The sequence below is a fragment of the Miniopterus schreibersii genome (assembly GCF_964146895.1).
Source record: "Miniopterus schreibersii genome assembly, chromosome: 1".
Classification (NCBI taxonomy): domain Eukaryota; kingdom Metazoa; phylum Chordata; class Mammalia; order Chiroptera; family Miniopteridae; genus Miniopterus; species Miniopterus schreibersii.
Window position 1 is genome coordinate 200,337,516 of NC_138101.1, and position 68,705 is coordinate 200,406,220.

Below are 68,705 nucleotides of genomic sequence, written 5' to 3' on the forward strand. Positions count from 1 at the left end.
TGGCCTGAGGGCTGTGTGAGTGTGTGACCGGCTGACTCGTGCTTTGGGAAGGTCAAGAATGGCTTGGGGCCCTGGCTGGTTTGGCGCAGTGGTTAGAGCGTTGGCCCGTGGACTGAAGGGTCTCAGGTTCAATTCAGGCCAGGGGCATGTATCTCGGTTGCAGGCTTGATCCTGGGCGTGCGGGAGGCAAACCAATCGATGTGTCTTTTTCACATCAATGTTTCTCTCCCTCCCTCCCTCCCTCCCTCCCTCCCTCCCTCCCTCCCTCCCTCCCTCCCTCCCTCCCTCTCCCCCTTCCATTCTCTCTGAAAAGCAATGGAAAAAATATCCTCGGGTGAGACTTAAAAAAAAAGAATGGGTTGGGAGGCTGCAGGAGCAGGGTCACAGGGGCTGGGGGTACCAGCTGGGCCCCGATGGACCCTCACTGCAGTTCTGGTTTGGGACAAGGGAGGTCGAGCAGGCTAGGTGGGCTCCAATAACCTCCCATGAGACTTAGCCACCAGCTGCCCCTTTTCCCCCAGAATCTGCCTCTGGATTTCCGGGGACACCTTCAAGTCTGCCCCTACTCCTGGCAGCTGGGAGCTGCCCCGCCTTGGGTCCCTCCACCTGGACAAAGTTTCCTTGGTCAGCAACCCCGACTCCCTAGTTCTGGGACACAGGGGAGTCCAGCCTCTGCTCCCAGGTTTCCAGACAGACATGGGCTGGTCAAGGCTCCCCTTCCCTGAGCTGTGTGGCCTAAGGCAAGACCCTGCCGCTCTCTGAGCCTGTTCACCTATGAAATGGGGTGAATGACATCCTGCGGCTTTGTTCTCACAGGGATGTGATGTGTGCCAGGCATTCGACATTAGGCACTTACTAAGTGTGAGCTCTTCCCAACCAAAACAGGGCCCAGCTTGTCCTTCCCCCACATTCCCCTGGTGACAGCTGGAGCACAGGTGGGCACAGCTGGAATGATTCTCTTCATCACCACTCCTGCCCCTGCTGGGTGCTGAGGGGCACCAGGGAGCCGGGAATGCAGGGGACACTGGCTCCTGTGACAATGATCCCCACCTTGTGTGAGTCGGTCGGAGTCAGGGCAGGGTCCCTGAGTCCTTGCACCTGGGGAGGACAATGACCTGTGGCCAGGGTGGAGCTGATAAGGCCCCATCAATCACCTGGGCCTGCCTCTGCCTCAGCCGGGCCTCCTCCCAGCTGTGCGGTCGCCTCTGGGAGAGGAAGGTAAGCCTCCACTGACCCCCTGCATGTCCAGCCCCTGGATAGACATTTCACTGGATGGAGGTGGGTGGGTGAGGGTCTGGGCCCTGCCCACCCAAGCAAACCAAGGCCTGGGGAGAGGCTGTCCCTGCCCAGTGTTGTGCAAGGATCAGGTGTTGGCTCCTGGCTGGTCTTTGTCCTGGGGACGGGAGCGCTGGGAATGAGTCTCTTGGTTCAGTCTCTTGGTCAATGATTTCAGCAGGTCTTGTCCTTCCTCTGGACACAGTTTCTCCAAGGCCAAGGTGAAACCTTGTAGGCCTAAACCCCTACACCCACCCCTGCTGGGACCTCCTGCCAGGCAGGCAGAAAAGGCCATCTCCTCCCTCCCACCTGTAGCTTAACCTAAAGCCAAAGAGTCAGGCTCAGCCATGTTGGGCTGAAAAGGAATGTGGGCAGAGCCTGGGGGGCTGCGTGGGGACAACTCAAGCTCTGGGTGGAGCAGGGCCAGCCTCTGATCTGTACCTCCATAACTGGGGGACCTCCTCCTCAGCCCAAATGGGATTGGGGCTAGAGCACAAGGTAGGGGGGTGGGGGCAAGATGTCATGGGTGAGAACCTGCCTTGGGCACCCTCAGCCCCAGGTTAAATATAGACCAGTGGCTCCTCCCCCATCTCTCCCAGGCTGACTGCAAGTCCGAGATAAGCTAGCCTCCTCCAAGGCCCTCAAGCCTGACCCCTCCTCCCTCCAGTTCTGATATACCCTGGGGAGGGAGTGGCCCAGGAAGTCCTGGATGTGGTTGCTGGGTCCAGGGAACTGTGGGCTGTGGGGTGGGCTGGGCACCAGAAACTGCATGCCCAGCTCCCCTCTCCAATTCTGATGGAAGGTCTAGCCTGGCAGAGCCCGTGAGGATGGGCACCTGGGGGAGGCTCTTGGAAGGTGGTGTCAGGGAAGGCTTCCTGGAGGAAGTAGCTGTCTGCATCTCAGTGCTGGCTATAGCCTGGCTACATCACTGGCCGTGAGAGCTGCCTGGTGACACTCCATTTTCACAGCTCGGGGATCACCTCCTGGGGGAAGCTTCCCTGGCCAAGCCACTGGGCCCCCACCAGGCCCAGCAGGACTCTCACGGGTTTCTGTCCTGCCCCCCAGGGCTGGGCGCCCTCCAGGCCTCCTGACCCTCCTTTTCGCCCCCAGCTTTCCTGTGGCTAAGATGCCAACACCTCGGACATTGACCTTTGGGCTGGAGCTGCACAGCCCCAAGGAGCCCATGGAGCCACAAACCCCAGTGCAGAGCACTCGGCAGACAAGCAGTGGGGAAGTGCCCAGCGCCCACCATGAGGACTTGAGGCTGGGCCTGGGCACCTTCCGGCGAGCCTTCTCCCGAGTGAGCCAGAGGGCCTCGGGCCGGGCTGTGGAGGAGGACCCCGGCCTGCTCAGGCGCAGCTCCCGCTTCCTGTTCCGGTCCTTACGACGCTCCCCGGACGACAGGCCGGCTGCTGACCAGTGCCAGGCCACCGCTGTGCCAGGGGCAGGACATGGCCCGGAGGTGCCCTCCAGGGTCACTGATGGTATCAGCCGGCAGTTGTCCACCAGGGTGGAATCTGAGGAACTGGAACCCGAGGCAGGTGAGGGCTTCACAAACAACACTAAGCATGGGAGTAAACTAAGGCCAGAGGGTCGGAGAGCAGAGCCCAGGCTTCCCGACAGGCTCTCCTCCCAGCTCCCCAAACCCCCGCCCCCTGCACAATTGCATTTTAAATTCTTCCATATCTCTGCAAAGGGAGTTCCCACTGGGGACATGAGAAAAGTGAGGGTCAGAGAGATTAAGCGACTTGCCTTATCTCACAGCTGGGAAGTGGAGAGATGGAATTTGAATCCAGATTTGCACAGCTCAAGAACCTGGCCTCTCCACAGCCTTCCTGGCTCCTGGCTGCACTAGGTGCACAAGGCATTGGCCCTCTTAGGTCACAGGCTCACGGAGCTTGCATAGGAGCCATGGCTGCCTGGAGGGGAGGTCGGGGGGCTGCCCAGGAGAGGACACGCAGGAGCTGGGCCCTGAAGGGGGGGGTGCAGGGGGAGGTAGAGGGCTCCCAGGGATGGGCTGGCTCAGAGCAGGGAGCAGCACAGAGTGCTGGGGCGGGAGCCTGGGCATTGTGTGACTCACTGGGCAGCTCTGACCCCCTGAGCCTGCAGTAAGGACTGCACTTGAGGCCACCAGGTCGGGCGCACAGAGTTGGGGGCGATGGGGGAGCAGGGGCTGAGCCACACTGCCGTCTTCAGCCAGGCTTGGGGTCTGTCTGGGGTTCTGCCTCTTCAGACGTCATTCTGAGGACAGTTCCCAGCAGTTGAGGATGTTGCTCTAGAGCCAGGCTGGGTCAGACTGGTGGCCTCCAGGCCTCCTGGGGCGGTCCCCTCACTGCCCCTCCCCTTGCCTGTCCTCGCAAAAAGGCAAATCTGTGGCAGACCTCATCACCGAGCGGCAGCTGCTGGCCGCCTTTGAGCAGCTGCAGCGCCTGGAGACGGCGCTAGTGGCCGAGAAGGCCTCGCACACCTTCGAGGGGGACCCCACGGGCTTCGCGCGGCGCGCCATGGACGTGTGCCTGCACTACGACGGGCTGGCCGCGGAGATCCGCACCATGGTGCGCGAGACGCTGGGCCCCGACGGCGTGGACGCGGACGCGCTGGCCGAGCTGGCGGGCGTGGTGCGCGCCGAGGAGGAGGCGCACCCCGCGTCCCCCGCCGACGGCGACTTCCTGCGCACCCCGCGCCGCTGGCGCCAGCTCTGGGAGGACGCGGTGCGGGGGAGCGCGCGGGAGCGCGTGCAGGGCGCGGGCGCCGGCGAGGCCCCGGGGGCAGCCGAGCGCGCGTCGGGCCTCGCCAGGGTCCTGGCCGAGCTCGGCGGCTTGGTTCGCGGGGACCTGCAGAAAGTGCAGCTGCAGGTGCAGCCCGCGTATGCGGCCGCCGGCTTCCCCGCGTGGGAGACCTACCTGCGCGCCTACCACGGCGCCGTGGCGCAGCGCCTTCAGGAGCTCGCGCAGGACGCCCGCGGCTGCGAGCAGCTCTACATCCTGCTGGACTGGGCCGCCAACGTCTACGGCAGGTGAGCCGGCCGGGCACTGCGCACGCCCAGGCCTGGGGAGCCCGCCCTGAGGAGCGCGGGGCACCGGTCCTCGCCGGGAGGGGCCGCCGATTGGGCGTGGGCATTCCCGGGGCCAGCCCCGGCTGGGCCAGGCTGGGGGCCTACAGGCCTTCCACATTCTTTCCTCCGCGTCCGAGGCCACACTGCGCTCTACCCGGGCTTTCACAGGGGGCCACCCGTGCGCCGGCTCTTGAACCTGGGATGCGTCGGAGGGGACGTTCCCACCGAGGCGGGGAACCCAGTTAGAGGGCCCACGCTAGTCCACAGGGTGCCTTTAAGTGAATTAGGAAAGGGCCCCCCTCCAGGCAGGACACAACCGCGGGCTCACGGCGGCGTGGCCTGGGTTGGATTTCACCCCCACTCTCGCTGGTCTTTGGATGGCCACCTAGGAGCAGGACACAGGCGGACCCACCTCCCGCCCTGTGGCTCTGCGCAGGGCGACGGGCTGAGCGCTCCGGGCCCCACAGGCAGGAGAGCGTGTGTGTATGTGGGGGGGGAGCCCTGGAGTCCTGGGCACGTTAACTTGCTGTGTGTCCTCAGGTAGATACTCGGCCCTCTCTGGGCTTCCCTGGTGGGCCGGAGAGTGGCAGTTTCCTGAGACGTGTGGTACTGGGGCGCTTAGAGCTCAGACCGTGAGGGCAGAGAGGTCACTTCTGAGGAAGCCTGGCCGAGGTCCGCCGGGCAGCCGTTCTATGCATTCTCGCACAGGGATGATGGCTGGTGCCAGGAAACCCAGCAGTGAGAAGCTTGGGGGGGGGGAGTGTGTGATCAGAGACCGGGGTTCGGGACCCTGCGGTGATGGTGATCGTGGTACCCTCTGAGCCCGGTCAGAGGGTCGTGGAGTCAGCCGCTGCCTCATCAGCCCCCGCCCTGCCTTCCAGTCCTAACTTCCTGGGCGCCCCGGATCTGACCCTGTCCACGGAGCCGCTGCCCCCGCTCCTGGCACCCGACGTGTGGGCCCAGCTGGAGAGCGACTACACCCGCTTCCTGGAGGTTAGGCGGGGGCGGGGCCAGGGCCAGGGGCGGGGCGGGGCCTAGAGGGTGGGGCGGGGCCAGGAGGGAGGGGAGGGACCAGGGTGGAGGGGCGGGGCCAGGCGGATGGGCGGGGCCAAGAGGGCGGGGCGGGACCAGGAGGGAGGGGCCAGGGTGGGGCGGGGTCAGGCGGGGGAGGGGCCAGGACGGAGGGGAGGAGACAGGGGCGGGGCGGGGCCAGGAGGGAAGGGAGGGGCCAGGAGGGAGGGGCGGAGCCTACGTTGAGCGCCCGGGGGTCCCGGGATCCCGGCAGAGTGGTATCCGTGGCTCGAGCCCCGCCTGGGTGGCCCTTGTCGCCGAGGGCGAGAGACGGGGCTCGGGAAGTCGGGGGCACCCGGACCTGCTCCCCGGGGGTCTCACGCGCCCTGTTCCCCGCCGCGCGCAGACCAAGATCGCCAGCTGCTTCGACGGCATCCTGCAGCTGGAGCAGAGCCGCTGGGCAGCCGCCCAGGCCCCCGACGTGCTGCAGGGCCGCTACCACACGCCGCTGTCCATCGACATCCACATGGTGCGGCCCGGGAGGGGCGCTGAGGAGGGGGCGTAGGTTTGGTCTCCCTCGAAGTGGTGACGCCCAAAGCTATAAGACCCAGGACTCCCCTCCCCCTTAGGTGGGAGCGTGAAGACCCACGTGGGGCGGGATGGGGGACCCCGGGTCGCATGGCCAGGCAGGGGACGCCAGGGCACAGCTCCAAGGTGGGTAGCTGGCCGCGGGTGTCGGGAGTTGGGAGGGTTGACCCCCCCACGTTGAGGCCGCTGGAAGCTGGGGCGGAGACCCTGAGACACGAGCGGGGCGGGCTGGAGACGTCGCTGGGGGACCAGGTGGGGGCCCAGGGGCCTCGGGGCCCAGGGCTCGGCGGCGGGCTCAGCGCGTGGCCTCGCTCGCAGCTGGTGGCGGAGCACGTGAAGGCGGCGGGGGCCATCTCCGCGGAGCTGGAGGCCACCACCTTGCGGATCTGCGCGCGCGCGCTCGGCCTCTTCGTGCCCAGGTGCGGGCGCATCCTCGGCCGGCGTGGGGCGGGAGGGCGGCCCGGCCAGGGGGTGGATGGTAGTGGGCCCCGGAGGGGGGCCCATCCCCTTTGCTCGGAGTCGGAGATCCGCGACGCGCGGGAGGGAGGGGCCGCGTCCCGACGCCCCAGGTCTGCGGAGGGGGGTCCGGACGGGAGGGAGGCCTCGGGGTCCTAGCGCGGCCCGGAAGGCTCCTCAAGGCCTCGGCGTCCCCCGCCGCAGGTTCGAGAAGGCGTTTCTGGAGTCGGAGGCGGTGAGCGAGCCGCACCTGGGCGCCTACATCAACGCCTGCGAGGAGCTCAGGTGGGTCTCGGGCCGCCCCGCGCGGCGCCCGGCGCGGCCAGCAGGGGGCGCGCGAGCTCCGGGGCCCGGGCCGCAGAAGGCTTACCGGGCCGGCGGCGGACAAATTTGGGCCCGGGCGTCAGCGGGAATTCCCAGGAGGCCTCCAGGAGCGCCCCTCACCCCCCTTCCCCGCTGTGGGGTCCCCCCTCCGCCCCCGGAGCCGAGGCCAGGGAAGGGAGGCGGTGCAGAGGCCGAGCTGCTCCAGCTGCCCCAGGGTCTGCTGCCAGCCCAGCCCATCCGTGCCAATGCGGGTTCAGTTTCTTTCCTCCCTCATCCCAGCCAGCCTTCTCTCTATTCAGGACACTCCCCTTTCCCGGAAAGCGGGGCTATGCTGGGAATGGGGCATGTGTGGCTCTGCTCCCAGGACCCAGAGGCCCTACCCTGTGGCCTGGCAGTGCCTTCAACCCCAAGCCAAGCCTCGGTGTCCCTCCTTGTGGATGCAGGACAGCAACTATGGGCACAGACTCTGAGCCACCCCGGGTTCAGATCGCAGCTCTGCCACTTGCTGGCTGTGTGCCTTGACATAAGTCACTTCCCCTTCCTGTGCCTCCTTTCCTTACCTGTCCATTGGGGATCAGAGCACCTGTGCCCTAGGACTCAGGGCCTTAGAGGACTGCATTCACACAGGCTCTTCGTGAGCACCTGTGATGTGCCAGGCACTGCTCGTGCCTTGCCTACCCGATGCATGTCATCCCAAGTGTGGTGTCCTCACGTACAGATGGGAAAGTAGAGTCTCAGAAAAGAAATGCCACTTGTCCGCGGTCACACAGCCAGTACGGGCTGGACATGGAATCTGAGCCAGGCCTGTCTGAATCCAAAGCATGACCAGGATGAGAACACTGTCTTGTCCCTAATCTGTGTCAGGCTTGTCCGTTCGGGCCCAGGGAACATTCTCCACCCCTTGGTAGGCAGGCAGGCTCTGGACCAGCCCCTGATGGAACTTTAGCCTGCCCTTCTGTGTCCCTGTACTGGGGACTGGGCATAGCCTAGCCCTCAATTTCCTCAGCACTGAAATGGGGACATTGTCATCCTCAGGGAGGCAGTCATGACACTCAAAGAAGGGCCCCCTGTGCCAGGCTGGGCTGGGCTGCACTATGCAGGAGGGATGGAGGTTTGGCCCAGAGCTGCCACAGGGGAGCTACATTACACAGTGGGGCCACCACCATATCCCACTGACCTACCCTCCCATGCTTAGCTCCTGGGGCTTTGATTCTGTCCCCTCCCTTAGCTCCCAGGGCTACTCCATTGTGTGGTTCCAGGCCCTTCGTGGTATAGTCCAGGTGAATAAAGTTGGTGTGGCACCTAGCCTGCATGACTGCATGACTGCATGCCAGGTGTTGTCCCCCAGCCCACTTTGTCACCTGTCCTGGCCCCTCCCCAGGACCAGTCTTCTGGTCAGGTTCCCAGGAGCCTTTACAGAGCTGGAGAAGCCCCTGGTGGCTACCACCTGCATCTTCCAGAAGCGACTGCTCCAGGGTTTGCAGCGTGATATGCAGGTGAGTGGCTCGGGTCCTTCTCTCCCTGCTTTCCACACCCAGCAGGTGCCCCGTACCCTGGAGTCTGGGGGCCCAAGTCACAGCATTTGTTTACTCCAAGGGCAGTTTCAGGGGTGGTGTGTTGGGGGTGGGCAGGGGACCCAGACAAGTCCCCAGCTGGGCAGGGATGGTCAGTCTCCACTTCTTGGAGATGGCAGGGCCTAGTGACATAATTTGTAGGAAAGATGTAACCAGGGCACTATGTGGGGAAGGGGGTCAGCTAGACGCCCAGAATCTCTCCTATTGACATTGTCCCTAGACCTGAAGCACCCCTGTCAGGAGCATGCACTGGGCTCTGAGGGGAAGCCCTAGTGGATGGGGGGACAGAGTTAGAAGATTCCCACCCCTCATCCTTGCTCCCAGCCACTCTTCAGGGTCCTGTGCACCAAGGCCTGGCTGACACAGGATGCACTGCAGCCCCTCATGGACAAGGTGATAACCTTTGCCGGCCACCTGGAGCACGTGGCCCCACTTCCTGCACAGGTATTTGGAAGGGGCATGGCCCTGGTGGGTTCATGCCCAAGGCTGGGCCGTTGACCCTGACCCTGACCCCCCATCTCAATCCTGATCCCAACGGCCCAGGAGACTCTGCAGGAGGCGCACCGGTATGTGGTCCGCGAGTACCTGGCGCAGGCGCTGAGGCCACGCGAGCGGTTACGGGGCGTTGAGCGCTTGACTGGCTCCCAGAAGATGGGCCTCGATGCCCAGGCCATTGGAGACACCTTCCAGGGCTTGGTAGGAACATTGTCTGACTGCCTCCGAGCACTTGCTTCCGCGGGGTTCTGGGGCCAGCGGGCCCTTCACTAAATTCAGCTGTGAGAGCCCCTGACGTTGGTGGAAACGTTCCCCCCCCCCCCAAGTCTGCTACCGGGAGAGGGGCAGGGCAGTGCATTGCGCATATTTGCATATATTTGTATACATTTGCATACATTTGTGGGGTTCAAAGAGCAAGCGTCACAACTGCATCTAATGGGCCTGGCTGTGGGAGGCCTTTCCTCCACCCCTCCTCCCTGCACACACATCCCTCATGGGGCGCAGGTCCCCCACTCTCCAACTCCAGGCAGAACTTCCCAGCTGGGACCTCAGTTTATCCATCTGAGCAGAGGTGGGGAGACACTGAACTGTACCTCCGGCCGAGGCCGGGGCTGCAGGAGGGCCACGGGTGCACTAATGGGGGTATTGCAGGCAGGGTGGCAAGGGGGCTCCTGGGGAGGTGGCCAGCCCTCCACCATCCTGTCTCCCTGCCTCGCAGGGTTCGGAGGCCACGTGGCTGGACCAAGCAATCCTGTGCGTGGCTAACATACTGGGTGAGACCTGCAAAGACGACATCCAGCGGCACCTGGAGGCGCTCATCCAGAGCTACCCCGACATCAGGTCCGTGCTCCACCTGCTAACCCGGTTCCAAGGGAGCGTTGCGGGCCTTGGGGTCTGGGGGTCTGATGGTGGAGACATGTACCCCTCCCTGCCCGGGGGAGTTTGGGGGGAGACCTGGCCCCACCTCGGAGACAAAGTCCTCTCTGGAAGCCCTGCCAGGAGGAAAGAGCTTTGCTGGGGGGGGGGGGGGGGCTGGGGGATGAGTCATCGAACCCCTGGAAATCCCAGTTGGAATCTCTTCCTGATCTTGGAGATTTCAAAAACCCCTTCCCGGTGCCCTCCCCAATTCCCTACCCCCAGCCTGTACTGTCTCTGACTAATTCAGAATGACCACCCCCTCAGCACTCTGGGGCTCCCCTCCTGACCCCTTGGGATTCCCCTGCCCTCAGTGGCCCGGCCCTCCCAGGCTCGTGGGTGCTCCAGCAGAGAAAGGGTAACTGAGGATGCCTCTGGGTGTGGACCTCCCGCTTCCACGCTGCCTTTCTCCCTGTTGCCTTGCTGAGGATCCCTGCCCAGTGCCCTCAGGAGGGGGCCCCGGCACCTTTCCCAGGCCCATGGTGCTCTAGGCCAACCGCCCTCTGCACCACCACATTGCCTCCCCCCTCCCTCCACCGTGGTTCCTGAACCCCTGCATAGGCTGTTTGTTTCCCCAGTCCAGTGGCCCCTTCTCTCCACCCTGCCCGCACCCTTCAAGGCCCAGCCAGCCCCTCCGGGAGTGCTGCGCCTCCTGGCCTCGCTCAGACCAGGCCCCGGGAATGTGGGTGCACTCATGCCTCCAGCCTGAGCCAGGGCTTCCCCTCTCCCAGGGTTCAGGGTGTCGCTGGGGGTGCTGGGTCTGCACTGAGGGCCCTGTGTCTCTGCAGGCGCGACCACGTGCTGGCCATTCTGGCGCTGCGCCGCCTGGGCCGCCAGCGGAACCAGCGCCTCCTGCAGCGCGCCCAGGACCTGCTGAGGGCCGCAGCCAAGGCAGGGGGCTCCGGGAGCACTGGGGGCCGCGTGCTCTTTGAGGAGATCGAGGTACCCACCTCCATGGACGTGTTCATCACTTGTATCTAGTGCTCCTGGGCCTGAGCAGAGCTGACCTGAGGTGGGGGCTGCCATAGGTGGATGCTCAGCCACCGTCCCCCAGGCCCTGAGCCCCAAGCGAGGAGTCCAGGGAGGCACTCAGCCCAGCCCTCAGCCTGAAGCCGAAAGCCCTGACACTGTCATCCTCAGCTAAGCATGGCTGCTGGGCCAGAAGGAATGGTAATGATAGAGGCATTTCAGGCATCTGCGGGGGAGTCTTGGGGGCAGAGGCTCCCTTCCACACTCCCCACTGGGAAGGCCTCCCTGCGTAAGTGTCCAGCACCACCCCCAGTCTGAAATTGAGAAACGGACGGAGTTTTTGAAAAATAAACAAATTTAAATGGTGCTCCCCTAAGTAGGGGCAGGGCCAAGGAGGTCTGGGTCCCCATGTACCAAGAGGCAGAGCTGGAAGGTTCTGTGGTTACCCCATTTAGTGGTTGGCCCTTTCCTACCCATTGTACGGAAGTGGAAACTAAGGCACACCCAGAGCTGGGAAGGCCCACGCCAGTGGCTATGGAACAAAATAGGTTTCGGCCCTGGAATTTGGAGTCCACCGGCCTCATGTGCCAAGTGAGCCCCGCCCAGCGGGGGTGGGGGGCCACTGCTCTGTCCTTTCTAAGCATGCCTGGGTCCCTGGGAGACAAGAAAACGCCAAGGATTGTTCTGCAGCTTAAGGTGTTTGGGTTCGATATGAGAGAAACTGCAAGGTTGTGGGGCTACTGCCAAGCAAGCGAAACCCACGGAGTGTGTGTATGGGGGGCTGAGCCTACAGGCCTCGGCTCTGGAGGTGGGGCTGCAAGGAGATCTGCCCAGCGAGCACCAGCACCCCTCCCCACCCCATCCTCCGGTGAAAAGCTGGCACTGAAATTTGACTCCAGCCTTGGGTCAAAGCTGCTGGGAAAACCCATTTGCATTGGCAACCTCAGGCTTGGCAGGGACCTGGGTGCTGAGATGAGACTGTTTACAAGGAGACACCAAGACTGGCAACAGTAGGGGCCTCCCCCACACCCCTCCACGAAAGGCCCCCCCTGCTTCTCTGGGCCTGGCCCTGACCATGGCAGAGCTAGGGAGCAGGTAACTGCCAGTGAGCCAGGGTTCAAAGAGCCCAAGGAAGTTGAATCTCCCAAGCGCAGGGCGAGCGAGGGTCCTGAAGGGCTGCAGGGCTGGGCAGGCGGGGGACGTGTCTCCGGCTCCTCCTGGGCCCACCTCTTGACACTGCTGCAGGTCTGTCCTGCTCCCCACACCGAGGCCGGAGCATGGAGCCAGGGCTGAGTCCTGTTGGGGTCCCTGAGGGGCGGGAGCAGGTACAGGGGCTGCCCCCTCCATGGGTGCGTGGGGGCTAGAGGCTGGTGGTGGGGGAAGTGAGGGAGTGTTCAGTCCTCCCTGAGTGGGGAACCTGGGGGGGTGGGGGGGTGGGGCAGGAATGAGGAAGAGGTAAGGCTGGAGTTCCCAGGCCCCAGGGTTGGGCAGAGGGCAGGGTGTGCCTGAGAGCTGCCACCGACAGTGGAGAAACCTGGGCCAGCACCGGTGGCCTGGGACCTTCAGCCACGGAGGGGAGCCATCAGTGGGGCACCTCTTTCATTAGGGAGGGGCAGGTGATGGACAGGTCAGTGGCCTGGGTGGGCTGGGGAATAGGAAACCTTGGTCTGGTCTGTTCTGGTCCAGGCCAGGTTCTCTCCAGGGAGCCCCTGCCACCCTACCCCATGTTCGAGTCGCAGGCCCTGGACAGAGGCCCCCTCCTGCAGCCCCTGGCCCTGACCATGACCATCCTGGCCCTGCCTCAGCCCCTTGGTTGGAGTCTGAGGGTCTTGGGGCTAGGTTTCCAAGTCAGGCTGCAGAGGTGAGTCAGGGTTCAGTCCTAGCTCTGCCACTTTCCAGCCATGAGACTGTAGGCAAGTTCCTTCACCTCTCTGTGCCTCAGTTTTTCCAGCTGTGAAATGGGGGCACTGTCTGTGACTCCCAGGCTGGGGAGGGTGAAGTAAGTGCCAGCCATAAAGCCAGGCCCCTGTCCCGCCCCATGACTCCATGTTCCCAGGGGCCTGGCCAGGCCAGGGTCTGCTAGAAAAACCTGGGAAGACCCTGGGTGCGAGGGTGGGGAACTCTAGCGGCAGCACAGCCCGAGGTGAGTGGGTCAGCACATGGGGGAGGCCCCGAGGAGGGGGCCGAGCAGCCTCCTTCATGATGCAGTGGGAAGGACTTAGGCTGAGACCCAGACTGTCTCCCTGAGTGTTTCTAGGCCCAGAAACAGGAAATCGGGTTTCCTGGCAGGAACCTCCATGCCCAGGCCGGTTTGTGTGCCCTGGTGTATGTTCCTGTGAGCCCAGCAGTGTCTGGGGGCTGGAGTCAGCTTTTCGAGGACAAGCCGGGATGAGCAGCTCCTAATGAGGGTGCAGTCAAGGAGACTGGGGACCACAGGGCTGGCTGAGAGGTGGGGGACACCCTGGGAGGGTTCAAGCCCAGGGCTCTGGCCATTGGCCATTCTGCCCCGGGGGGTGGGAGCTGTGCCAGGACCCTGCCACCTCCCTGTCCACCAGGTCCTCTGAGACCTTGCAAAGAGCCCAGGGTACTTGGCCACCCTGTTGTTCATACCAAGCCTGAGGAGGGGAACTGGCTCTCAGAGCTGCTTCCGGACATGTTGACCAGGTTGTCTGGCTAGTAAGGAAGTGTGTTTGTGTGTGTTCCTGGAATGTGCCAGCCCCGGCCAGCGCCTGGAGAATGGAGGGATCTTGCCCAGTGTCTGTGGTCCTCTATGGAGCAGGACAGCCTGGGAGCCTCTTATCTGGCCCTCGAGCTGGAGGCCCCACCTGCTGATTCCTGGCCCTGCCCCTGCCTGGCCACCCTCCACCCCTGCAGGGCTCCCTTGCTTCCCTCTCCGCTCAGCTTGTCCTCCCGCAGTGCCCATACTCCGGGGCTCCTCCATGGACCGGGGGCGGTCTCTGCTCTCTGTCCCTGAGCCTGTGGGTTCTTGAGTCAGGGCTTGCTCCATAAAGTTTGGGGCTCCAGCCTGGGCTTGTCTGGGAGGGCAATGAGAAGGGGCAGAGGGCCGGCCTGCCAGGTCCAGGGACATGATGAACTACAGCCTGCCAGCCCAAGGGCAGCCATGGAGTGACAGGAGGGGACTTGAGTGCCCACCCTAACTCAGCCTGGAGCTTGCACCCTCTGCAGGCACCTCTCCCTGCTGGTCCCAGCCCTGCTTGAGTGGGTCGTGGTGGATGAGCCCACAGAGCCACACCACGGAGGAGTGAGGTCAGGCCTCAGCTCCACCCTCCTATAGCTGGTGACTCGGGTGCTTTTCTGTCTGGGGTTCCTTGAACACTTGTCTGCAGCACTCAGCAAGTGAGGGAGCTCGGGCGAATGACACACCAGTACCCAGGCAGGGTATGCTGCGAGGGCCAGTCAGTGTCACTTCCCTGCCTGGACAGCCTCTCCTGGCCCTGGACCTCATGAGCTCCCTGTACATGGGGACAGCCCCCTCAGCAGGATCTGGTCCTTGGAGGGCCCTTAGCAACTGCCCAGGAGGGGAGAAGAAGCTGCTTGGTTCCCAGAGCCACCTGATGTCCCCAGTCTCACTTCCGTCCTTTGCTACCACAAAGTCCCTTTGGAAACCCCAGCAAGACCAGAGGGCCCCCTGCGGGGGTCAGTCCACAATCTATGCTCAGGCCTGGGAGAAAGAACAGGGACCTGGCTCCCCCTGCTCACTGCCCTTCCCTAGCCAGTCCGTGTGGAGTGCTCGGCAGTGAATCTGTCCTGGGCACTAGGGAAACATGAAGCATAGCTCCGGGTCTGGGGGATCCAGTCCCGCTAGTGGCAGTGCAGGCCCCCCTTCCTGGGCCTCGGGGGGGGATGTGCTGTGAGTCAGAGCCCCATGGGTGGGTGCCACCAGGGTTACAGCCTGGCCTCCCCGGACCCTGCTCTACTTGGACAAGTCAGGCCACACCTGGGCCCACTCCTCTCCTGGGACCCTCGGGGCCGGGCCCCTCATCACAGAGGCCCCTCCTCCTTCCCGGGCTGTCTGCGATGTGCCCACAGACCTATTAGCGGCTTGTGAAATGTGTTAAGTGTTTTCATTTATAACTTTGATAGTGTTTTGGATAGTGACTTGTTCACTGAGTTCAAAATTAAAAAGGACATAAGGTGAGAAGTCTCCTTATTTCCATCTCCTCTGGGTCCTTCCCTGGAGCAACCAGGGCTCCTTTCAGGACCACTGAGCCTGCAGAAAGTGATGACCGGGGGACCACCTGGATGGTGGAGCCTCGGGCGGGCGTGGGGAGCCTGCTTTTGCTGTGGCGGTTGGGTTGGGGGTGAAGCGGTCCCTCTTGAACCCCGTGAGAACTAAGTCCCCAAATAATGAGGTCTCAGGACCTTAAGAGGGATCCCGCGGACAGTCCTGCGGTGTCGGGGGCACCGCCCTGTGCGGGGCTCTGCGAGCTGCTGTAGGCTTTCCTCCCCGGGCAGGGCTGAGAGCCAGCTCTGGATTCACACGCCTCTGGGCTGGGACCCCAGCGCTGCACCTTCTTAGCTGTGTGACTTTGGGCAAGTTACTCCACCTCTCTGTGCTCAGGGCCTGGCTTACAGCGCGTGCTCCCGAGGGGAGCAGGTGCTGCTGTTTACACACAGTCCACTGTAAGGCTTCGCTGGCCCCGAGAGCAGTGCCAGCTCCATTTCCAGCAGGGAAGACTGAGGCCCCGGTGTAGGTGATGGAGCTCCCAGGGGCCAGGTGGGCCCCGTGCCGAGCCCCCATCCTTTTGCCTTCCTTCTCCCAAGTCTGGACGCCCAGAGCCTGTGGGTGTCGGCTGAGGGGCGCCCGGCGCTCGAGCTCCAGGAGCGGGCAGGCCCTTTGGTGGTTTGGGCAGCCTCCCTGCCCCCGCCCCGGCCCGGGGACGCTCAGCACTGGGATTCCCAGGAGGGTTCCCCCGCTGTCATTGGGTGGGACCCAGTGGAGAGCAAGGCTCCAGGGACGCTTTCCTGGAAATCACGCCGACTAGAAGGCTCCGAGGGCAGCTCCAGGCCTGAAGGGACAGAGGTGGAACTTGCCCATCTTGCGTCACCACCAAAAGCTGTTGTGAAAGGCCAGGCCCTTTTAGGAGAGAGAGGTCAGGCGACGGGGGCCGGCATGGAGAGCCCCCGATGCCCTGGGAGGGTGATTCCTCCAGGAAGCCCTCCTGCACTACACTCCTTGGAAGGCCACCAGTATTGTGGGTCCTGTTGCCCCATGAACCCTGCAGCAGCCATCTCCCCTTAGGCCTCAGTTTCCCCATCTGCCAGGCAAAAAAGGAAGGGGAGGGGCTGTTCACGAGTAAACATCTTCACGTGGGGGCAAGTGTCCTTGAGGGAGAGATTGCCTGGGAGAGTGCTTCTGCTCAGCTGTCCAGTCCATCCCGTGTTCCACGGGGCAAATCAGCTGACTCCAGCCCAGGACTGCAAATGACCCCGAGCAAGTGACTTCTCTGAGGGAAAGCCCCTGACCCTAGAGGCCTCAACCTGTGAGCTTGCTTACCCTTCTGAGACTCAGTTTCCTCATCTGTGAACAAGACACAATGGCTCTACCCAGTGCAGTTAGTGAGTGGGGCATCCCCGGGAACAAGAGGCCCCAGGAAGGGTCCCTGCAGGTCAGGTGGTGGCCTGAGAAGTAAAGGGAGGAGCGGGACTGAGGAGCCGGGCAGCGGGAAATGCAAGTCATCTCACAGAGGGAAGTGGGCCCAGGCCGGGGGGGAGGGCTGGGCGACATCCCCGAGCGCCCTGGTCCCCTGGTCCTGGGGAGCCCACCCCTCCGGCAGCACCGCCCTGTGACCAAGGCCACTGGCCAGGCCCCCGGGGTGCCACCAGGCCCAGAGACTCCCCCTCGGCCTGTGCACCTGCTGCCCCAGCACCTGAATGTGCCCCTTCTGCTTTCCATTCCCCTCTTCCCAGGCGCTTGTCCCCAGCAAGGCCCTGGGACAGTCCCAACAAGGCATAGAGGGAGGACCCGTGGTCAAGCACCACCCCATGAGGCTGGGGGCCCCCCAAGGATGAAGGTGAAGACTCAATTCATGAACAAGGTTATAAAATGTTAGGAAATATCCCCCCCCCCAAAGATGAAAGCAGAGTGGAGGACAGTTAAACCTCCCATGTCAGCATCTAAGCCGTCTGGCCTGGCAGTCCCTCCTTGTGTCTGACTTAAACACATAAAACTGCATTTCCACACTGATCAACATCGGGGTGGAGCAACGCGTAGCGGGGCCCCCAGCTCCGCCACTGACTGACCCAGGACAGGACCTCTCTGTGCCTCAGTTTTCTCATCTGTGAAAAGGGGAGAGTGAAGGAGGGCCCATTTCATAAGACTGTCCGGTGAAGACAGGCAATGCACGCAGAGCGCTTAGAAGGGAGCCGGCACCTGCGGAGTTCCACCAACAGCAGCCGGTCACCCGAAGGACTGAGAGCGGCGTCGGGAAGAGGTCTGCAGCCCCTTACTTACAGCCACGGTACCCACAGCGGCCAAGAGGCGGCAGGCCAAGGGCCCCCGGTGGGCGGGAGGGAAACAATGGACTCTTCAGTCTTGTGAAGGAAGGGACGTCTGGCACCCGGTCTAACACGGTGAGCCTTGGGGACCTTATGCTAAGAGAAATCAGCCGGTTGCAAAAGGACACATACTGTCCTGTGTGTGATTCCACTTCCATGAGGTGCTCAGAATAGTCGAATGTAGGAAAACAGAAAGAACGGTGGTCGCCAGGGGCTGGGTGGAAGGGGGAGAGGGGCGTTGGTGTCCAATGAGCTTCAGTTTTGCAAGGTGAAAAACGCTCTGGAGATGGCGGTGGTGACACCTGCACATCAGTGTGAATGTACCCAATGCCACCGAGCTGTGCCCGTAGATGGTCAAACGGTCCGCTTTGTTATGCATATTTTACCACAGTTTTTTTTAAAAAGCCAGCTGTCACTTCTGAGCAGAGGGAGGGGAGGCAGAGCCTCACGCGTGTGGCCTCTGCGTGTGGTGGGTCCAAGGCCCTGCGTTGCACGCGAGAAGCCGACTGCGGCTCCTGGCCAGGTGCTGGCACACGGCCTCTGGGCATGCCTGCAGGCCCGTTGCCAGGCCGCTTCTGGCTGCTGCCCTCCTGCCCGGCGGAGCCGCCCGCTGCCCTGCGGGGGGTGGACAGCAGCTGGCCAGGAGCACTCCCACCAGCATACGATGCTCTTTCCTGCTGAGGGTGGAAGTCTTGGCTGCCTCTCCTCTTGAGGACACTCCTCCTATGTCAGAGGGGTAAGAAATCTCCTGCCCTGTCATCCCTCCCCCCCCCCCCAAGCTGTCATCTGCGGCCCTCTGCAGCCCACTTTGAGAGAATTTCCCTCGCGTTGAGGGCTTCACATACATGCCCTGACCCCCTGGGAGGTGACCGATGCAACACACAAGGGCAGGGCAGCTTTTCCCACGCCCTGGCCCTGGCCCTGGCCGCCGCTCAGGTGAAGCCCTGGAGAGGGGGTATGGGTGGCCTGGGCAGCTGGGGGACAGGTCGACCGCCCAGTACTTGCCCTGCGAAGTGTCATCCCTGCCCCTGCTGATCAGGGTCCCGGGCTCTGCTGGACAGCGGGATCTGCGGGCCTGGGAGCCTCCGCCTCCCCTCATGACCCAGAAAGCTTCAGTTTCCCAATCTGTTTGCTATTAGGAGTGGCAGCCTGACAGGAAAGAACCGTTTGCACAACGAGGCTGCAGCCTGCAGCCGGCAGCCAGCCAGGACCCCCGTGGCTCATTCCCGTGGCCTCTGCTGGCCGGCTGAATTTGGGGTGCCTGGCCTTTAGTCTCCTCCTTCATCTGGGGAGCAGATGGAATAACCCACCCAGCCCCTGGGGACTGTGGCCCTGTTGGCTCATCCCCCAGCCCTCAGGGATTGAAGGGTGGAGTCCATCTCACTTCACCTCCTGAAGCCCCCTCACTCTCCCACAGTCTCCTCAGGGACAGGATCCATGTCCAAACCCAAACCTGGCACTGACCACCAGTCCCAAGGACTAAGAGGAAGTTCTCAGTTCCAAGGGGCCACCCCAGCTCCGAGACCCCGCCCACCCGGCCAAAGGTCCCTCTCAGGCCCACGGGGCAGTGGAGGAGTCAGGGAGCCAACAAAAGAGGGGAGGAGCAGAGGCTGGGGCTAGAAGCGGAAGGGAAGCTGGTGCTCAGCCGGGAAATTCCTGAATGACTAGGCCTTTCCAGGGGGCAGGAATTCCTGGGATGTGAAACAGCCCAGGGGGTGAGCTGCTGGGGTGCTCTAGACCAGCGCCCCTCCCCATCCCATAACAGACCCGGAGAAACAGGGCTTGGAGGGGGAAACTGAGGCGCAGACAGGGCTGTGTCCTGCTCAAGGCCGCACCGCGGGAGAACAAAGCTGGGCTGAAGGGTGATCACGTTGGGGTCCTGCCTTTGTGCCCCCAGGAGCTTGTCCTGGCCCAGCCCGGGTCCCAGAAAGGGGAAGTGTCCCAGGAGGAGTCCTCGGGGCCTGGGTGTGAATTCCAACTCTGCCATTGCCCTGCCTGTGTGATCACTGCCACTTCCCCATTTCAAGCGAGGCCTGATGAGAGCCTATGAAGGCACCCGGCCAGGGGCTCTGTCAATAGCTGACCACCCTACAGCCAGCCCCCTTTCCCTTAGGACACCTCCTCCAAGAAGGCCCCCTCCCCATGCCTCTATGAGGCCACAGTGATACCCAGAGTGGGAACGGCTCTCCCCACAGGTGGCGATCCTCTTATTAGGGTGGGACTGTCCTGGCACCCCTGGTGGTGGGGAAGGGGCTCCCGGAGCTGGGGTGGGTGCCGGCTCTGTGACGAAGAAACGTGGTCCTGAGCTGGGGGGCTGGGGGCGTGGCGGAGTGGGAGGACTTCCAGTTAGCCAATCAGAAGCCGTCGGTGAACAATGGGTCAGCTCCCGGTGGATCCAGGTCAGTCTTGGGTGAGGGTCCCCGCGCCCCAGGCGATGCTCCAGCAGTCGGGGCACCGGCAGGGTGCACAGGCCAACCCGCCCCGCTGGGTGGGAGGTGGTCACACACGCGCACACACACACACACATGCACACACTCGCACGCGTGCACACGCGCGCGTGCACACACACGCACGCACACATGCACACACGTGCACACACGCATGTACACACGCGCGCGAGCGCACACACGCACGCACACACGCACGCACACACACACGCACCAGCACCGCCTTGGGTGGTTCGCGTGAGACCCGTGGCTCAGGGACTTGGGCAGCCCCGCCAGGCTCGCCTGGGCCTCGGCCCGCGGATTTTCCACGGTTGCTGCGGACGGGGCGGGGCGGGGCGGGGCCGGGGGTTGGGCCCGGGGGTGGAGCGGAGGCCGAGGCTTTTTCAGGCAGCGCCAGGCTCTGCGGGGACAGCGGAGGCCGGCGGACGCAGTAAGTGACCTCCCCTCTCCAGGCGTCCGTCCCCACCGCTCCGCGCGGCTGCGGGTCCTCCCGACCCCGGCGCCCCGCCCGACCCCCGAGGGAGCGGCCCGCGCCGCGGGGGGATCGAGGGGGCGGACGATCGTAGGGCCCCGGGCCACCCCCGTAGCCCCACTTTTAGGAAACTGAGGCCCGGGCCCCAAGGGGCTGCGCGCGCGGGCACAGAGGATGGGGGCTCGGCCCGGGGAGGGGCACGGGGGAGGGAGGCTGGCTTTGCGACCCAGGCGAAGGCGCTTCACCCGCTGCGCCTGGGCTCCCCTTCTGGGCGCTGGGCACGCGCTCCCCTGCGGGCCCAGAGGAGCGGCAGCCTTGGCCCGGGGAGGTTGCCGCGACCTCGCCAGACCCTGAGGGAAGGAAAGTGAAATGGAACTGGGAGGTCTGGCCCGAGTGCCCTGTTGGCGAGTCTGTGCCAAGCAATGTGACTCAGGGCAGCCCCTTCTTATCTTGGCGTACCTAACAAAAGGCCGCCGGTTAACGGAATGCGCACCGCGGCGGCACTGGGCACCAGGATTAGCCTGACACACGGCGACACGGGACACACCCCCTTCTGAGCCCCAGCTCTGGGCTGGTACTTGGCTGTGTGGGCTTGCAGCTCCGTCAGGGCCTGGCATGGGCCAGGGGGCTGCAGGGCCACAAGAAGGAGCCCCGGGCGAGGGGGCGGCCATGCCACGCGGGGACCTGCCAGAGCAAGGTCTGGAGGCCAGGTGGAGCCTAGCATGTGTGGGGACAGAGCAGGTGGGGGTCAGCGAGGGCAGAGGAGGCTGGTGGCAGCCCTACTGCTCAGGATGGCTTCTCCCTAGCTCCAGCAGGAGGGCAGAGGTGGGCCAGGCCCCCAGGGTGGAGCGGAGCAGCCCCCGCCCCCCGCTGGCCAGACCAGCTCCTATGGGTGGGTGCGTGGCCTGAAAATGGGATGGATTGGGAGGGGATGCTGGGGGGCAGTGGGTGGGGAGGCAGAAGTGCCCAGTGGCCTTACACCGAGGGACCTTGGTTTGGGGGCTCCCTAGAGCACCCCCTGCTTGATTCTGGAGTGGAACTGCCAGACCAAACTGCACAGGAAGCAACTGTAGGACCCTGCCCAGGGCACCTGGTAAAGCCAGTGGGCGTGGGAACAACCCAGGCTTCCTGGCCCCAAGCGGCCCTGGCCAAGCTGGGGAGTGTGGGATGAGCAGCCAGGGGGATGGGACTAGGGGGGCGGGCTGATGGGGAGGCAGCGGGGCTCTGGAAAGTCCGACAGGCCTCATGGGAGCCCGCACGCCCACCCGCCGCGTTTGGGGCAAGCATGCCCCCCTCTATCACACACACTTCAGTGTCTTCTGGATGGTGGGTCATCCCATCTGCTTGGCGGGACTGTTGCAGGGGTGACTCCGTCACCCTGTTGCGTGCATCATGACTTGGTATATTTACTCTTGGGGGTGGGGCAGGCACTATGGCTATGGGTCACCCCAGTTACCAGGGAGGCCTGGCCCTGACTGCTCCCCACTCCCAGCTCTGCCCTGTTCATTCAACTTGGGGCCAGCCATGCTCCCCTCCACTGATCCTGGCCCTGCACTGACAGTGGTCAGTCAAGGCGCTCGGAGGGTGCTGCCGGGCACGAGGGGGGCCTGCCTTTCTGAGTGCAGCTTGCAGGGTGATGGGGGACCCAGAGGCAGGCGATGAGCTCTGAGTTCACGCTGTTGGCGACAGGGGCACTTCAAGCCTCCTTGTGTCAGCTTTGTGAGATGAGGAAAACACCCTCCTGGATGGGCACCCAGGAGGGGCACAGAAAGTGGAAGCTGTTGTGATGATATCACCCCGTTTGGGAGCAGGCAGGGAGAAGCAGGAAGCCTGGGTCCCAGTCCGAGTTACTGTGTGACCTCGGGCAGCCCTGGGTCGCATTGTCCCCACCACGTGGGAAAGGCTCTCCAAAGTCCTTTCCCACCCACTGGAGTCGGAGGGGGTGCTATGGTTTCTGTGGACAGAGCCCCAAGGCCAGAGTAGGGGGGTCAGGCTCTGCTTGCCTCGTGGTCCCAGCAGCCAGACAAGACCAGGGAAGAGCTGGGTGAGATGCAGGGTGGGACTGGGCTGCTCTCTGCCTCCGCCAGCCTTCGGTTCTCCCTGCCTTTCTGGACCTCTGTTCCTGCTCCGCGCAATGGGACGCAGCCCACGCTCTGTCCCTTGCCCAGGGCCTCTCAGGATCCAGGGGGCCCTGCAGCCCCCTGCCCAGAGGGTGGGTTGTCAAAGAAACATTTGCCAAAACGCAGCCGAGGCCCCTCCATCTGGGAGGTGTGGCTTCCTCAGCTGCTTCCCTGCTCTGGTGATGCTGGGAGGGGCCGGAGGGGAACAGGAACTGCGGGTGCTGAGCAACCAGTGTCCAGGGAGAGAGGGAGGGAGGAGCTGAGTCCTTGGTGCCCCTGTGGGTCAGCAGAAGGCCAGAGCCCTGGTGATCCCGAGGGTGACAAGTGGTCAAGCGCACTCAGAGCTGCCACCAGGCCCGCCTGCTGTGTGCTGTGAGCCGTGACCCGACCAGGCACCCGCCTCCCCTTGCCCACCCGCAGGCCTCAGCCAGGGCGATGCTGAAGATAATGACCTTCGAGAGCCTCGGGGGCCAGCAGCCGACGCCGCTGGGGGCCCTTGACTTCCCCGAGGGAAGCCCCCTGAAGTTTCGCTCCACCTCAGAGGCGGAGTCCGAGGCCTCCGCGTCCGAGGCCTCCTCGGAGGACCTGGTGCCAGCCCTGGAGGCCGAGGCGGCGCCGGAGAGGGCTGGGGAAGAGCCTTCGGGGAAGAAGAAGCCCAAAGGCCTGGCCGGCATGCTCAGCATCTTCACCAAAGGCAGGAAGAAAAAGAAGGGCCAGCCCAGCCCCGCGGAGCAGGAGGGCCGGCCGCAGGCCCCGCCAGGGCGGCCGCCCACAGGTAGGGGCGCCGCGCGGGGCTGGGGTCCGGGTCAGCGCCTGCCGGGGCTCGCCGAGGGGCCTGCGCGCGCCCCGGGACGCAGAGAGCGCGGGCAGGATGACGGGCTTGAGGGGGTGCGCCCTCCCGGTGTCCACCTGCGCGCCCACCTATTGGGGAGGCTGGGAGGGGGCGGACCAGGTGTCAGTCCCGTCGGGGGACGCCGGCCGGCCCGGCCGGGTGCCTCCCTTCGCCTGTTGGGCTCCCAGCCGCCCCTCCAGCGGACGCCCCGGGGTGCGTGCGGGGTGGGGGGCGCCCGCGGCTGGCGCGCTGACGCGGTGTCCGCCCCGCAGTGGAGGAGCTGATGGCGGACCTGGAGCGCGGGCGGCTGGAGGCGGCGGCGCCGCTGCTGCAGCTGGAGCGCGAGCTGCGGGCGGCGGCGGCGGCGGGCGGCGCGAGCGCGGAGGAGCTGCTGCGGCGCCAGAGCAAGGTGGAGGCGCTGTACGTCCTGCTGCGCGACCAGGTGCTGCGGGCGCTGCGCCGGCCGCTGGACGCGGCGCCCGAGCGGCTGCGCCAGGCGCTGGCCGTGCTGGCCGAGCAGGAGCGCGAGGACCGGCGCGCGGCCGCGGAGCCCGCGCCCTCGGCGCTCGCGGCCACCCGCCCGCGGCGCTGGCTGCAGCTCTGGCGGCGCGCGGTGGCGCAGGAGGCGGCCGAGCGCCTGGGCCGGCCGGCCGCGGGCGCCGAGGGCCTGTCGGAGGCGGAGCGCGCCTTCCTGCACATGGGCCGCACCATGAAGGAGGACCTGGAGGCCGTGGCCGAGCGCCTGACGCCGCTGTTCCCCGCCGAGTTCGCCGTCGTGGCGGCCTACGCCGAGGGCTACCACGCGCACTTCGCGGCCCAGCTGGAGGCCCTGGCGCAGTTCGAGCTGTGCGAGCGCGACACCTACATGCTGCTGCTGTGGGTGCAGAACCTGTACCCCAAGTGAGTGCCGGGGGGGGCTGGTCCGCGGGCGGAGGCGTCTCTCCACGCGCGGGGGGGCCCTGCAGCCAGGAGTCCTGCCCTGCGCGCCCGCTTGGCGCTCGGAATCCTTCCTGCCCGGGGCCTCAGCCACACTCCGCAGCTGGGGAAACAGGTGCAGAGGAAGGCCGGGACTTCATTCATTCATGGACCGGGGTGGGGCAGGCAGCGACAATCCAGAGCTGGCGGAGGGGGGGCTGTGGGAGCCCAGAGCAGGGACCTAACCTGGCCTGGTCAGCGCAGGAGGCGCCAGATGGGGTTCTGCCTGGAGCAGGGGCCAGTCCCTGCGCTGGGCAAGCTCCCAGGCTAATAGAGGGAAGGGGGGAAGAAGGCTGGGCCAGGACAGGGCTCCCCGGAGAGGGGGTCACCCTCCAGGGCCTGGCGCTGAGCCCAGAGGCATTCTCAATGTTTGGATTTATCCACAGGCTACTGGGGGCCCTCCCAGGAAGCACAGAGAGCAGGGGCGGGGTTGGGCCATGAGGCCCATTGGAAAGACGCCTGTTGTGCAGGGTCCCAACGGAACCCACGGCTGATTTGGGTTCTGGCCAAGAGGCCTGGAGCTCCTGCGGTGGGAGGTGGCTGTGCCAGCAGAAGGGTCCCTGGTAGCCGTGGGTACAGCCTCAGGCGTCCCCTGATTTTCCCAGATTCCACGAGTCTCTGAGCACAAGCTGGGTGGGGAGAGACTGAGTGTGGAAATGCCCAACACAGGAGGCCAGGGGGTCCTCAAGGGCTGGCCCAGCCCTAAGTGTAAAACCTGCAGGAAGCCTGGAGGAGTAGACAGTCAAAGCAGCATCTGAGGGTCTCGGGGACACATCTGGTGGCCAGTGGGCTCGGTTGGTGCCTCCAGCAGGTCCGGCGGGTGAAGCGTCAGCAGGGCACAGGGCACAGGGAAGTGGCACAGGGCAGGGGCTGTGGGAGAGCCAGGCCAGCCCTGAAACAGTTCCTTCTTGCTTGTCCTGACTCACCAGGAAACAGCTGGTCTCCCGAACCTCTGCAGGTAGGGGAAACGGTGGTTAGCCCGGGGCCCAACACAGCAGGAAACGGAGGCCAGCGGGCGTGCAGCCCTGAGGAGGGGAGCTCAGGGAGGCCTTGTTGAGGCCTGTGTGGCCAGAAGTACAGGGAGCAAAGGGACGTGGTGTCCAGGTTTTGAAGGGGGCAGAAAGGGTCACTCCTGGGCCTCCTGGCAGACAAAGGCCCCTGAGGGAGTGCCAGGGCTGGGCCATCCTGGGGTCCTGAATCCTGCAGAGGCTCCAGAAGGGCAAGTGGAGCCGCCTCTGTGGAGCCTGTGGGCAGCTCTTCCTGTTTGGACTCGCCCAGCCTCTGCAGGCAGCAGGACTGGCCTGGGGGGAAGGGGGGACCACAGGGCTGGGGCGCAGTGAGGAGACAGGGTGGGAGGGAGGCGGAGAGCGGGTGGCTGGTCTCAGGGCTGCTGCCAGAGGGAGTTGGCTTTCCTGTGTGTGAGAGGGGAGATCAGATTTGCAGGAGATGGTGAGCAGGTTCTGCCCGCTGGGTGGATGGTTGTTGGGAACAAGGGCCGAAGCTGGGAGGCCTGGGAGGAGGCTCCCGCAATGAGCCAAGCGAGAGATGGGGGTGGCTGGGCATCGGGCCTGGGTGGCTGCAGGCTGATCAGTGGGGGAGATGGTTTGAAGCCCGAGTAGATGAGGGAAAGAGAGAGTAAAAGGAGGCCCAATGATTCCAAGGTTTTTGACCCGAACCAAACTGAACAGATGGAGGACCCGTCATCTGAGATGGGATGACAGGGATGTGGGGACAGTGGGGGCCAGACAGTGGAGTTCAGGGCCCACAGAGACTCAGGCTGAGGAGGTGGGCTCTCGCCTCAGGGATGGTGCTGGGTGGGTGCAGTTTTCCTCACTCCAGCCCCCCTCTGCCCACAGTGACATCATCAACAGCCCCAAGCTGGCAGGTGAGCTGCAGGGGATCAAGCTGGGGAGCCTCCTGCCCCCCAAGCAGATCCGAATGCTAGAGGCCTCGTTCCTGTCCAATGAGGTGGTAAGTCCAGTGACAGCTCCAGGGCCAGGGCGAGGGAGGGGCAGGAAGGAAACGGAGGGGAGGCTCAGGGACAAACAGGACATGGACAGGGCGCTTGACAGGGACTTCCATGTGGGCAGGGCTGATGGGTTCCTTGCTACCTTGACCTGACTCTCTCCCCCCCAGACCAGTGTGAAGGAGCTGATGGCCCGAGCCCTGGAACTGGAGTCAAATCACTGGGCCCAGGATGTGGCCCCCCAGAGGCTAAACGGCCGCTGCCACAGTGAGCTCGCCATCGATATCATGCAGGTAGCACAGCCCACCCCTCGCACACTCGGACAGCCCCGTGTGAGCAAGCCGTGCCCGGTGCAGATCCCACCCTGTGCGTCCCTGTGTGCGCACACGCGCCACCTCTGAGCATGCCCCCTCATTCCAGCATGCCTCCCACCCCTACCCAACCCTCGTTCAGCTCATTCCCTCCCTGCAGATCATCTCCCAGGGCCAGGCCAAGGCCGAGAGCATCACGCTTGACCTGGGCATGCAGATAAAGCAGGTGCTGCTGGCGGTGCTGGCTGCATTTCTGAGGAGGTGGGTGTGTATACGGGCAGGCCCAGAGGGGGCCCTACAGCCTCCTCCCTGTGCCCCAACTGGGGATCCAAGCTAGATCAGTGTCCCCTCCCGGCCCCTAGAGTGCCTGTCATTTTGAGCAGGAGTCCTCTCCCCCTGCATCCCCCAACCGGGCACTGAGTGCCTCTGCTCTGCTGGGCAGAGCTCCCAGCAGAGCCCTCTTCAGCCACAAGGAGGATGCCTCACAAGAGCATCCCCTTCAGATGACACCCCCCAGTGACACCCCCCAGTGACACCCCCCAGTCTCTACCCCACAAGTCTCTTGGCTGCCTCCCTCCCCACCTCTGAGGACTCCTCCATTTACCTACCCCCCCCATCTCCCAGATGCACAGGGGTACACCAGAGCCAGGAAGTCAGTCACAGGATGCTCAGGGGTTAGCTGCCGTCCTGAGCTGTGGGGGACCAATAGCCCTCGGGAAAAGTGCTGGGTAAACCCAGGCGGCTGCCATTGTCCCAGTGTTTGTGCTGGTCCTGCAAGTGCCCCTTCCTATTTCACCAGCTACCAGGGAGCCTTTGATGAATTTCTGGAGAGGTGCACACAGCTGGGAAATTACAGGGCCAATGTCATGGCCAACATCAACAACTGTCTGTCCTTCCGGTGAGGTGGGAGCTGGGAGGGGGGGGTGGGAGCAGAGCATGGGCCCTGCCTGTTGGAGAGAAGGGGTAGCTGGTAGGAGGAGGCAAGGGAAGGAGGGAGGGAGGGAGGGAGGTGAGGAGCAGCTTAAGCACAGATGTGGAATTAAAATAAGGAAGGCCTGTGGGGAAATGAGCAGGGCTGGCCACAGCAGGAAGCATTTAAGTGCTGGTGGGTCAAGCACTCAGGCAGAGAATTAACTGGTTGTCTTATCCTTAAACAACCCTATTAGGTAGGTGCACTGATTATGTCCATTAAGCAGATGAGCACACTGAGGTGTGCAGAGGCTGAGCCATGTGCCCTAAGTTATAAGAGGATGGGAATGGGTGTGTGCTGGGGGTGAGCAGGCTGGGGCCTACCTGGGGAGTATGGATGGGGCAACTTGGGCTTGCTTCCACAGGGAATGGGGAGCCACTGAGGGTTCTAGAGAGAGAGGAGGTGGTTTAGGAAGATTCGCCCTGGGCTAATGGCTCTCTGGGTGTGGGCTGTAAGCTAGGCAGGGCTGATATGATCTCCCTGCCTCCATGTCCTTCCAGGACATCCGTGGAACAGAAGTGGCAGACATCACAGGATATCCTGGGCCCCCTGAGAGAGCTCAAGAGCCACGGCTTTGACACCCTGCTCCACGGCCTGTTCTTAAAACTGAAGGTAGCTGAAGCCTCCTTCCCTGGGCCGTGCTGAGCCTAGTGCTGCAGGGACACGAGGAGGGGTGGGGAAGAATGGCAGGAGCCAAGACTGGCATGTGGAAGGCACTGTGTGGGGCTGGATGTGGAGAGGCTGGTGCTGCCCAGGTGAGGGGGTCATGGAGTCTGTGACCTCGCCCCCACCACTTCAGCCTGGGGCTTGGCCTCAGAGGGGCCTCCTGGGGCTGAGAGGGCACCGAAAAGCTTCAGTGTGTCCCCCCCACCCATTTAGACTCGGCCCAGTCCCCAAGCTTGCACACAGTTTGCCTCCCTTCCCCCCCAGTCCTCCTTCCCCCACCTGTCCCCATGCCTGACTCCCAGCTGTGATGCTCAGAGCCTTTGGCAGCCACCACCACGTCTGCTGGGACCAAGAAATCCACAGAAAGCCCTTAGTTACGTTAGCAGAGGGTGAGGGTCCCTGGAGAAAAACAGGAGGGGTTCCATGCCTGCCCTCCCTGGGGGCCCACCTCATACCCAGTGACCAGAGTGGGAGGCCGTGGGTGGCCTGCTGGTGGTGAAGGCCAGACCATGACCCTGGATGACTTGGCACCAGTCAAGCACAAGGCCTTGTTTATGCAGGACTTTATTTAAGAGGGGGCAGTGGACAATGCCTCAGGGCAGGCAGGCTGCTTCTTAGGAGCCATAGCTGGGTGTCCTTGGAGAAGGGTACACAGACCCCCCCTCCACTTCCTGTCTGTGACCTGCCCTGGTCCTCTGGCAGCCCTTGAGTCCCCTGGCCCCTGGGCCACCCCGCATGTCAGCATGCGTGTCTGTGTGTGCACGTCTGCGGCTGGCAGCCCTTCCCCTGCAGGGCGGGCCCAGACATCCTGCCTTTCTCCCGTCTCAGCCGCTGTTCAAGAGGCTCACGCAGACCCGCTGGGCCGCCTCTGTGCAGACCCTGGAGGAAATTGTCTCCATCATGGAAAAAAGTCTGCCCGAGTTCTCGGAACTGCACGACTGTTTCCGGGAGGTGAGGAGCCGCTGGGCTGGGGGCTGGGCCTGGCTGGGGGTGCAGCCTGGGCACGCATGCTGACGGGTCTGTGCACACCCAGTGAACACACGCACACGCATGCACACGTATACACTCCTCTGCCCTGGCATCTGCCCCTTCGTTAACTCCTGGCTTTGAGGCTTCGCGGGAGGCGGGAGCTCCCGAGCAGGGGCTGGCTCACACACAACCCCCGGCCCTCGCAGGAGCTCATGGAGCTTGTCCACGTGTACCTGGTGAAGGAATACATCGTGCAGCTCAGTAAGCGGCAAGTGGTCCTCAAGACTGCAGAGCAGCAGCAGCAACTAGCCAGGCAGGTTCTGGCCAATGCCAACCTCATCGAACATTTCTGCACGCAGAACGTAAGCCCCGGCCACCTGGGATGGCTGCCCTCGCTCCTCTGGGCCTCTCCAGACTTGATCAGTTCTGATCTGAACCTCTCTGGGCCCCTGGGTGCCCTTCTGGAGAAGGGGCAGCCTCCCTCCAACCAGGCCTGTGCTTGCAGGGCTCCCGGGCCACCTGGCTGCACCAAGCCCTCCCTACACTCGCCGAGATCATTCGCCTGCAAGACCCCAGTGCCATCAAGATTGAGGTGGCCACTTACGCCACCTGCTACCCCGACTTCAGGTGAGAACAGGGCACCACAGGACCTGGGCAGTCAGTATGGCCCTGCCGGCCCCCACCGCGGTCAGAGCCTGGCGCGGCTGCACTCAGCCCCTTTGGGTGCGTGGAGCTCAGGTGCTGGCCACACAGTGCAGCCCTGGCGCTGACCTTTGTTGGCAGCTGCTGGCTGTACCAGCTGCCACGCGAGGCTCTCCGGTGGCTCATGCATTTTGATCCTCACTGTGGCCCTACGAGGCCGATGCTTTTCATCCCTGATTTACACATGAGGCCTGGAGAGCTAAAGGCATGTGTCCAGGGTGACACAGAGCTAAGATGACAAATACAGGCAGTCTGGCTCCATAGTCCCCACTCTCAGCCTATATGATGTTGCCCCTCATAAGGGAAACTGAGACCAGAGAGACCAGGGACTTGCTAGGGGCCGTGGCAAGTCCGTGATGAGCTGAGGTCCACCACGCAGCCTAGGGATCCTCGGGGCTTGGACCTATGCCCTGGGCCCTGGGTCCCTGTTCCAGGCTGGAGGCTGCCTGAGGATCTTGTGAGCCAAGGAAGTGGTTTTTCTGGGCTGAGTCCTCTGACATGGAAGAGAAAGTCTGAATGGGCCTTGAGTTGGATTGATAGCTGAGCCTAGTCTAGCCCCTGGCTGATCCACTGCACTCACCCACCTAGCCACCCATTTACCTACACACTCAGCCATTTATTCAGCCACCCATACAAGCAGCCATCTCCCCATCTAACCACCCATCTAGCATTCCAGCTATCTACTCATCTACCCACCCACATGTCTATCCATCTACCCACTCATTCATCTACCCATCCATCCATCCACCCACCTACCCATTCATGCACCCATCCATCATCCACCTCCACCCATCCATCTATTCATCCATCCATCCATCCATCCATCCATCATCCACCCAACTATGCATCCATCTATTCACCTCCCCATCCGTCTACCCACTCATCCACCCACCCACTCATCTATCCATCCACCCACTCACTCCTTCCATCTGTCCATTCATTCATCCATCCATCCATTTACCCACTCATTCCTTATCCATCCACCCCACCCATCCATCCATCCACTCACCCACCCTCCCATCCATCCACCCCCCCATCCATCCATCCATCCATCCATCCATCCATCCATCCATCCATTTATTCACTCACTCATCCATCCATTCATTCATTGATTTGTTTATCCACCCACTCACCTACCCACTCATCCACCAATCCATCCATTCATCTACCCATCCATCTATCACCCACCCCCATCCATCCATCCATCCATCCATCCATCCATCCATCCATCCATCCATCCAACCACCCATCCATCACCCACTCACACCCATCAACTCACTCATCCATCCACCCACCCACCCATCCCACCAACAATTAGTTACTGAGTGGTCTGTCAGGTGCCAGGCTCTGTTCTAGGCACCGGGATGCAATGAAGTACAAGACAGAGCAGGTGTCAGTTCTCCCTCCTGTAGTAATAATGAGGTGATGGGGCAAAGAAATACAATCGCAACTTGTGAAGATTATTTAACCAACAGGAGGTTCTGACTTGTTGAGATGGAAAAGCCTTCTGGGGGAGGTGACATTTTAGCTGAGACCTGAAGGGTGGGAGGAGCTGGTCATCTCAAGGGTGTGTGGAAGGGCATTCCAGGAGGAACAGCCAGTTAAAGGCCTGAGGTGGGCAGGACCTCGGAGCGCTGTAGGGCCGGACAGGTGGCCAGAGCTGCTGGAGCTCAGTAGGAGGAGAGAGAGGACCCTCGTAGGCAGGGAGTTGGCAACAGGATGCTGTGGCTCAGGCCAGGAGTCTAGGGACCTGGGAAGGGGTGTGAGCAGGGGTGTTGGTGACCAGGCTCAACTGATGGGACATTCTCCTTGCCAGCAAAGGCCACCTGAGCTCCATCTTGGCCATCAAGGGGAACCTGTCAAGCAGTGAAGTCAAGAGCATCCGGAGCATCCTGGACATCAGCATGAGAACACAGGAGCCCTTCAAGTCCCTATTTTCACTTATAAAGGTTGGGTAGCTTTTCCTATGGCCTGGCCTGCTTGGGGGACCCAGCAAGCATCGGACACACCCGCTTTGGGCCAGTCACCCCACTTGGGGGCCGTTCAGACCAGCACTGGCTTCGCGGGCCCTCACGGGTGCCCCATCTTCTGCAGCTGCTTTTGCCCAGCCCTGGCCATGGTGCAGGCCCACGGGCAGCTGGAATTGGACAGGCCCCAGTTTGTTACCAGTCCGGTGGGGTGGGAGCACCACTGTGAGGAGCCAAAGAGGCCACACCTGAGAAACGACAGTTGCTAGTGCCTGCGCTAAGGAGGTAGAGTGGTGAGGGGTCAGCAGTCCTGGGACACCTTGCGTCCGTGGGCCCTTTCGCACTCTGTCTCAGAACCGCCCTTCTCGTGGCCAGGCCTGAGTGCCTGGGGCCAGGGGCCGGGCCTTACCTACCCTGCCTCCTTCACCCGGGGCTGCGCTGTGCTCGGCTCAGCAAGTCTGCGGAATGAAGGCAGCTGGGAGAGAAAAGGGAAGGATGAGCTCGTATCTAGGGCCTGGAAAAAGAGGCAGGGGAGTCACACCGCAAGCTGGGGCCAGAGCCAGCGTCATAGCCACGTCCAGATTGCCCCACTACCCCTGCCGCTCAGACCCTGGGCACTCTCTGATTGCCCACAGGCATCCCCTGAGGATGGGCCCAGGCCCAGGGGCTGCCTTCATGGTTCCTCCACCTGGGAGTCCGGCTGAGGTCTGGGCCAGGTAAGCTTGACCTCTGACCCCTTTGTCCCGATATGAGTGTCTTACTGCTGCTGTAACAAATTTCCACAAGCTTAGTAGCTTAAAACAAGACATTTTTCAGTTCTAGAGGTCAGAGTTCTCATGCAGGTCTAGCGGGCTGAAGTCAAGGTGTGGGCAGGCCGGGTTCCTCCTGGAGGCCCGGGGGAGAATTTCCTGCCTTTTCCAGCTTCTAGAAGCCACCTTCCCATAAACCTTGGTTCATGGCCCCATCCATTTCAAAGCTTTTTCACGTGATAGCACTTCTCTCCTGCCTCCCTCCTCCACTTGTAAGGACCCCCTGCCTACCTTTGGCCCACCCACATGGATAACCCAGGACCCTCTCCCTATTTGTAAGGCCAGCTGATTAGCAACCTTAATTTCACCCGCAACCTTAATGCACCTTCGCATGGAACCTCATACAGTCACAGGCTCCAGAGATTAGGACGTGCGCATCTTTGGGGGATCATAATTTTGCCCACCACAGTTTCTCCATTCGTCCCCTGGCCTGGAGGGCACCTTGTCCTACCCCAGGAAGACAGGAGTTCAGTCACCCTCCTGGCCTCTGTCCACCCTATAGACCCTCTCAGCGCAAGAGGGGGCGGTTCTGATTCAGGTGTGACTCAGCCGCTGAGGGTGCCACCAGGGTCAGGCCAGCTCTCTGGGTCTGTCCCCCTCTTTCCAGGTACTTGGCCAGGAACTGGCCCGTGTAAATGGTGCACAAAAGCCTTTGTACATTTGTAGGAGTTTGCGTCCCGATGTAATTAATTTTATTTTTGATAGTATTGCTTTTGTATGTGTACACTCAGGACAGGATCTGGGTTTTGAGAGCTTGATATAAAGATGACTTCGGAAGTGGCTGTGGAGTGGTTTATTTGGGGGGGCAGGGCTAGGTATCTTGGGGTCTGGGCAGATCTGTCCTCCTGGCTCTGTGTCAAGTCCCCAATGAGTCCCACCCCACAGCACCGCCTGCCCCTCCTCACCGGTGAGCATGAGTTTTGGGAGGGCCTGCTGTGGGCACTGCCACTCACTCCACCCTCTGTGCCTCAGTTTCCTCACCTGTAAGGATCTCCCCACAGTCTTTTAATGAGGATGATGCGGAACAGAGATGTCAGGACTCTAGGCAATCATTTCAACTCCACGCATAGGGCTCAGTGGGAACTATGTTTATATTTCTGGAGTCGACCTTGAAAGCTACGTCTGTGAACAGAGGAGCCCACAGCCTGTGAACGGAAGGCCCAGCTCACCAGGGAGGGTGCTGCTAAACTAAAAGGGTCTGTTTGCCTGCACACATCGGAGCCCAGAAAGACACAAAGAGTTTGCAGCCAAGAAAGTAAGGACTGGTTAGGGAGATGGATGGTGCCCGGAGCCACAGGGAGCTCGTGCGCAGAGACCTGGCCCGCGATGGCTGGAGTACGGCGCGGCCGACCAGTGCACCTGGTCCCGACACCAGCCGTGGCGTGTCTTGAGCTGGTTTTGCAAGAATGCACTCAGTGGGGTTGCTCTGGGGCTGAAACACAGCTAGATGTTATCTCCGGTTCAACCAATACTCTGGCTCTGTGGTCACCAGCCCCGAGGCTTGGTTTTTAAGACTACTGGTGGCTGACCAGGACCATTGTCCTGAGACTTAATGATTAAGAAAGGGGGAGGCGGGTGGGTGAGTCAGGGTGCTAGGTGAGGCCAGTGTGAGTAAAAAAATAAAAAAATAAAGGGCAGATCATCGCCAGCCGGTTTAGCTCAGTGATCAGAGCGTCAGCCTGCAGACTGAAGGGTCCCAGGTTTGATTCCGGCCAAGAGCATGTCCCTCGGCTGCAGGCTCGATCCCCGGCCAAGGTCAGAGCGTGCTGGAGGCAACCAATCGATGTGTCTCTCTCCCCCCACTTCACTCTCTGAAAAGCAATGGAAAAATATCCTCAGGTGAGGGTAACAAAGCAAAACAAAAACACACACACACAAAAGATTTCCTAACTAAAAGGGAGCCATGGAAGGCAGTCATGTCCTAGGCCAGTGTCTTTCTTAACAAGGGTCCGTCTTCACCTTGCCTTTTTTCAATAACATTCCTTTGAAATGTCAGAGTGATCTTTCCCAGACCCTCAGGGCTCAGCCTCCCACCAGAGCAGAGGCCACAGAACCCGCCTGCTGTTCCTCACGCACCATCTCCACGCCCCGAAAATGTTACCCATCCGTCCCCACCAACGTACAAGAAGAGTGTCTCTCATAAACTCATAAAAATCCTTACAGTTTTGGAAAAAATTCTTACGTGGACATTTTAAACGGGGGCGGATGGGTAGGGACCGAGAGGGTGGATTTAAACCGGAGAGTTTAAATTTGCTGAGGCCCAGCGGGCGGGGTCCTCAGAGCCCTGTGAGCAGCAGTGGGTCCCCAGGGTGGGTGACTCTCCCTCCGGGTGGGGAGGAGCGGGATGTGGGCGGCTCCTCAAGGTTCCTGCAGTTCCTGCTGTTCCTGCCACCAGGGTGGAGGGAAAGGGCTTGAGGTCCCACCCTAGTCACCAGTTCCGGCCCCTGACAAGCGTTCCACATCAGTGACTTTCCTGACCCTGTCGCCGTCTCAGCCGGAAAATTTGCTTGAGTGGAGGAGTGACTCATGGCACGGGACAGGAGAACCTGGACTGGGGCCCTCTGCGGTCACCTGCTCCCCTGTACAAGGACATGGGGTCCTCTGACCCTGACCCTTCCTGGGGGGGGGGGGGCAGTGGGAAGGTGGCCGGGCCCTCTCTGCGGGGCTGACGTTCCCCAGGGGCTAGGCCCTGGAGAAACGGGGCGTGAGTAGATTAGCAGTTCAGGCCCAAGTTCATGGGGTCGTGGGGGTGAGGCCCCAGAGTTAACGGGCAGCTCTGTGGCCATGGGGAGCGCTCACTGGGGAGGGGACAATTGGTTGGGGACCCCAGACTGGAAGGAACAGCGCAGGGGAGGAAACTGCCAGGGCCAAGGCCAGGATGGGGTCTGGGAAGGGTTCCTGTTTTAGGAAGAGAGAGAGAGAGCTCAGGGGCTGGGATGGGTGAAGGCAGGGACAGGAGCAAGGGTCCACCAAAGCGGACAGGGCTCACAGGGCAGGGCTTGAGGGCAGGGCTGCCAGGGCCTTGGTTGGGGCAGGAGTTGGGATTCATTTCAGCTGTAAAGGAAAAACATTGGGGGGCTTTGAAGAGGCAATTGGGGGCTGATAAAATATATGATTATGACTTAGAAAGATCCTCTGGCTGCTGCGTGGAGAATTGAGGGCAGAGGGAAGGCCGGGAGACCACGTTGGGGGCTGGGGCTGCCCAGGGGACAGATGGTGGTGGAGGGAGAGGGGCTAGATCCAGGGCAGGGGCAAGGGAAAAACAATCCCTCGGGCCGTCGACAAGACCCGAACCCGTTGTGCTCACGGGACACGAAGAAAACTCGAGACACGGAGAATGTAGAATTTAGGTGGAGATGCGGAGGGCTGAGGCTCGGAGGAGCTGGAGCCACCCTCCTCACCACCCAGCGCTTTTTACTGTGAGCCACGGAAAGGCAGGCGTGAGAGGCAGTGATCAGGAGGAGCCAGAACATGCGCAAGAGCAGGTGGCCTTGCTCTGTGCCGATGCTTCACATTTGTTCTTAAGGACGCAACGCTCCTGGGGGCGAGCTTTCCGGAAAGATAAGGGTCTGTTTTCAGTTCCTGGCAGAAATGTCTCCCTTCTTTTCTTTTTTTTAAAATAAATCTTTATTGATTTCATAGAGAGGAAAGGAGAGGGGGAGAGAGAGAGAAACATCCATGATGAGAGTCATTGATCGGCTGCCTCCTGCACGCCCCCGACTGGGGGTGGAGCCCGCAGCCCGGGCCTGTGCCCTGACCGGGACTCGAACCCCGATCGCCTGGATCCTGGGTCAACGCTCATCCGCTGAGCCCCGCCGGCCGGGCTGCCTCCCTCGTTTTCAAGGGGATTCCTGCGATCCTGGGGAAGCTTGCTACCCAACCCCTTCAGAGCTTGTTTGCTGTTTGCTGGCCGTTCCCTACACTCACCCAGCCAAGGGGACTGAGCCAGGGGAGCCGGGTGCGATTCCTGACAGGATGGCCTGGGAGGAGGGGGGAGAGAAATTTGGGGAGTTAAAGTTCGAGGGGCCTGCAGACAGGGACTGTGGCTCATCAGATTGTCCACACTCAAGGGGGTGGCAACACTGTCCTGAGGGGCTGGGGACCCCCCGGCGCTCTCACTCGGCTCAGGGGGCACCTGGGCACAGCCCCTGTGCAGGACCGTTCACAATACGCAAAAGCCTGCAACCAGCCGGCCCTTCTGGGGACGTGTCTCAGCGACACTCTGACATCCATGCACGATGACACGGGTGCCAGGCCGCTTACTCTGACGCAGCAGCGGGATATTGGAAACTCCCTAGGTGTCCGTCAGTGGCCCCAGGGACACAGGGCAGCGGCTGAACAATGGAGACCTATGCAGCTGTGAGCCGGGAGGAGGTGCTCTTTGCTCTGACGTGGGAATTGCTCCAACAGGTGATGTCCAGGGGAGAAAAGCAGACTGCAGGCCAGAGTGTGCGGGGCGCGGCCGTCAGATAAACTAGGGTGGAAAAGCCTACACTGTGCCCGCCGCGCACGCCCCGGGGCGGCCGGGAGGGCGCCCGGAACCCGCAGCGTTGCCTGCGAGGGTGCACGCGGGCGCTGGGCCGGGCGGGCGGGGCAGGGAGGCCCATGCGACGGAGGAGCTGCTTCGCTGTGTATCCTGCGGTTTTCATTCCCACCTGAGGATATTCTTTCCATTGCTTTTCAGAGAGTGGAAGGGGGGGAGAGAGAGAGAGAAACATCGATGTGAGAGGGACGCATCTATTGGGGGGCTGGGAATGGAGCCTGAAACCGAGATATATGCTCTTGGTGGTAATTGAACCCAGAACCCTTCAGTTCCCGGGCTGACGCTCTAACCACTGAGCCAAACACGCTAGGGCTGTATATCCTGTTTTGATTTTTTATTATTTTTATATTTATTATTAATAAATAATAATTTATTCTTATTTTATTCTTTTTCTTAATAATTTATTATTAATAATAAATAGTATTAATAAATAATAGATATAAATTTGTTATTATGTGAATGTGTCACATATTGACACTTTGTACCCTAATATTTCCCTGAGAAATGGAAGCAAGTGTCGCTGGAGGTTGGAGGAGAGGAGGTGAGGCCTGCGTGGCTCGGGTGGGAGCCATCGGCGATGTCCAGCACCTGTTCAAAGTGGGTTCCGGCCAAGCTTGGGCTCAGGTGTGAGCCTGGAGTCCCAGCTGGATTCCATGGAGAGCAAGGTTTCGGTCAGGAGGTCACGTCAGGGCAGGAGGGGCTCAGGTAAGGCTGCAGAAATGGACACAGGTCTCAGCAGGAGGGGGCTGTGACTGGGCGCAGGGCGGAGGACTGCTGGGCACAGCCTGGGTGAGCCAGCGCAGGGACCTGAGCCTCCCGCAGATGGGAAGGCTGCACTGGGGAGACCCCGGGAAGGAGGGGGCCCGTGGTGCCCTGATTCGTGGCTCTGCCCTCTCGGGGTCCTTCCTCTGCCAGGCCCACATTTGTAGCTGAGCAACTTTCTGGGCCGTGGTAACATTCGTGGCCCAACCGAGGGGCGGAACTCCGCGGTCATTGGACAGGGAACACCTACAGGGCTGGATCGGAGTAACGAGGGGTTGGCTGCTGCAGAATGAAGCGAACTCCGGACCAGGCGCAGCAGGTGCCCGGGGCTGAGGCGAGCGCCAGGGAAGGAGCAAGCCCGGATGTCTCCGCCCCGAACCCGCGCTGGGGTTCAGGTCCCACCGGAGGGGCGGCCGCTGCCAGCAGAGCTTGCTGGAAAGTCACTCTCTGCGGTGAGCCACGCAGGCAGGTGCCGCCCTCAGAACCTGCTGCGAGGCCGCCTGAGGAGGTGCTGGGGACGTGTCCCAGGCGGCCAGCCGGCAAACACCTGTGAAGTCCTTCCTCCCGGGTTGTCCTTCCAGCTCCCTCTCCTGACCGAGCGCCCCGCCAGCGGGTGGGGGAGAAAGTTCCAGAATCCCCCCAGCAGGGCCACGAACGGTTAGCTTGGAGTAGATTAAATCCGTTTCAGCTTCCAGGTAAACGTCAGCACACAGCTAACCTTTTCTAAAAATTTCCACTAAACTCGATACATCTCCGCCCCCCCCCCCACCACATCTCCAAAACAGAACAAAACCGCAGCGACGGTCCCAAGAGCCACCGTATCCATCGCCGGCTGCGTTCATCGCGCTGCAGATTCAGTCCTGGTCCACCAAGCGTCCCGTCACCCGAAGGCGGAATTGTGGCCTAACCTCCAGCGGACTGTAGACACAATGAGAATGTCAAGGGGAGAACAGAGGAGACGGGTCAGCACCCACGAGCCAACACAGTCAGCGGGCAAAGGAAGTGAAATGATCGCCTGGTCCCTGCGGTGGCTCAGGAGGCCACGCTCCCCGCCGGCGTCTTCCTCCGGCCACTCGCCCGGGCTCCCCTCCCCTCCGCCAGGCCCTCGGCTAGTTGGGGACCTGCCCCTGATGGAACGGCCCGAACCTGCGTCCCCGAAGGGTCTGCCCTCAGTGCCTCTGCTCTCCCCGGGGGACGTGGTTTCTGTCTGTCTTTGCCCTCGACCCTGGAAGCCGGAAGCAGGGCTGGCCTCGGGCGTCAACGCCGTTTCCCCTGAGTGGTCGCGCTCGACCACGCGGCCACGGCAGCCGCCCCTTCCTAGGCCTTTGGCTCAGGGGCATGAGGAGCCCCAAGGGGCCAGGTGGCAGTGTCACCTTTCAACCCGTGAAAGCACTGTGTGTCCCTGGGGACTGAGGCCCTGACATTAGCAGAGGTCAAGGCTGGGTGTACAAGGGGTGGGCCTCCCCACTGCCCCTCCTTGCTTCCTGGCCCAGGTGACAGAATCTGGTGAGTCAGGGCCCTGCCCTCCCTGGACGCTGTTTCCCAAGGGGCACCCCATGAGCCTGCGGTCGGTCACCCCTCGCTCCTGGTGACAGGCTCTGCGGGGAGGCCGGCGCGTTCCAGGGCTCTGAGCCCACGTCACCGCCCTCCCGGGGCAGTGAGATGAGCTCGTGGGTCAGAAGCAGTGCTGTGTGGAACACCCGGGTGACAAGGCACTCGGTGAGCCCGTGAACCGTGGTCCCGGCAGGAGCACTGTGGGCAAGGAAGCCAACTCCACGTCCAGAATGACCCCCTCCGGGGAGGCTGCATCCCTGCCGCTCCGCGATGGAAGACGTCCGGAGTCGTGCACCTGCTACCAGGTGTGGGCCGGGGACGGGTGCCAACGGAAGCTAAGTGTCTGCCAGTGTCGGGTAAGACACAGGGCGGGAGCCAGAGCAGCCTGGTAAGAGGAAACCCAGGCCCCTGAGCCCATGCATCGCCCGCACCCCCGTCACCATAGCTACTGTGTGGGTGAGCCCATTGAGAAAGCACTGGGGCGGCTGGGGAAAGAGGCTGTTGTGGGTCGGATTGAAGTCCTACAGCCCAGCCCGGAAGAATGTGACCTTATTTGGAGATAGGATCTTCACAGAGGTAATCGAGTTAAAATGAGGTCATTAGGGTGGGTCCTAATTAGAGGTGACTGATGTCCTGATAGAAAGCGGGAATTTGGAGGGAGACACACACCTGGGAAAACACCAGGGGAAGGCGGAGGCAGAGCTTGGGGTGACGCTTCCGCAAGCCGGGGCACAGCAAGGATTTCCAGAGAACCCCGGGGCTAGGGGAGGAGCGCGGAACCGATGCTTCTGAGGCCTCGGAAGGGAGCAGCCCCCCCGCAGCGCCACCTCGGCCTTGGAGCCTCGAGAACTGCGACAGGTACGTTTCCATTGCGTTTTGTGTTTTGTTGTTTTTAATCCTTGCGCGAGGATATTTTTTCCATTGCTTTTCAGAGAAAGTGGGAGAGAGGGAGGGAGGGGAGGAGAGAGAGAGAGAGAAGCATCGATGTGAGAGACACATGGATCGGCTGCCCCCCCCCCCCAGGGCCGGATGGAACCACAACCCAGGCACATGCCTTTGACTGGGAATTGAACCCACGACCCTTCCCTTCTCTCTAAAAAATCAACGGAAAAATATCTCTCTGAAAATCAATAAAAGCACATCCTTGGGCGAGGATTTTTTTAAAAAAGGATGAAATGAAAGAACACTAGAGAGTAACTTGAAGCCGCATGAGAAATGGAGCTCTGGGTAAAGGTAAAGACAGACCGCTGTAAACGCTGGTGGTGTTGCAACAATGGTTTGTAACGGTGCTTTTGCTTCTTTCCTACGTGACTAAAGCATTTAAAGAAAAAAAATTATGAGTGTAAAAGCTGGTCTTACTGTAACGTGGGTGGATAACTCCAAATCTTGTTTTCTACATAGCTAAGGAGACTAAGTGTAGCGTAGCGTAAGTGCCTGGCATTCAGCTTATTTATGATTGCTGAGGCCTCCATTTAGAAAGACACACATTTTAAATAAACATATGAGCCTGGCCATGGTTGAGCATTGACCTACGATCCAGGAGACCCTGGTTCAATTCCCAGTCTGGGCACATGCCCGGGTTGCTGGCTCCATCTCCAGTGAGGGGCATGCAGGAGGCAGCCGATCAATGACTCTCTCATCATTGATGTTTCTCTATCTCTCTCCCTCTCCCTTCCTCTCTCTGAAACCAATAAAGATATATATTTTTTAAAAGTAAAATAAATAAATAAACAAACATATGACACGGCTACTAGTAAATCAACCAGTTAAGGAACTAGGCCACCCACACCCATGAAGTTCCCCTTTCAGAAAACCCTGGGTGACCTGGAAAGCTGATCACTTAAGTGATCCTACCTCCACTCTCCCACACCCTAATTCCCACTCTTCTGCTTCGAATTAGCTAATAATAAGTGACCCTGAAAAATCCCAAACACCCCACCCTCAGGCCCTAATGGAGGCAAACCCCCAAGTCCATGTTCTCTCTCTCTCCTCACCGCCTTGCTATGTGACCCTTGGGTGTGCTGTGTACTCTCCAGGACCTGTGAGTCATAAAGCTAGTTCTTCAAGTTCCCTGTTAATTTTTTGCTGAAGTGCATCCCACAGTCATAATAAGAAACACAAGAGCCAGTCCAGCCACAACATTGGCCCTCGTAAGAGAAATGCCTGTGGATTCACTGTGAGTAATATGGGCCCAGGCCAGTGCCTCTGACGCTCCAGCTGAGAGCATCACCATCAAAAGGCTGGGACAATAATTCGTACAGATGTAATTTTGTATATCAACAACAGAAAGGGGTGGGCTAGAGCTGTAAAGGAATGTCTGTGAAGTTAAGCTCATGTAAATTCCAATTAGGGTGTTGTAATGTTAGGATGTTAAATGTAATGCCCATGGTAACCACAAAGAAAATAGCTATAGAATATACACAAAAGGAAATTAGAAAGGAATTTAAATATTTCACTACAAAAAACCCCCAATGAATCACAAAAGATAGTAAAGCAGGAAATGAGAAACAAAAAAGCTATAAGGCATATAGAAAACAAAAAAGCACAATGACAGAATTGAATCTCTCCTTATCAGTGATTACTTTAAATGTAAATGGATTACACTCTCCAATCAAAAGACAGAGATTGGTAAAAGGGATTAAAACATGATCTAATTATATGCTGTCCACAAGAGACTCACTTGAGATCCAAAGACACAAACTGATTGAAAGTAAAAGGATGGAAAAATGATATTCCATGCAAATACTAATCAACAGAGATCATGGGTGACTATACTCATATCAGACAAAATAGGCTTTAAATCAATAAAGAGACAAAGAAGGACATTATGTATTAATTAAAGTTTTAATACAGCAAGAAGATATAACAACTATAAATATTTACACACCTAATCACAGACTTATCAAAGTATTTTTAGCAAAAACTAACAGAATGGAAGAGAGAAATGGACAGTTCTACAACCATAGTCAGAGACTTCAATACCTCACTCACAATAATGGATAGAACAACTAGACAGAAGACAAGTAGGGAAACAGAGGACTTAAATAACATAACAAACCAACTAAATCTAACAGACAGTCTATCCACCAGCAGCAAACACATTCTTCTCAAGTGCACGTGGACCACTAATTATGTCTCAACACATTTTGAAAGACAAACATCAAATATCAAAAACAAGAAAATCTATACAATTGTGAAAATTAAACACTGCACTTTTAAACAACCAAGGGATCAAAGAAAAAAGTTACAAGGGAAATTAGAAAATACGTAGAGATGAATAAAATTGAAAACACAATATACCAAAACTTACGGGATGCAGCAAAAGCAGTGCTAACGGGGAAATTTATAGCCATAAATGCTTACATTAAGAAACAAGAACAGCCCAGCCAGTGGGGTTCAGTGGTTGAGCATCGGCCCATGAACCAAGAGGTCACCGGTTAATTCCCGGTCACGGCACATGCCCGGGTTGCAGGCTTGATCCCCAGTAGGGGGCGTGCAGGAGGCAGCCGATCAAAGACTCTCTCATCATTGACGTTTCTATCTCTCTCTCCCTCTCTCTTCCTCTCTCTGAAATCAATAATAAATAAATAATAAATAATAAATAAAATGCACATGGAATCTCAAGGGACCATGAACACGGGAGCCAAAACAATCTTGAGAAAGAACAAACCTGGGGGACTCACACTTCCTGATTTCAAAACTACCGCGAAGCTGAAGTAATCAAACAGCGCAGTTTTGCCGTAAAGACAGACACGGTCAAATGATTTTTGTCAAGGACACCAAGGCCATTCAATGAGGAGGGAACGGTTCTTTCAGCACGTGGTGCTGGGAAACTGGACATCCACGGGCGGAAGAATGAAACTGCACCTGTCTACAGTACTAGGTAGAGAAAGGAACTCAAAACAGATCCAGGACCACCCTGGCTGGCAGCTCCGTGGGTTAGAGGCTTTCCCCGGTGCACCAAGGTTTCGGGTCCCATCCCCAGTCAGGGCCCACACAAGAATCAACCAAGGATGCGTCAGTAAGGGAACAACACGTCCGTGTTTCTCTCTGTCTCTCCTTCACATCAGTCAATCACTCAATAAAAAAGGGAGGAAGCCCTGGCTGGTCTGGCCCAGTGGTTGGCGCGGGTCCGCCCTCGGACAGAAAGGTCATAGCTTTGATTCCCGGTCAGGGGCACATACCTGGGCTGCAGGTTCGGTGCCCAGGCCCAGTTGGGGCACGACAGGGTCCCACCTAGATGAGGCACTTAGAGTTACCAAGCCCATAAGGACAGAAGGCGCACTGGTGGGGGGGGGGCAGTTATTTACCAGGTACAGTTTCAGGTTATAAGATGGAGGGGATTATAGGGATGGATGTGGTGGCTGTGCAACAGTGGCAATGTACTTAACACCACTGAGCGGTAACCAAAAAAAGGTTAAGATGGAAAATTTTGCCCGGCCGGGCGTGGCTCAGTGGTTGAGCGCCGGCCTGGGATCCAGGCGATCGGGGTTCGATCCCCGGTCAGGGCACATGCCCGGGTTGCGGGCTCGATCGATGACTCTCATCATTGATGTTTCTGTCTCTTTCTCCCTCTCCTTTCCTCTCTCTGAAATCAATAAAGATATATTAAAAAAAAAACAACAAACATGGCAAATTTTATGTTATGCGTGTGTTTTGACACAAAAATATACGCATACCTTGTATCGCGCATGCATAACGTGGATAAACTGTTAGCATACGATCACACGGCTGGGGAATAAAATTACCTGCCTAGGTGCAACCTGAGATGCCAGGCGAAGGCGACCAAGCCGTCCCGGGACGAGCGGTGTGCGGAGGCGGCCTTCCCCCGCAGCCTGGCACTGCTCCCTGCGGGCACCGCCGCCGGGCAGACGGCCCTGGAGGGGGGCAGCGGCCGTTACCTCGGGCAGATTCCCCACTCGGAGACCTAAGGAGAAAAGCCGAACAAATTTAACGTATCAAAGCAAAGGGAAAGGGGCTGAATATCTCCACCAAACTGCCAGTTATTGAGCATCTGGGGACCAAGGGCTGGGGGGAGACAGGGCGGGCAAGGCCAGGGCCATGAGTGCCCCCCAATAGGGAAGAGGCACGCAGGCCCCCTCTGCGGGTACACACGCCCTCCCCTTTACGTCACACCTGCTCCGCTTCGGAGCAGAGGGAACCTCCTCCTCCTTGCTCACAGCTGCATAGGTCTCCATTGTCCAGACGCCCCGGTCGTGTCCCCGGGGGCACTGGCGGGCACCTAGGGAGTTTCCAACATCCTGCGGCTGCGGTCAGCGTAAGCGGCCTGCAACCTGCATGGCTGTGCATGGATGTTAGAGCGTCACTAAGACACACCCCTAGAATTTACCAAACGGTATGCTTCAAATACAGGGTGTCCCCCAAGCCTGAGTATGCACTTTAACAGCTGATAGCTCAATTTTGAAAGTGGATTTTAATAAACACTGCCTTTATAATTATTCAAAGTGTGCGTGCACGTTTTTGGGGGGACACCCTATATATGCAACTAATTGCACGCTAGTTATACCTGACAGCTGTTCCTTTAAAGTCGTGGAGACATGCTCATTTCTTTCTCCCATTGTGATCGGCAGTTAGACGGCCGTGAGCAGAGCAAGGACCATGGGCCAGGTACAGAAGGGACCTGACCTTCCTCCCTGGAGGCAGCATCTAGGCCTCAGCTGTGTTTCAGCTCCAGGCCCAGAAAGGCAGCAAATCCAGACAAGTGGCCCCACACCTGACCCCAGGGCCAGCTGCATTGACCGATGGGCCCCGCCCTGGTGCCGGCCAATCAATCAGTGGAGACCTAGACACCAAGCGGACTGACACACCTGGAAAGCTGCTGAATATTCTATGGGGATTCTCCCCTGGCACCGGCCCTAAGATTTCCACCCTTAAGCGCTTGTAGGACCCAGTGTGCTCCCCCTGGGGCACCTTCCCCCTCCTGTTCGCCCCCCTCCCCCCAGGTGCCTCGCCGGGGTCTTCGCTTCTGAGCTCCAAGGGCCCTTCCTTTGCCTCTATAACTTGTTTCCTAAGCCCATTTCTTCTGCAAATTGCTTCTTCCACCTCTGTAATTTTATAAATAGATGCTCTCTTACAGTTTGAGTCCCTCCCAGCCAGACCTCAAGTGCCAGGGCTGCTGAACCCAGGGCCGGTCTGACCCCACCTGTCTATCACCTGGTGTGGTTCCGGCCACAGCCAACACCATCGCTGTGAAAAAACAAACTATTTAATTGTCTCCTGGTCTGGCAACATTGTGAGGAAATTGTCTTATCCTTGGAAGACTGAATTGGCATTAATCTTTTTGGAATTAATTTAAGCAGCATCCATCAAAAAGTGTTTCTATCCTGGGGGGGGGGGGGGGAGTATATGTGTTCCTTATTTGGCTCTTATTAAGATCTTATTAATTTTTTTCTCTTTTTGTCTCAGTAAAATTGAGCTCCACAGGTCTGTTTTGTTTTTTGTTTTTTTGCTTCTGTGGCCAACTAGAGAGTTTCCAGAGCCGGGCCTTTAAAAACAAAAGTCTACATAATTAACAAAAGGAACCTACAAAAGTCAAAGATGTCTCCTTCCCCTGAAATCGGAGGAAAAAAGATACCATCCTGCGCTATAAAACTCAAAGGATTCGGTTTGATAAGGTGTTGAATCTGACCGTTTACCAGAGTAGAAATCTACTTTTTCTCTGCAAAACCGGGGCTCGTCTGAACATTCCCAGCGATTGCCAACCTGTTCCTCTCTCGTTACAATGAATCTGTTATTTAAACAGCAGAGTTTACAATGTTTCTAAGACTGTAAAAAGCTGCCATGGCCTCTGAAGGTAACTCCAGGCAGAAGCCTGGACCTCGGCTTGCTGGTCTCAGTTGACGACTGTCACCCTGTCACATCCCGGAATGACGCTTCCGGATTCCCAAACAGTCAAGCACCGGGGAGATTTCTCAGACAGACAGGGGACAGACAGGGGACAGACAGGAGACGCGCTGCCTCGGGTGGATTTCTCAACCGAATGAAGAGCTGGGGAGCTCCAGGGTCGCCTTGAGCAGGATCCAAGGAAATGACTGTACTTGTAGGGAACGCACGTGTCAGGAATAACAGGGCAAGTACACGTCCCATATCTACAAGGGCTCTCATTGTAGGGAAAACTGGAAAATCCCAAAATATCCAGCAAACAATTAACATTTCACATGGCAGGGTGGCCATCCAAAGAGGAGCCGGGTCATTGTCAATGATGGGGGTGAGGGTGGGGCTGGGGGTGTCCATGACCTGACGCAAAGTGGAAAATGCAGATTCGCAGAACAGTGTCCAGAGCAGGCTTGCTACGTAAATATCCACGTGTTTGCACCAAATTGATGGCATGGCGAACGCCTGGGGAGGGACTGGATGGGCTGAGAGGAAAGGGGTGGCATCGGCCTGTACCCACATAATTCTTACAATCTAAGGGAGGGGGTGACTCTTCTTTGTTCATATTTTTAAAAAGAATACATGATTTCATACAAACAGGATGGGGAAAGGCGTTGAAGACCCACCCATGTCTGTAGCGCTTGAGCCTATTGGGATTATGAGTAATTTTAAATTTCTTATTTTGATATTTTACTTAGTTTGGACACTTTCTCCAATGAAGTGCTTTTGAAGTAGAAAATAATTTTTTTTGAAGCCTATACAATAGAGGGAAGGACGCATAGGATTTTGCATAAAAATGGGACTTGTCACACTGGCATCTAGTGCGATGGGGCAGGAGGGAGGGGCGAGTCCCCGAAGGCCGGGCTGGGACTCCTCCCAGCAGGATTGGCCGATTCTTCTGCAAGTTATTCCCGAGGAGTTCAGTCCAGGTCAAGGACGGAGGGGCTGGTGGGCCTGGATTTAGTCTGGGGAAGGAGGAGGCAGGGTGGGCAGTCTTGACCCTTCCTGAAAAGCCAGGGCTGACCTCACGCTTTGGCCAGGCCCCAGCCTGGAGCCTTGCAGAGCACAGCCAGGAAGGGGGGAGGGAGGAGCAGTTGTGGACCCCAGGACCGGCAGTAAAATCTCACCACTCTCACTGCCTGTTTCACCCGGTTAAGAGGAGCTAGTCTTGGTTTCGGGCAGCGCCACCCAGAGGAGGAGACCATGCTGGGGCTGCCGAGTACCCACGGGGTGTCTGCCCAGAAAGCTGTCATTGGGGTTACAGGGTGAAAGGGCAGCTGGGTCGGGCTTGGTCAGCAGAGGGGCTCCTGGACCCCAAGGCAGCTGTTTCTCAGGGGTGGGCAAAGCCTGCAACTTCAAGGGCAGGAACTGTCTCCCAGGACCAGCCTTCCCATGCCCTCTAGTTGCCCTGACCTTCGCCCTGGGAATAGAGACCGGGCCCCGTGTGTCCTTGGTCCTTCTCCAGCCCAATGAGGCTGCAGAGACCCACTTTAGCCAAAGGGGCTCTGTCTCAGCCCCCCACAACCCTCCGCTCCCAGTCTCCCCCGAGTGCCCGAGCTCTGCAGTCTGTGCCACTTTACATAGAGGTGGGATTTGGAAAAACAGGAGAAAGGGGAACTCTCATTTTTCCAAAGCAACCCGAGGATTGTTCCAGAATCCTTAAGCAAGGGGGAGCTGCCTTGCCAACTTCGAGATCAGCTCTAACGAGAAGCCATCCCGCTGACACACGTCCTGGCCGCCCTGTGCACATCACTCGCCCCTCAGACCCCTGGCGTGGGGATAGGGCACAGGGTCCAGACTGCTGCGCCTTCCCTGCGTGCTCCCTGCCGGTGGCAGCCCAGGGCCCTCCAAAGGCCACATCCTGGGAAAGGCGTGCCAGCCTTGGGGCAGGCACTTCCACGGACAGGCGTGGCCACCGCCAGAAGGGCCTCCGTCAGGCAGTGGTCCCAGGCATCGCGCAGGACTGTGGGTGGGACACTCAGCCTCACAGAGTGAGTGTCCTGGGCACTGTGGGCACAGAAACCATGGCCATGGAGAAAGCTCGGGGGGGGGGGGGGTCCCTGCCCCCAGGGGGCCTTCAGAGAACAGGTTCCCTGGGACATGGGACACCCAGGCTTTGCAGGAGGTTCTCTGGGGGGTTGCAGGCCCTGTCTGGACACCTTGACGGGAGGATCCCAGAGGCCGCAGCTTCTCTTCCCCTGAGCTGGTTCCGCCCCTTAGTGTGGCGAGAGGGATGTGCCTGCCCTGGGCACGTCCCTTCCCCCTTCCCCGGCGCCTTTTCAGGCCTCCCCAGTGGGTGGCCCATGACCCAGGTCTCCCTGCAGAGCAGTCCCCACGCCCCTCAATACCCAGGACACTGAACAGCCACCCAAGACAAAGCAGGGATGGACAGGAGCACTTCGTGCTGAAGTGCAGCTGAAACAACCTTGAAATCTGTGAGCATATAACGTTTAAAAATGTAAGTTTAAATTGTCGCTAAGGATGTAATTTCTGGGCATTGCCAGAATTTTAACATTGACATTTTATTTATTTATTTTTAAAAATATAAGTTTTTATTGATTTTCTTAGAGAGAAAGGAAGGAAGAGGGAGAGAAACATTGCTGTGAGAGAGACGTACGGATCAGCAGGGATCGAACCCGAAACCCGGGCATGTGCCCTGACCAGGAATCAAACCAGTGACCGTCCGGTGCAGGGGACGCCGCCCAACCCACTGAGCCACACGGGCCAGGGCTAACATTGACATTTTAAAACGAAACTGCTGCCCTGGCTGGTTTTGCTCAGTGGTTAGAGCATCAGCCCATGGACTGAAGAGTCCTGGGTTCGATTCTGGCCAAGGGCACGCACCTTGGTTGCAGGCTCGAAACCTAGCCCCTGGTCAAGGCGTGTGCAAGAGGCAGCCAATCAATGTGTCGCTCACATGGATGTCTCTCTCCTCCCCCCTTCCACTTTCTCTGAAAAGCAATGGGAAAAATATCCTCAGGTGAGAATTAATAAAAAAATAAAATAAAATAAAATAATAAAATAAAATAAAATAAAATAATAAAATAAAATAAATTAAATCAAATTAAATTAAAAAAATAAAATAATAAAACAAAACAAAATAAAATAAAATAAAATAATAAAATAAAAAATAAAACTGCCACATCGCTCTTGCAAATGTATCTAACGGAATCTAAACACCATAGCGATGTAAACAAATGCATTGAGATATAACTTACGTCAGGGGAGTGCGCACATCTTGAGTGTAACCTACAGCTGTAGAACTGATAGGACCAGATCAAGACGGGGACAGTCCCCGACCCCTCTGCTCCTTCGTGCGCTTCCCCGGGCAGGCCTTCTTGTGACGTCTGTCACCATGCATTAACTTTGTCTGTCTTTGAACTTCATATAAACAGAATCACACATGTTCTCTTTTGTGTCTGACGTCTTTCACCTAACACTGTGTCTGCATTTGGAGCTGGGGTCTTGAGAGAGGTCATCAAGTTCCAATATGGACATTTGGGCGGGCCCCAATGCACTGTGACTGGTGTGTTTCTAAGGAGAGATTGGGGCGGAGAGGGAAGACCTGTGAAGACACAGGGAGGAGACAGATGTGACAGGAGGAGAGAGGCCCGACGAGCCAGCTCTGATCTCAGCACCTGGCGAACGGCTTTTCCCAGAACTGGGGCCATGGGGGGACCCCGAGGGCGTGTGGCGGGCGAGCCACGCAGGGATCGGCGCTTTGGGGATGTGACCTCGGCAGTGACATGCGTCACCTTTGTCAGTTGTAGTCCTTAGAAGAGAATCACTAGGTCCTGCCCATCCCTGAGGGGAGGGAGTCGCACGAGGAGGAGGCAGGGTCTTCGGGGGGGTCTCAGAGGCTGCCCCCCAGAGACCGAGTGAGACCTCAGGAACCACCAAGACAGGGACAGCACACAATTTTAAAAGGTGGCAAATCGTGCAGGCACTTCACAGAAGAGGAAATTAAATGTCATTGAAAACCCTACAGATGGACCCTCAACAGCACCGGCCGTCTGAGTAACACAAACGGAAACCACAGCCCACGGGCAGGAGAAGCATCTGGCCGCGCACCTGAGTCTCGAGGCATCAGAAGGGCACCTTGCTTGTGGGTATGCGAGCGTCATGCCCCTTAGGGACCCTGCGCCCTCCTGGTTACGCTGAGCACGCACACAGCCTACCATCCGGGGGCCACCTGCGGGTCACGAGATCTCAACAGCACCTGCTGACAAACAGCCTGCCCGGTTCACGGGTCCCTCCCCTGGGCCCAGGGCTCCAGGTCCCACAGCCACGCCTGCTGCTTGCACTTAGGACTCACATGACTCCAGAGGAACTGCAGGCAACTCATGTGTGACGTAAGTTAGAAATTAAAAACGTCAGAAGAGAAAGAAAACACAGTGTGCAGGCCTTTGATTTTATGCATATTTGTGTGTGTGCGCGCGCGCGAGTGTGCATGCATGTGTGTGTGCGTGTGCATGCACACTCAGAAGGCTGCTTCATACATACTCCTGAGGTCACAGGAGCAGAGCAGGGGGACTGAGCGTTCCTCACACTGCCCGGTCAGCCAGGAACAGCCCTGGGCCCTAATCTGAAATCTGGATCTGAGTGGGAGTGACCGAGGTGCTCCGTAGGAACAGAAAGGGAGAAATAGCCCCTTGTAAATTTTTTCCTGCATCGAGCCTGATACCCAGAGGGCCCCAAGCCCTCTCCCCCTCCCGGAGGCCTCAGCGCAGGCAGGTGGCCAGTCAGAAAGGCAGGGCAGGCAGGGTGGGCTGAGGGCCAGGGGCCGGGGGAGGGCTCACCCAGCTTGCAGGTCTTGGGGCCCAGCTCTCAATGCTGGGGACGGACGCTGGTCACTCCCTGCGGGCTTTCTCTGCACAGCCCAACACCAGCCCAGGAACAGTCTTGGGCGCTTGTCTGGGCTGCGACAGAGGAAGGGGCAGCTCTGGACAGAACAGCTGAGGCCAGGAGGGTGCTTCTCCCGCCCTCCACCTGCAGCCCCCTCCCCTCCTCCCTCTGTTTGAAATGTCCCCTTTAGGAAATGATGGCCCCAGAAGGGGGTTTGAGGGGACACTGCGAGGAGAAGTGACCCCAGAAGACAGAGGGCTAGAGAGGGGAGTGAGTTAGCTGGGTTCTAACCCCCCACCCCATGTCCTGGGGAGAAAGGAAGAGAAAAGACAGGGGATGTCCCAGCCTAGCCCTGTCCTGTGGCAAACTGTCAGGCCCTCCTAGCTTAAAATATTTATGTTTTTTTCAATGTTACAATAAAATCCTTCCTCTAGTCAAGCATCACATACAATATATGCAAAACTCCCAGAGCCGTGTACAACCATCACTTTATAATGTTCCTTTCACAAAAAGAACTATTTCCGATCACAGGCACCGTTTTAAGCTTTCTTGTTTATTTATTTTAGAAGGGTGTTCAAATGGTAAAGTTAGGTTTTTAAATGTGAAAAATGTGTTGTAGCGGGCGGGCGAGGTAAAATTGTTTCCTTGTGCAAATAAACACAAGCCACTCACATCAAAGACACGTTGTGAAAACTAAGAAACAATATTTTTAAACCAGGGCAAGAAAAGTCTCCTGTATCGTTATGTGAGGGCCAGACAGAGTCACACTGTTTTGAATCTTATAGGGTCCCCCCCAAAAATGTATACACACACTTTGAATAATTATAAAGGCCAATGTATATTAAAATGCATTTCAGTTTCAAAACTGAGCTATCAGTTGTTACAATGTACATACATTGTACTTGGGCGTCCAGTGTCCCTGTTAAATCACACAGGTATTCACACAAAATGTCCTGCTCGGCCAAACCAGAGAAAAGCCACTGACCGCCGAGGGCACGTTTGCAAAAACACGCAGGGACTCGAGGTGCCCTTTTCCCTCCAGTTACCAACCTGTTTCCTGGAAAGTACCTGAAAAGCAAAGCGACAGTGTAGACAGTGTAGGGAAACTCCCCAAGTTGTAGCTTTAAGTACTCGAAAGACAAATAGTAAAAAGTATCAACTTCTAAAGTCGTTTTATTTCCATTCAATGTACAGATGCAGAAAGCGACCGGGTGTCCAGGATGGAAAGGCAGGCAGAGCTGAGCCCTTTGTGTGAGGACAGCTGTCCCTCCCGCAGGGTTACAGTATCCCCTCCAAACCAGCCCTCCTGTGTCAGAGCTATATTTAGAGAAACAAGAGGAAAATGTTCCTGCCGCCATTCAAGGGGTAAGCAGAGGGGAGCCCACGGAAACCCAGGCTCCAGTCCATGTTCCTCAATCGATGGCAAGTGTCCGATGGTGGCATGGGAAGGTGTCGATTTATTTATTTTTTTAAATCCTCTGTAACAAATTCGACTCGAAGAGAGGGGTCGGGAAATACTCGGTTTTCCGCCTCATAAAGCACCGTCAGAGGAAAAGAGTTGCAAAGCTTTCGCCAAGGATTTAGGGAGCCCCGCCGAGTTTGAAGCACAGGTTTGGGTTAATGCGCAGAAGTCACCACCCATTTCCAGCTGGGTAACTTTCTTTAAAAAAGGCGGACAGGAATGCTGAGCTCGGGGGCCCATGAAGAGGAGAACTGCCCCGCTGGGCGTCAGCCGATGAATCTCTCCGAGGGCCACGCGTCCTGGGCGCTGGTGGGCGCGGGCCGGGCCTCCTCCTCGGGCGGGGCCAGGGCCTCCATCTCGCGCACCACCTGCGTGAACACCTGGTCCACCATCAGTTTGCTCTTGGCCGTGACCTCCAGGAACGGGCAGCGCCACTCGCGGGCCAGCGCGCGGCCGCGCGCCGTCAGCACCTGGCGCTCGGCGTCCAGGTCGGCCTTGGTGCCCACCAGCACCAGCGGCACGGCCTTGGCGCCCCGCAGCCGGCCCATGCGCTCCCGCAGCGGCCGCACCGCCTCGAAGGAGGCCTCGCTGCACACGCTGTAGAGCACCACGAAGCCGTCGCTGTTCTTGATGTACAGGTCCTTGAGGGTGACCAGGTGCTCGGCGCCCACCGTGTCCACGATCTCCAGCAGCGCGGGCGCCGCGTTCACCTCGATCACCTTGCTGAAGAGGTCCTCCACCGACGGCTCGCACTGCTCGGGGAAGCGGCCGCAGGCGAACTGCGTGGCCAGCGCCGTCTTGCCCACGTTCACGCTGCCCAGCAGCACCACCCGGTAGCCCTTGGCGGGGCGCAGCACCAGGCCGGCCATGGCGGGACGGCGGGGAATGGCGCGCGGGGCGGGGCGGGGCGGGGCGGGGGGCGCGCGGGCGGGGAGGAGGGAGGGGCCGAGCGCGGGGAGGGGCCCCCGCTGGGCGCGCGGGCAGGGGCGCGGGGCCGGGTGGGCGTCTTTGCGCGCAGGGCCAGGGTCTGCGCCCCGCCGCCGAGACGGGGGCCCGCAGCCTGGGCCCCGCGCGCCTCTCCGCCCTCCCCGGTGTGCGCCCCGGCGGAGGCTCGGGTCCCCGCCGCCCCTCAACCCCGACTCCGATCCCCGCGCGGCCAGCCCCGGCTCGGCCCCTCTCCCAGCCTCCCCGGGACGCGCAGCCCGGCCCCTCCGCCCGCCCCCGCCCCGCGCTCACCCTCCCGAGCTGAGCCCCTGGTCCGCCGCCCAGGAGGTAACCCGATCCTTCCACGTCAACCCGGGAAATGCGCGGGTCCCCACCCTTTCTGAGCCAGCCCCGTGGCCGGAAGCCAGGCCGGCCTCCTCCAGGTCAGGCCTGACTGGCTGCGCAGCTGGGGCCCCTCTCCAGGCCCGGAGGACCCCAGAAAGGGGGACCTGGGAGGGAGCTGCAGACCCAGAGTCTCAAGTGACTCCTGGGCCCTTCTGGGCCCGGGGTCCCTCCTGTCTGGCGTCGCTGCGCTCCCTGTGGTTCCCTCTTGTCGTGGAGCCCGAGGGAACTTTATAAAATGTGAGCCACACTCCACCGCCCACGGAAACCGGCCCAGCTCTGCACCGCGCGCTCCTAACCCAGAGGGCAGCGACCGCGGGACTCGCCACCCACACCCGAAACTTTCCACCGGGGGAGGGGCTTGGGGCCCCCTACTTATAAAAAGGGGCCTCCAGGCCTGACTCCCCTGACACCGGGCTCTCCCCAGCTCCCAGCTACTCGGCCTTCTCGCTACCCCCTGGTTTCAGAGGAGAAAGGCTGGGGACCTGGGGGGCTGGGGGCTGGGACAGTGGGGCCTGGGCAGAGTCCTGGGATCATCCAAATGAGGGAACAAGGCCACCCTCTGTCTCAGGCACAAGCCGATGCCTTAGGGCTTTAGGCGACCTTGGGGCCTGGGCGGCCGGTGGAGGTGTCCCCGCTTTCCCTTTCCCTGGTGGGGTATCCCTGGCCCTCCCTCCCTCTGACCCTGACCCAGCCGGGATTTCCTGCCTTTGGCAGCATCGGCCAGAGATGAAATTTAAGTGACAAGAGTCTTGCACATGCCTGTCTGTGGCCCATCACGGGATGTGCCTTCTACCATCAGTGCGGAGGTGTCCTTAATACAGAATATTAACTATGTATTGAACACCACAGACAACTCAATTTCTAAATAGAGAAATCCTACAAGACGTTCTCTGGCTGCCAAGTAACAACACTGAAAATCACCTTTAAAAAACGGGAACCGCAGATGTCCTCCAGAGACCTGCAAGTTCAACCCAGGTTTCCACAAATAACTTCTGAGGGAACATGGGCAACTTGCTCTCAAAAAAGTCACAGAACACGCGAGGAAAAACGCCCCCCTGAGAGCCGGTGGAGACCCCAGGCCACAGGAGCGCATCCAGAAAGCCGCAGGTGTTGGCACTAACCAGACATGTAAAATAATTACGTTGTGTGTGTTCAAAGGAATTTTTTGTAAACGCTTAAACAACATGATCAAGGAACAAGAGGCTATAAAGTGTGGTCAAGTAATTTGAGAGCCCCCCCCCCCCGTAAAAAAAATCTAAATATGGGAAACGTAATTTACTATTTTAATTAACATAAAGCACCCGCTGAGAGGTTAAACAGTAGATTAAACACAGCTGTGAGAAAACTAAGACCAACGTTATTCAGAGACGTGAGGAGTCCTGGGCTTGTCTTTCATCTAAGTGCCCTGTGCCTGCAGGAGACAGGGTTCTTCACGTGGCCATGAGGCTGCCCGACTCTCGCGCCAAATCTTAAATTGATAGTTGGCTAATTTGAGCCTGTGATTAATATTATTATGATGACTTTTAAAGCCATTACCAAAGCTCAGACAACCCCACAGTCCTATTACCATCGCCTCAATGCAGTGAAAACACACCATAAAAACCCACGCTCACCTTCCACCTGCACCACACCCTGACCCGCGCCTGGTGAGTCATTGTAACGGTCACAGGCCAGGCTCACCACCAGCTCACTCAGCTCCTGCAGTAAGGGTCTCCCAATCGGGTCTGAAGGGCCCGTGATCCATCTTAAAATCCTACCCTGAAGCTCTCTTTCTAGAGCCACTCTGGTACTAATTCTCTTAACTCAAGTTTCCTCCAAAAGCGGAACCTGTGACATGAGAGATGATCTTACAGGCAAACAGTTTATTTTTGGAAGTGATGTCAGGGATCAGGAATGGGGGCCCCGGAAGGGAGACACAGGGAGGAGAAAGTCCCTCGCCAGAGCGTACTCTCGAGTTATCCGGGCTGCGGGAGCACTCTGAGGGCCAGCGTAGAAGGCACCCCAGAATTGCCCACGGATGGCACAGAGCGAGGGAGCAGGCGCCCGCTGGCACCCGATCCTCAGGGCTCCAGGGCTGCCAGCAGACTGCCTCACTCTTCCAGGTGTGCACAAGTGCCAGCTGGGCTGAGTGCTCTCCAGGTGCATCCCAGGCAGCGGCTGTGAGGAGCCCAGGGTGGAAAGCAAAGGGTACGCAGTACAACTGAGGCAAGGGGCAGCCGCTCCACCTGCACAGCCAGCTGGCTGCCGGAGCCGTGCCTAGAGCACAAAGGTGGGCCCAGAGTTTGTGCAGTGATGGCTGACATATGGCTGGCTCAGGTCTAATAGCCTGAAAATACTTAATGGGGGGGGGGGGTAGGAGCATATTACCTACAGTGATCAGTATATCACTTATTTCCTTTTCTTTAAATATATCTTTATTGATTTCAGAGAGAGGAAGGGAGAGGGAGAGAGAGAGAAACATCAGTGATGAGAGTCACTGATCGGCTGCCTCCTGCACGCCCCCTGCTGGGGATCAAGCCCAGCGACCCGGGCATGTGCCCTGACCGGGAACCGAACCACAATCACTAGGACCATAGGCCGATGCTCAACCGCTGAGCCACGCCAGCCAGGCCACTTATTTCCTTTTTTTTATCTTATTGCTTTATCGAGGCTCAAAAAATAGCAATGTTGAGCCATCGAGGTAATAACTGATCTCTCTCTTCATTTCTAACAGAAAGGCCTTTACATTGCACCATTAATATGATGTAGACTTTTGCTCTCTAACCTATATTCTTTATTTTGAGAGGAAATTTTAGTCTATTTACACCTTACAATTTTCATTGGGAATCTCTGCTGGGTTTTTTGGTTGCTGATAAATTCATAAGGTTTTTCTCCTTTAATTTTGTGATTCATGGTTGATGGAGTTGCTGCTGATAAATCCTTCTGTTTCTCACCTCATCTCCTACCACTCTTCTCGCTGCCTTCTGGACATAATGAGCTTCTTACTGTCCCTTTAGGGTGCCAGTCTGTGTTCCTCCTCACATTTGCTGTTCCCTGCTCCTGGAATACTGTTCCCCCAGATGTCTACGTGGCTCACTACCTTGTTTCATTCGGGTCTCTTGCTCAACTCCCACTTACTTTATTTTTTTTAAATATGTCTTTATTGATTTCAGAGAGAGGAAAGGAGAGGGAGAGAGAGAGAAACATCAATGATCAGAGTCATTAATCGGCTGCCTCCTGCACGCCCCCGACTGGGGATCAAGCCCACAACCCCGGCATGTGCCCTGACCGGAATCGAACCCAGATCGCCTGGATCCTAGGTTGATGCCCAACCACTGAGCCACGCCCGGCCGGACTAATGCCACTTACTTTAAAGGGGTTTTCCCTTACCAGTTAGTATTGGTGGACTTGTATCCCCCCAGAATTCATACGTTGAAGTCCTAGCCCTCAGTACCTCAGAATGTGACCTTATTTGGAAACGAGGTCATTGTGGGTGCAATCAGTTAAATGAGGTCCTACTGGAGTAGGGTGGGCCCCTAATCCCATAGGACTAGCGTCCTTAAAATGGGGTAATTTGGGCACCGACATGCACACAGGAAGAACGCCACGTGAGGATGAAGGCAGAGGTTGGGGAGGTGTTTCTACAAGCCAAGGAACGCCAAAGCTTGTTGGCAAATCTTCAGGAGCTCGAGGAGAGGTAGGGAGCGGACTCTCCTCCCGGCCTCGGAAGGAATCAGCCCTGCCTGTACCTGGACGGAGGCCTGGCCTCCAGACTGTGAGACGTACATTTCTGTGTAAGGCACCCAGCGTGTGGGGCCTGGTCAGCAGCAGCCCCAGGAAGCTGACACATGGGTCTCCAAGAGGACTACGAATTCAACGCATGAGGTTTTGGAGTTCACGATTCCACCCACCACAAGCCCCTCGCCTACTGCCTGCTGTCTTTATCAGCGCAAGCTGCTCTAACAATACTGGGCACTTAGAAAACATTTACTTGTCACAGTTCTGGAAGCCGGGAGGTCCAAGGTCAAGGCAGATTCAGTGCCTGGTGAGGGCTCGATTCCTGGCTCGCAGACAGCTGTGGTCTCACTGTGTCCTCACGGGTGGGAGGGAAGGGGAGCTCTTTGGTCTCTTTTATAAAGGGCACTAGTCCCATTGATAAAGGCCCCACCTCCTAATACCATCACTTTGGGGGTTAGGTTTCAACATGTGAATTTGAGGGGGGCACAGAGTACATTATATGAAATTATTTATGTGTTTATCACTTCCCTCATTACAATGTAAGGCCCGTGAGGCCAGAGACAGTAGAGTGCTCACTGCCGAACCTGCAGTGTCTGGCACTGTCTCCCGTATGGCCGTAACTGCGCTTCAGCTGCAATGCGTGGTCCGAAAATGTGAATTTTTTATCTAACGCAATTGAACAATTAGGAAAATATTTGAACGTAACGTGAAGCTTGCATTTTGTGTGATTTTGTTTGTGAGAAATGCTAGGCGAACGCAGAAAACTCCACCAGCTGAAGCAAGGTGTGCGGGTTAACACAAAACAGGTGCGCACAGCCCCCCCCCCCCCCCCCCCCCCGCTGCCCGGGGTCCACGCCACCCCCAGGGGCGCTCCCGCCTTCAGCCGCAGCCTCCCGGTGTTTACTTCCACAGTCCACGCCAGGCCTTTCCGAGCCGAGTGCCGTATTTACCGTAGTAGTTTTGTACTTATTAAAAAACAGTTCAGCATGTACAACTGTGCTACCCTTTTTTAAGGTTCCTATTTATTTTTACTGTGTCACTGAAGTATTCTGAGTGTCTCGTCCCAACCCCACGGTCCCCGTGAGTCCCATGGCCTCTGTCCCACGGGACCCTGAATTTAGGAATGCGTATGACACAGCAGAGCAAAACCGAGCACACTGGTTGAGTGGTTGAACAACTGTTGCCTTTCTGGATTAAACCCTGATTTATCCTGTACATTAGCGTTTTCAGTACAGTAGTGAGATAAATTTGCTCACTGCTTGTTGAGGCCGTGGCATCCAAAAGGCTGTAGGGCATGGTATAGAGTGATGCAGGCTATGACAGAGCCCAGGAAGCAACGCCCTCATTCTGCCCAAGGCCCAAACCCTTGAGAAAAGTAACAAAGGAGACTCGAGAATATGTATGTAAAATTATTCCCTTGTCACACAGGATGTCTGGTTTGGGGCAGACGGCTTTAGCGGGCCGCACACGTGGCCTTCCTAAGCCTAAACCCCGCACGTGGACTCACCTGCCGAGCGGCAGACAGCGCCAGTGGGTGTGGGCCCTGAAACGAAGGCAGAGAGCTGCAGGTGGCAAACTTCACGCCATAGTCCAGGTGCCCCTGTGCCCCATCTCCTGGCCTCGTGGTGCCAGGAGCCTTTAGCTGTCCCGAGCGTCTGGCCCTGGCCGGAGGGAATCCCTCTGACATCCAGCCTCTTCCCAGGTGGGAGGAACTGGGGCCTCAGATCCTCTAGGCAGATAAGGGCCCGCATTCCCGGGAAGGAACTGCCACTGGCATCTGCAGGGCACAGCTGCATAAGCCTCGGGAGGAGCAGGGAGCCCTGTAAGCCCGGGAAACGGTGCCAGCGGGCGCGCGGCTCTGCCAACCCGGACAACAGAGATGACACGTGGACGCAGCCCTCGCAAAGCAATAGAGGAGGTGAGGTAACGGGGCAAAGTCTTCCGAAATTAGAAATTCTGGGTGAACGCTTACAAAATGCTTTATTGCGTAGCTGCCGCGGTGGAAAAGGGGAAACGCCTCAAACTAAGAAGCTGCTGAAAACCAAAGTGGAGGCAGCCTCCTCGGGAGTTTGCAATCTGGGGAACCAAGAGCGATGGGGTGATGGAGACTGGAGCCCAGGATCTGAGCCTTTATAAAGTCCCCGTCAGAGCCAAAACTCCCACACAACGCGCGACCCTGGGAGGGCCTTCTCCTAAAATTTCCCAGCCACCTGCAAAAGGAGAGAAGAAAACGTTTCCCCGGGGCTCTCGCCAGGACAAAACAATGAAAGAGCTTCCCTAGGATTTTTAACAAGGGTCCGAGGGAGGGGGAGGGATCAGGTATAAGTCAAACAGCCCCTCCAGGTCCTGGGAACAAGCTGGGAAATTAAGTTAAGTGGGTGCAGGCGATGGGTCCTTACAGCTCCAGCCATAAAGGCCACTCCCCTGGAGGGTGGGGGTCCTGTCATCATCCAATGTAAAGCTCGGGGTCCAAAGTGACAGAACAGAGGAGGGGACGGGCCACCAGGAGCAAGAGCCAGCACGAACAGTGTCATCTTCAGGTGGCAGAATTGCCAGGTGAAATCTGTAAGGTCAATCTGTTTAAAAAACAGCTACATTCTAGACGTGAGAAACAATGTAATTCTAATAAAAGCCTGCAGATTAAAGCAACTGCAAGAGAAAGAAAAAAAAAAGTCTGGCTTTTGCCGACTCCACGCATCACCCAGGTCGGAGGCAGTGACCGCAGGGCACTCCAGGCTCTCTGGGGGGGAACCACGTGTGGCTCAGGGGGCTGCAGGCTGCCCGCCTGCCCCGGGGGCATGAAGCTCCAGCATCAGACGGGGGACTCCCAGCCAGGGTCCCTCACTCAGTTCTGCTAAGACAAGGCCTGGGAAACTCGGGGCCTCTCCCGGGAGGGCGCCCGGCTGGGGGGGAGCTGGTCCGGCAGCCCCGGTTCTGCCTGCGTTTCCCGGCTTCCGCTCCAGGCACTGCCGGGGTGAAGAAGCTGTCACGGCTGCCCCTTTATAGGACCCGTGTCCTGGGACCCTGACTATCCAGCTCCTGCTGAGTTTGCCTTGAACGGAGCGGCTGCCGGAGCACAGACAGAGGGGCTTGGATGGCGGGGCCTGTCCAGCTTCATCCACGCGGGACCCGAGTGGGAACTGCCTTGTTTGTGGCCTGGCGTTTTCCTCACTGATTTTCCTCCAGGAGCGGTGGGCCTTTGCCACGGTGCCCGGTGGGCCCTTTTGAAGGTGGAGGGGGCCTGGTGAGGTTGGCAGCACCAGCAGGACCCCTGTCCCCAGGGCTCTCAGGGAGGGGGGTTTTCAGAAAGGGCTCAGGTGGGAGCCCAGGAAGGAAACTGATTCCTGGGGGCCGTGGGGACCCGCCAGCCCTGGGGAAGTGCCGGTTTGCAGAAGGCAGAGGCCTGGGGAGGTGGGAGGAGGTCCCTCCAGGAAGCCCGGGGCCCGGAGGAAGAGCCTGGAGTGACTCCCAGCGTCCCTCCTTCGTTCACTCCAGCAGTCAGTCCACAGTAATCAAGCGCCTCCGACGCGCAGACGTCCCCAAGCCAGGGGCCAGGCCCCCGGAGCCCTCTGCACACCCCGACTCCAGGGGCGGCCAGGCTGCAGGGGGAGGGGACCAGGGGTGGCCGCGGGCTGCAGCCCCTTGGGGTCCCCGCCTGCCCAGGACCCCTCGGGGGCAGCTGGGGGGGCGCCCTGGGACACGCACCCCCTGGGCCAGCCTCTCTGCACCCCGCCCGCCGGCGCCCGCACGTCTTCCCGGGCACCTTCTCCAGCCCCGGGGGCCCAGGGCCTGCGACCGAGTCCGGGCGTGGGGGCCCCGGGCGGGGGCAACTCGGCCTTTGGCGCCTCGGGACCCAGGCCGCGAGGGACGCGGGCAGGGCGGGCGCAGCACCCACCCGCGCCCCGCCCACCCTGCCCACCAGCGGCCCGGCGCGCGTGTTTCCTCCGCCGCCCGCCCGCCCGCAGGGATGCGCCCCCGCCACGGCCCCGCGTGTCCCCCGCCCCCAATGCTTCCCACGCGACCCTTCTCGCGGGCGCCGCTCCGACAGGAGCGCCCGTGGGAGCCCCGGTGGGTGCAGGGGAGCCCGGCTCCGCAGGATGCGTGGGCGCCACTCATGGCGACTTGTCCCCGCGCGGGTCGCACCCTCCTGGCCGGGCTCCGTGTCCCCGCGCCGCCCACGGCCTCGGGTGCTCTGCACCCAGACACCGGCGTCTCCTCTGCGGCCACCCGGGGCCGAGGGGAGCGCGCCGGCGGGTGGGAAGGACACGGAGGGGCCACGGGGGGGGGGGCGTCCTCGAGGCCGCAGCCTAGAGCCCGCCCAGGTGGCTCAGGTGTGCGCGCAGGTGGGTGGAGGCGCCACAGCTGTGACCGGCCCTGTCCCCACCGGAGCCTCCCTGTGAGGGGCCTGGATGCCCTGGGGGTGAAGGGACAGCCCAGGCCTTGGCCTCCCAGGTCCGCAGGAGTGGGGGGCCCTCAGCCCAGTGTTCCCGGGTGTCCCATCTGAGCCTTCAAAGGAAGGGCCAAGTGCAGAGTTAATTTTTTTTTTTAATTCTGACCCGAGGATATTTTTCCATTGATTTTTTTAGAGAGGGAGGGAGGGGAGATTGGTTGCCTCCCACAGGCGCCCCAACCAGGGGCTGGGATCCAACCTGCAACCCAGGCAGGTGCCCTTGGCCAGGACGCAAACCCGCGACCTTTAGAGCGTGGGCCTCCGCTCTAACCACTGAGCCACACCAGCCAGGGCCAGAGTTAAGTTTTAAAATGCTATCAGTCTCCACGCTTGTATTTTTAGAACACGTAAGCTGAGCATCACCGTCTACCCAGGGCCTTGAAGAACAGCCTTAACGTAGAAAGCACAGTGAGCTTAAAACGGGGCGTAAATATATAAACACGAATTCATATCCGTGGCCCAGGTGCCCGAGCACCTCCGCGTGGACGTGCCGAAGGCGAAGGACAGCAGCGGGGACGAGACCGTCCGGCCGAGCGCCTTTGGGAGCCGAATGTTACCCATCTCGTCGGACGCAGGCTGCGACGGCTCGCGATTGTGCTTTGTAACTACGGGAGGCGGCCGAGCACTTAACGGGGTCGCTGCACTGCCACCCCGAGGTTCCCCCACAGCACCTAGCTCGTGGGCAGCGAGTGGCAACACCGGGCTTGACTTTCTGAGCATTTCTCTGTGACAATCACTTGGTGGCCTCTGTGTTCTTGCCGTGTCACCATGGCTTCCAGTTATTTCCGATGAAGATAGTCGGAGAAGGGACAAGACCGGTCTGGGCAGTTTCTGCAAAACCCTGTGGACAGTGTTGCCTTCTTATGAGGTCGGTTTTATGTAAACAAAATGCTTCTCCAAGTGGAGCAGCACCCAGGTGGTCAAGCTTCACGAAAACAAGACACACCCCATTTGAAGACATAAAAATTCTCTAAATATTTCTAATACTGAAAGTTACCGACTTTGGTTGGTTTGGGTTTTAGTTGTGACCTGCAGCCACCTGCTCACCGGCGAGTCTGATGCCTGTAGCTGAACGTCAGACATTCGAAAACGCTTCTCCACTTACCTGGCGAGAAAACTCAGAAAGCTCCGTTTTCACTGTAATAGCTCGAGGACTTGAAGACACTCGTAATGATTATGAAGCGCTGTGGCAGGTTTCGTATGTGTGTGTATATTATATGTGTACACACACGTATTACAATAGTTCCCATCCTGAGTGGTAAAAAAACATGCCCCCAGGAGAATTACGAGGGACTTTGTTACCGACGCCCTGCAAGACCTCAGCTCCCAGCTGAAGGCCGGGCTGCCCCGGGCCTCACACCCCTTCCCTCTCCACAGGGAACGGACCCCAAAGCCTTGAACAACGGAGAAGTAGAGCCAGGCGGGACACCACGCCATGTGAGATGTTTTATTCGAGTTTCCACAAGTACGGCCAGTTAAGCCAAGCACGGGAGATTAAGACAACGGCGAGCCACAGGCTCCTGACATGCGGTCAGCACGAAGCACTCGTCCGTTTGATCCGGGTGGGCTTTAGCTCCCTGTCCTGGGGATGAGCCATGCTTCCCAGGTTCCCGGACCGAAATCCAGGGAGTCCTGGCTCCTTCCGCTGCGTCTGTTTGTGGCAACGGTGGCAGGTGACCCGGAGGAGCCTGGAGCCGAGTCCATCCCGACAGTTCCAAGGGACCGCTGCAGTCATCGGAAGCTCCTCGAGTGTTTCCTTCCGGAAGGTTCCATCCAGCTGTGGTTTGACGCACAGGCCTTTCCGGGAGGGAGCAAAAGCCACCTGTGGATGACAATCGCCCAGAGTCATTCACTCCTATCAGGACCCAGGTGTCAGGACACAGGGCGGAGTCAGCTCAAGGCCGAGACCAATACGGGCACTTAGTGGCTGCTTCAGTTTATCCTATAAAACACCCTCGATGGCCCCCGCCCACAGGTATGTTTCAGACCTAACTTTCTGAGCAGTCGCTAGTCTTTGACGGCGGCAGGAGGAGGTTTCGAGAAGCGCACAGGAGAGAACACGACCCGGCACAGCCCGGCGGCCACCTGGGCAGCGCAGGGCGAGGCTGGTGGAGAAACCGCTGCAGCTCCCGCGGCCTTGGGTTTGGGGCCGGCGAGGCCAGAGCGGCGAGAGGAGCCAACCCAGCTACTGAGAGCCTGCAGCCAGGAAGGGGCTCTTTCTATTCCAGACAGACAGCTGGACACATGTTACAGGTCTTAGCTTTTTCTCAAGACAATTCAAAAACGTAAGAGAGCAAACGACTCTCGTCAGGACCAGACCACCTACTTGTATTTTTTATATCTGGTCACATGACAGGCGAGTCAGCTTCAGGGTTCTCTCTCTAACCTACCACTTGGCTAACAAAGGATTCGTTAGCCTTTAACATCTTATAAATAACCCATCAGCACTGAACCAACTTGGTTAATTGTTATACAGTTTCTTTTTTTGGACTTCTTTGCAGAACTGGAGACCTGGCAAGTTTGCAAATATGGTTCCCCTCGTTTAGATCTGTCACTAACCAGGTCACCTGTTACATTCAGGCTCAGATGGAGGACAGTTATTCTGATTTTTTTTAACCTTCACCCAATGATATTTTTTCTATCAATTTTTTTTAGTGAGAGTGGAGGGAAGGGGGCGGGAGAGAAACATACACTGGGGCAGGGATGGTGCCTGCAACTGAGGTAAGTATGTGCCCTTGACCAGGAGATGAACCCTCAGCCCTTCGGTCCACAGGCTGATGCTCTAACCACTGAGCCAGACCAGCCAGGGCTCTGACGTTTTTTTAAAGCACATCTGTTACCTTATAGACACACATGTCCTGCAAACTGCACAGCTGAACCGACCACACAAAGGCACCTGCGCACCCTGTGTGCCCGGGAGGAGGTCACGGCCACTCAGGTCTGAGGACAGGGCAGGAGTGACTTACCTGTAGGCGATTCAGGGTTCCATGTTCCTATGTCAGGTGTGTGGGATCTAAAGAACAGTCTTGAGTTGAGCTGGTTAAGAATCAGCCTAAAGAACTACAGATGAGACCTATTCCGTTATCTGGGGAGGGGGGGACGACCTCCCGCCGTCACCTTTCTCTGTGTCACCCAGGAGAAGCTGGCTGTCCTGCCCACACCTTAGGGCAGCGGACACCTGCGCCTGCGCCTGGCACTCACCTGCAGGCCGGAGCGCTACCTGGGACCGTATTGCCGCCTCCCAGCATCCCTTTCGAGGGAGGTTGTTCCCCTCATTTAGGCTGCTGGGCGCTATGGTGCAGCACAGCGGGGGATCTATGGGGACTGTCCCTCAGCTCCTACCTGAGGGAAAAGCTTATGAGCAGCTGATGTCATTCGGACAGGCCTGTGTCAGGTGGGATTGGACCACACTGGAGAGGAACCCACCCCTCCCCACCTCCCCCAGGACGGCTGCTCAGCAGCTAGCCCCAGGCCGCCCGGCCCTCTGAGCTGTGGCCCCAGCCTAGGTGAGCTCTGGAGGAGCTCGGCTGCCCAAGGCCGGCTCACCCCCGCACCCTGCGCCGTCCCGGGCCTGGCCGGCCAACACTGCACTGTGGCCCCGGCAGCAGAGCAGGCCCCACAGCAGGCCAGGTCCTCTCCACGCAGGCCACACGCTGACCTGGCAGCCCCTCCTGCAGTTTCACAGGGGAGGGTGGGGCAGCCCCAGACAGGAGCACTTAGACCTGCAGGTACAGAGACCTGGACACCCCAGTGATGACACTGAGAAATCAGACATGAGACAGGCCCAGCAGGGAGAATGGGGTGACAAATGTGACCAAAGCGGGGGAGGGAGGGGAGGGAGGGACAGGCTCCCCTAGAGAGAGGAGCGGGGCAGGAGGCAGAGACAAAGCAGAGGGCTTCCTAGAGGAGGAAACCCTGACGAGCCAACGGGGGCTAAGGGGGGGGCACATGGGGTGTCAGAAGGGATGAGAGGAGATGAGTCACAGGCAGGGCCCAGGACAGACCACAGCTGGTTTTCTGATGAAGGGCCCACTCTGGAGGCCACATCAGTGGGCAGTCAGGGAGGAACCAGAAAGGGGGCAGGCGACAGGCCTGAACTAGAGCTGGGGCCTGGGGGTGGGGGGGGCCTCAATTCTGGACAAAGACCCCTCTCATTCCTCTGAGCCTCCCAAGGCCCCAGAAAAACAGACCAGATATGGGAGCAACAGGGGGAAGGACTGAGGGGCCAGCACTGCCCCAGGATGGGACCGTGAGCAGAGCACCAGGTCTCTGGGCCTCAGTGTTCACCTTGGGTCAGCACAGGCCGTGAGGCACATGGGTGAAGCCTAGCTCTGACCTGCCTGGGCCTGGTACGATTACAGTCCCCGGTCCCCTCCCAAGGAAGGGGAGCCCCTCCCTGGTGGTCCAAAGCCTCCCAGACCAGGGCGTGCAGTTCCCATGGGACCCCTTCTATCATCGGCCCACCATGGCCAAGCCTCAGTCCCCGGGTTGCGCCTGCCCACATGAGAGCCTCAGGCAGAAGCAGGCCTGGCCCCGGCCTCTCTACACCCTAACCACCCGGGCCTGGACACAGGTGCTCGGAAGGGCCCAGATCCCTCCCTGGGAGAGTCAGCGTGGGGACCCTAACTGAGCCTTAGGCCAGCGGCAGGGCCACGGGTGTCCTCCACCCTCACCACCACCCGCAGGAGGTGCTAGACCAGCCTGGAGGTCAGGTCCCCCAAGGTGTGGGGTTGCCCCAGGGTCTGAGCTAGGCAGCGAGGTGGGAAACCACCCCTGCCCCTCACCACCACCCCTCCACGGGGGACAAGGCCACCTCAGACTCACCTGGAGGATCCAGAAGCTCTGGAAGGAGGACCTGGGGGCCTCCAGGAGGCGGCGGGAGGGCTTAGGTGAGGGCTTGGAGTGGCCATCAGAGGACAAGTGCCGAAGTTGGGGGAAGAAGGAACAGGCTAGGGCCCTACGGGGAGGGGAGGGGAGAGGAGGGGCTTCTACAGGATGCAGGGGCGGGGGGCCGGGCGGCCCCATGGGCAGGGACGTAGGACAGTAGTGCTGACTTGTGTGGAGCTACAGGCCACAACCCTGGCAGGTCCTGGCTTAAGTGCTGAGCGTGTACAGGAGGGAGGGAGGGAGAGGCTGGGGCCCTACTGGGAGGGGAGGGAGGTAGGACATCTACAGGGCGCAGGGGCGGGGGGCCCGGGCGGCCCCATGGGCAGGGACGTGGGACAGAGTAATGGTGACTTGGTGCAGTATGTGCCAAAAGCTCTGGCTGGGTCCTGGTTCTGGTAGGTCCCTGAGGCCTCTTCAAGCCAGAGGATAGTGACTCGAAGCTGAGCCCGGCCCTGTGGAGGAGGCAGTGTGGGGGTCATGGAGCAGGAAGGGGCCACCCTGGGGACCCAGGCACAGGCAGGTCAGGAAGGAAAGGCAGAGGCCAGGTCTGACTCCACCTGGGGGGTCCTGGAGCCACCCTGGGAGAGGGGAGCCCAAGGGTGCTCTACCTAGTCCACCCTGTGACTTCAGATGGGAAAACTGAGGCTCAGAGAGGGGCAGGTGGTCGCTCAGGGTCACAGACATGAAGAAGGGACAGGAGCCACAGAAGAGACAGCAAGGAGGGGCGGAGAGACCTCACAGCTAGAGGGAGCCCCAGGGAACCCCGCTGCCAACCAAGCACGGGGCCTGCGCCAGCCCCCTCTCTGGAGTCAAAACAGCATGATCCTGGGACAGCACCCAGGTGATTCAGGGTGCCCAGGAGGCCCAGAACCGGGGGGCCAGACAGCTCCTCAGAGCCCCCTCCCACCTCCGGGCCAGTCTGAGCCCAAAGTCACAGCCACCTACTCACCAGGACCAAGAGGGGTCCCGGGGGGGGGGGGGCGGGTCAGTAGGCAAGGGCTGGAGTCCAGCCAGGGGTCTCCCACAGGGGGAGATGGATTCACAGGACCTGTTTCTGGGACTGAGCTCAGGGAAGAGGAAGCCAAGAGCCCTCAGGGCACCGAGCAGGGCACAGGGTGGGCGGGAGGTAGAGGGAGGAGGGTCGTAAGAAGAGGGGTAAACCTCAGAGGCCAGACCTCCAGGGACCAGACAGAGGCTCCAGAGAGAGCCCCTGTGGCAGGGGACATCACTGCCTAAAGCCAGAGGATGGGAGATTCCAGGCCAGCCGTGACCAGTCTGGAGCACGTGACAGAGACAGGGCCAGGAACCCACATGAGACACCGGCCCTGAGGGCCAAGCCCCAGCCGACAGGCACAGCCTGTGTGCGGGTCGTTGGCCGGGGGCATCTTAGCTGAACCTGAAATACAGGAGTCGACCAGTCCAAACGCATGTGCTCTCCTCTGAAGAGATGAAAGGGCCCTGTAGGGGGAGCGAGGGCAGGGAGAGACTGTCCAGGCCTGGACCTGGAGGGAGGGAGGGGGGAGAGGAGCACAGACCGTGCAGGAAGCACTCGGCGTCCCCTGAGCACAGTCAAGTAAACCCGGGCTTCTCAGCGGCCCCAGAGGTCCCAAGTTAACAGCCGCAGGCGGGAGCAGGCGGTTCTAAGTCGCCCCGGTGGTCTAATGCGTGGCCAGCGTAGAGGACCGCCAGGGTGGCAGGTCTGAATGGAGGGGTCTCCTATGCCTGGGGCCGGAGAGCTCAGCACCCCAGGAGCTTGTGCAGTGAGGGAGGGGACTGGCTTCGGGAGCCAGCCTGGCTCACCTGATCAGCAGGTGGCAGAAGCGGAAGCACCAAGGCACAGCAGTTCTAGTTAGGGTGCCGACTCTCCCAGCCCCC

General features: G+C 59.3%; 2 protein-coding genes and 1 pseudogene across 3 annotated transcripts; 2 read left to right on the forward strand and 1 right to left on the reverse strand.

The window, feature by feature from the left end:
• Positions 1-2,401: 2,401 nt before the first annotated feature.
• EXOC3L4 (exocyst complex component 3 like 4) lies at positions 2,402-11,056 on the forward strand (the record flags this gene model as incomplete). The annotated part of the gene is made up of 11 exons (XM_081140829.1): positions 2,402-2,816; positions 3,640-4,291; positions 5,212-5,323; positions 5,748-5,870; positions 6,248-6,348; positions 6,590-6,670; positions 8,091-8,205; positions 8,608-8,727; positions 8,827-8,979; positions 9,497-9,618; positions 10,482-11,056. The coding sequence occupies 11 exons, from the start codon at positions 2,402-2,404 to the stop codon at positions 10,672-10,674; spliced, it is 2,187 nt and encodes a 728-aa protein (XP_080996955.1). The 3' UTR covers positions 10,675-11,056.
• An 8,934-nt stretch (positions 11,057-19,990) lies between these two features.
• On the forward strand, positions 19,991-33,167 carry TNFAIP2 (TNF alpha induced protein 2). Its single transcript, XM_081140484.1, has 12 exons — positions 19,991-20,058; positions 22,641-22,995; positions 23,325-23,952; positions 25,884-25,998; positions 26,164-26,286; positions 26,465-26,565; positions 27,104-27,202; positions 27,775-27,886; positions 28,769-28,891; positions 29,116-29,271; positions 29,415-29,536; positions 31,428-33,167. The coding sequence occupies exons 2-12, from the start codon at positions 22,656-22,658 to the stop codon at positions 31,567-31,569; spliced, it is 2,061 nt and encodes a 686-aa protein (XP_080996610.1). The 5' UTR covers positions 19,991-20,058; positions 22,641-22,655; the 3' UTR covers positions 31,570-33,167.
• An 18,973-nt stretch (positions 33,168-52,140) lies between these two features.
• Positions 52,141-53,344, reverse strand: LOC308557064 (ras-related protein Rap-2c pseudogene; annotated as a pseudogene). Its single transcript has one exon. The product of its transcript is annotated as a ras-related protein Rap-2c pseudogene (transcript).
• Between the last annotated feature and the right edge of the window lie 15,361 nt (positions 53,345-68,705).

Bases quoted from the DNA above. Each gene is read 5' to 3' on its own strand.
- TNFAIP2 (XM_081140484.1), top strand. From the start codon at position 22,656: ATGCTGAAGATAATGACCTTCGAGAGCCTCGGGGGCCAGCAGCCGACG. The intron at 23,953-25,883 runs GTGAGTGCCGGG...CTCTGCCCACAG, and splicing joins GTGCAGAACCTGTACCCCAA to TGACATCATCAACAGCCCCA. The intron at 26,287-26,464 runs GTAGCACAGCCC...CCCTCCCTGCAG, and splicing joins TCGCCATCGATATCATGCAG to ATCATCTCCCAGGGCCAGGC.